Source organism: Calliphora vicina, chromosome 4 (genome assembly GCF_958450345.1).
Source record: "Calliphora vicina chromosome 4, idCalVici1.1, whole genome shotgun sequence".
NCBI classification, from domain to species: Eukaryota; Metazoa; Arthropoda; class Insecta; order Diptera; family Calliphoridae; genus Calliphora; species Calliphora vicina.
In genome coordinates this window covers 102,043,574-102,115,662 of record NC_088783.1, presented here as the reverse complement: position 1 = coordinate 102,115,662, position 72,089 = coordinate 102,043,574, and the positions used below count along the sequence as shown (strand labels likewise).

At 28.0% G+C, this 72,089-nt stretch overlaps 2 protein-coding genes across 4 annotated transcripts in view; both read left to right on the top strand.

Annotated features, from left to right (window-relative positions):
- The window catches only part of fzr (fizzy-related), a 53,347-nt gene extending 16,119 nt beyond the window's left edge, over positions 1 to 37,228 (top strand). Inside the window, exons 2-7 of the mRNA XM_065507672.1 lie at positions 3,947 to 4,160; positions 7,494 to 7,746; positions 29,900 to 30,010; positions 30,087 to 30,209; positions 30,382 to 30,516; positions 33,017 to 37,228. Of these exons, the coding sequence (XP_065363744.1) occupies positions 4,039 to 4,160; positions 7,494 to 7,746; positions 29,900 to 30,010; positions 30,087 to 30,209; positions 30,382 to 30,516; positions 33,017 to 33,709 (1,437 nt within the window). The 5' untranslated portion in view covers positions 3,947 to 4,038 and the 3' untranslated portion in view covers positions 33,710 to 37,228. The remainder of the gene's footprint in view (positions 1 to 3,946; positions 4,161 to 7,493; positions 7,747 to 29,899; positions 30,011 to 30,086; positions 30,210 to 30,381; positions 30,517 to 33,016) is intronic.
- A 5,722-nt stretch (positions 37,229 to 42,950) lies between these two features.
- On the top strand, positions 42,951 to 71,848 carry LOC135958284 (apyrase). 3 transcript variants are annotated; one of them, XM_065509182.1, is made up of 8 exons: positions 42,951 to 43,195; positions 49,976 to 50,201; positions 57,499 to 57,696; positions 57,766 to 58,171; positions 65,791 to 65,948; positions 66,010 to 66,106; positions 66,182 to 66,539; positions 66,712 to 66,851. In XM_065509182.1, the coding sequence occupies exons 1-8, from the start codon at positions 43,068 to 43,070 to the stop codon at positions 66,812 to 66,814; spliced, it is 1,674 nt and encodes a 557-aa protein (XP_065365254.1). In that variant the 5' UTR covers positions 42,951 to 43,067; the 3' UTR covers positions 66,815 to 66,851. The 3 variants fall into 3 exon arrangements, with proteins under 3 accessions (XP_065365254.1, XP_065365256.1, XP_065365255.1); XM_065509184.1 differs by lacking the exons at positions 65,791 to 65,948; positions 66,010 to 66,106; positions 66,182 to 66,539; positions 66,712 to 66,851 and adding exons at positions 70,215 to 70,372; positions 70,789 to 70,885; positions 71,267 to 71,618; positions 71,693 to 71,848 and having other exon boundaries at positions 42,953 to 43,195; XM_065509183.1 differs by lacking the exons at positions 65,791 to 65,948; positions 66,010 to 66,106; positions 66,182 to 66,539; positions 66,712 to 66,851 and adding exons at positions 62,652 to 62,809; positions 62,870 to 62,966; positions 63,077 to 63,434; positions 63,499 to 63,637 and having other exon boundaries at positions 42,962 to 43,195.
- Positions 71,849 to 72,089: the final 241 nt, after the last annotated feature.

Here is a 72,089-nt window from a genome sequence, read left to right as displayed (position 1 = left end):
TTATTATTAGCATTCGAATTCAAACTGTTTGTAATGAACATTTAAATGTTTTTCTTATCATCTAACGACTTACCTGCCCGCTGTCCTGTTTTTGTCGTAGCATTACCTACTCTAATTGGGATTTTATGATGTTATTTGTTTGTCGTGTTTATGTGTATTTTTACTTATTTTTTTGCATTCAACTTACCTGATTGTTTTGATTTCGAGTGCATATTTTTCTAAGCCAATCAACCCAACATGACAAATATGTTGTGTATGACAAACATTAATGTGAAGATTGTAAATATTTTCAAAACAAAATCTGAAAATTTTATTTCATTATATAAGAGAGTTTCATGCCTTAAAAGTGAACAGTTCCTAAAATCCTCTCAAACCTTTAACAAGTGTTCTTAGCTGTGATCATAATAATTTTAAAATCCTAAAGAAATTGGTAAATATATTTAAAAAATTTTCGTTTTCTTGTTTATTCATACTAACTTTAAGTGTTAATAATTAAAAATATATGTATATAATTATGTTGCCACACGCAAGCAAGCGCAGCTTATACTTTCTTAGAGTGCATACATATTTTTCACGCGTGCCATCATAGCTTTATTTATATTTACACATACATTCCATTGTCAATTTAATGCAAGTGTTTGTTTTTTGCTACCTTTTGTTAACTACATCATATAATTTGATTAAAATAATTTTTTGTTTTTGTAACAATGCGTGAAGTTTAATTTTGGTGGTGTTTTTAAAGTGTTCGATTTTGTTCTTTAAATGAATGTTGAAGAAATGATTAAAATTACAATTGATTGAAAGTTATTGCATGTTTGTACTTTTGGATGTGTAATAAATAAATGTTAAGTAAATTATTATTATTATTATTCTACCCTACATCACCATAATGGGGAGGGTATATTGTAATGTATACCAATCTGCTCAGGTCCACTTTCTGAATCGATTAAGCATTGTCCATTAGTCTGGCCGCCTACCGTCAATGTAAACCTTGTAATCAAGCCACATACATATATAGGCTTATCTAAACTTTTAAATTATACTTTCTTACTTGTTTTAAAATACTTTTTTTTTAAACGATTGTAGTTTTTGTGAAGAACCTAATTACGAGTTCCTTAGTCTAGACGTCGTCTTTGTAACCACTCTGTTGAGAGTCTATTTGGACTTGGCATGCGATAGTGCTCTCATTTCTCAGTATGGCTCGATTTGTATTGGGTGTCACCGAAAAATCGTAAATAACAAAAATTAACGCCTGATTTTTTTAAGAATGTTTTATGAAGGTCTTAGAGTTTGGCATTTGAAGGGGAAATTTCGAATATTGTTAATTTTGAATTTTTAACTTGACTTGACTATTTGTTTTTAACATAAAAATCTAATACATTTTTTATATTCTTCAGAGTTCACAGAATACGATCGCTTAAATTTTTTGTAGAACGTGTTGTTGTTAGGGTTTTTAATTTCCCGACCTTTTTTGATTCCCGGGAATCGGGAAATTTTTTTCTACATTCCCGGGTACCCGGCTATTCCCGAAATATATAATGATACTGTAAATTAGGAATATTATAGCCAAATTTCATATAAAAACTTAGTGTTATAATTATTAAATATCAGAGCTTCGAATTAATTAATAACATTTGAGCTTAATTCACTAAAATCTTAAACCGTAATTAAAGAATGTCAGCCTTTCATTCCATAAATCTATTCATAATATTGAATTTTTTAGATTCCAAAGTCTTTTTTAAACTGAATTAATTTTAAAGTTAATAAGAGAATTTATTCAAACTTTGAATGATTAAATTTTTGTTAAATCAAATCATTTACAAAATTAATTAAACAAAATGTATTAAGCCTTTTTGTACTAGATTTGAATTGAAGAAAAATTTAATCATTTAATAAATTTTTGAAGTTATTTGGTTATGGATATTTATATTTTTTATTTTCGTATTTGTTAGAATATTGGTTTTTGGTCTAACATTATGTCTGTTGAACCAATCCATTGGATTTGGCTAAAAAACTCCTAATTACACTTTGATCATTTACAAGTTTCTGGATTTGATAAATTGCGTCGCCTATACTGTCAAAAATCTCTTGCGTTTTAACTTTACGATACACCACTTTCGCTTCATTTTAAATAATCAATTACCAAAGCATTCATCTAATAAATTAAGACTTCGTTCTGTTGATATTTTTAAGATTTCAAAAATTTCATGCATTTTAATTTTTCGATTATGCTTGAATGCGGAATAACTAATAATTTAATAGAGTAAATAATCATAATATATCAATATCATAATCATCAATCCATTTGTTTATCTAGAAAGGCATTCGGGCGAAACCTATTTTCTTTTACAACTTTGCCCATAGGTTCCAATATATTGCCAAAACACAATGTTCGTATTCTTATTTTTAGTAAAAATTATTATTTTATTAATTTTTTTTTAGTATTATATTTTTTGTTAATTAATTTATAAAAAAGGCTTTTACAGATGTGAAATAATGAGTTGACTCTTGTAATCTTAAAATCATTGATTTAAATTTTTTATCAAACTTTTGCAACAGAATTAGACATTTTAGAAAAGAATTTTTTAATTTTAAAAAAAAATATTGGTCATAAATGGGTTAAAAAGCTTATTCTTATAATTTTTTTTAGAAAAATACAACAAGTATTGAAAAATCACTGTTTTGAAGTTTTTACAAAAAAATGAGTTTTGGGAATTAATCCAGCCTGACAATAATTGTTTATTCTAAAATAACATTTTATATTCATAGTAGAGATGAGCGATCCCGTGATTTTTGAAGAACGTCGTTCTCAGTGAACGTGTTTTATAAATCACTGTTCTTTTAAATAGTGTCTCTGATCACGTTTTGTCTATGTTATGCAAAATAACAATTATGTTAAGAAGAATATATTATGTATTATTTTCATTCTTAACCCCATTTTCTCAATATCTGGTTATCGTTTTTCGTAACGATAAACCTCCAATTAATTTTTTTTTGTATGAGAACTGTCAGTTTAACAGTATGTTGAAAAATATGAAAGAACGACTTATATATCTGTTACTTGATACATATATTTAGTAACAGTTGTTACCAGTGATTTTTCAATCACAGTGATTAAATCACAGATATGTAAATATCGCTCATCTCTAATTCATAGTTAGTGCCTAAAACTATAGTTTTAATTGCTCCACAATAATTCTTAATTGCAAAGTCATTAAGTGAAAATCACCGTAAATTTCAATGTGTGTAATAAATTTGAAAAAGCTGTCAATAAATTAGTGTTACTCCAAAAAAAAAAAAAAGTTTACCAAAAAAAGCTCTCTTTCTTATTCAGTTCTATAATACTAGTTTAAAAATTCATGACATGAATAAGACATTTTTCACTGCCAAGATCCAGTAAATCATGCAAAGGTTGTCTTTCTGTTGGTTATTTGGTTTTGGAAATGTGTGTGCATTGATTTGTGAACTCATGACTGATCTTTAAATAAAAATATACTCGTTAGACGAAGAAAAAACACATTATTTTCATGTAAAAGTTTATTTTTTTTAAAACAGATAAAAAAAGCAGTGTAGCTAAATCACGTTTTAGCAGAGGCGTCACGCCTGCGTATTCACACCACGCACTTACATACTTTATAAATGTTTAAAATAAAAACAAAAAACTTAGTTTTAAGAATTTTTGTGAATTTTTTCGTTAAACATGATTAGATTCCAAAATATATTTTTCTACAATAATTGTTTATTTGTTGCTTGTACCATGTCTGTTATTGACATTGATTAATTAATTGCTGATTTTTTTTTGTGGAGGGGAAAATACTGTTCTGGCTCTCAAGTTTGAAACACAAAACGAATTAGACAATTTAAATTGTAATTTATATTTCACATGATTTCCTCAAATATGTACATATTTATTAATGTTTTGTTTTTCGATTTATTTTCCTTTCAGATTTCACAATATCAACAAAATTATTTATTTGTGTAAAAATAAAATTCATCTTTATTCTTCAAACCAACAAATTTCAATATCACACTGATAAAATGTTTAGTCCGGATTATGAAAAACGTATTTTGAAACACTGTAGTCCAGTGGCTAGAAACTTATTTAATTCATTTGAAGCTGCTTCTACAACATCATCGCTGGATCGATTTATACCTTGCAGGTAAGTGTAACTAACTATGTACACATGCGCACATTCGTTCGTTCGTTCTTTCTTAGCTTTTGATGGTTTTCTAGTGAAAAGTTCAATGTCCCCTGGCTTTTTCTTGATGAACTAAATGAAATTATACTTATTTTTATCCACACGAACGAATACTGTGCTTTTGCTGGTTTATGGTTAAGTGTTCTTTGTAATCATTGTATTTCTTTTTTTTTATGATTTTCAATTGTAAATCTTTCATCTTCATAGTTAATGCTAGTCGTGGTCGTTGGTAATACTAACGCTATAATTTGTAACGCTCTGTTGATTAAATTTTTCATTAGATTTGTTTTATTTCTTATGTTTATAACTTTTTTCTGTTTCAACATTTTTTTTCTAACTTTTAACATTATAAAAATACATATTTTTTACTAGAAATTTACGGCAAGCTAATCAAGATAAATGTTTGCAGTTTTTTTTTTGTTGAAATAAGTGCAAATAATTATATTTATCCAAGAAATTTATGAATTCCTAAATATAAAAATTGTAGAAAATGGTTTAAAAAGTATATTACTTTACTTTCAAAATTTATTTATTATTCGAGCGATCGATTAATTTTTAAAAATTAATTGACAATTATTGATTGAATAATTTTTTATTTTAAATTGAAAATCTTATGGATTCGAATAAAAAATAAATATTTTCCTCGATTATTCTAATGATTATGTTAATTGGCAGCTGTTGGAAGCATAGTTCACTTGGTACCATTGTGAAACCGTTCTTAGAAAATTTCCCCAAGAAACTATGGGTCTAAAATCAAAACCTAGCTCCCGCTGAGAGACTTTAAAGTACACGTTTAAGAAATTTCACTGTCCAAAAAATTGAGACTTTTTGATTGGAACAGAATAGGTACCATATAATTCTGAAAGAGCATGTTGAGTAGATCATTTTTGTAGAATAAACATATAGTCCAGTTGATCTGAATTTTTTTACAGTGGGTGAAAGTTTTAATATTTTGAACGAAATGTTGTAAGTTAATGTCTGAGAGATTCTTATTGCCAGGGTTATATCGTGGAATTTTATGGGGATCATTTTTGTAGAAGATCTTAACCCTCTATCTCCAATCTTTAGGGTCAATTTGAAACTTTTTCGAGAAAATCAAAAAAAGTCCTTTAAAAAAGTATTAAAATATTCTACGAAAATGTTTGCCGGAAAATTTCAGTGGATATCACCAAAGTTCTAAATAACGCTCTTTACGCTTATGTTGCTCAATTGTAAGCGTTGTAGTTCAAGATGTTGACTTGTACGCCCCCGGTTCAACCTCGGTTATTGTGATCATCATACAAAGCTAACTTTACTAAATTAAATCAAGCTGTATTTGAAAACTTCAATTGTACAAAAAATAACTAATTACTAGATTCAATTACTTTGAACTACTTTGAATTATTCAACAGTCTACTCAAATAAACTAAATCCAGACCTTAATTATTTTTTTTATTTATAATTTATTTAAATGCTAACTAAAATTTTTAGAGATTTGCTTTTATTGCAATTTCAATTATAAATTAAAACTTTCATGTTTTCATGAGGTTTCTAAGACAACAAAAGAAACAGCAGACTGTCTGGCTTCATGACTCAATGAACTGGGTCTTAATAATGCAAGAAATAGTACGTTGGTTATAAGGTTTTTCCACCATGTTTGATTCACTTGTGCGTGACGTTAGGTTTTCTTTTTTAAATTGTAATTAAACAAAAGCATAAATTACATAAATACAAAAACATATAAAAATATTAATAAAAAAAAAATATGCAAATAAGTTGAACCCAGGTACATACATACAATAAAACAATACAATACTAAATGCTGAGGTGTTTTACTTCAAATGGGCTCGTGTTTAAAAAAAGTCACATATTCCATTCTTAAATAATAAATAAATAAACACACATGTTGTATAAACCGCACAATTTTTAAAAAATTACCACTCATTAACGGAAGTTGACACTATGGTTTCAATAAACAAAATTTAAATATAATTTTTTGGTGCGCACTTAAACAGGTGAATGTAGAAAACAAAAGAACCTCTCTTGAGGTAGTAATAAAAATATATGTAAATATTACAAATAAAAATATTTTTTTATTAAAATAATTTGTCAGCTTAAAAAAAATAACACAAAATTGACAATTTGTTGAAGGTTTTTTGTTTTGACAAATTGCAAATTCAGCATTAGTTTGAATGCATTGTTAATAAATAAATTTACCATTATTTATTTTTGTTAATAATTGTGCACGTTTTTAACATGAATTTCAATTTCAAAAATTCGCAATTATTTTTGCAGAGTTCACATTACCTTGCACATGCATGCAAGGTTGGTCGCACATATGCTGTTTGCATTATTTTTATTATTATTATGTATTATGATTTCTAATAAACCATAAATAACGTTTTATCTAACAAGGTTTTCTAATAATATTTTAATATTCTAAATACATATTTTTGCAATGTGAAATATGTATTGTAAAGGAGGACTGCTATATGTTAAGGCAAAATTAGGTAACTAAAGTGAGACTAATAATAATAATTTGGTGAAGAGTATATATGATTCGGCACAGCCGAATATAGCTCTTTTACTTGTTCAAATTCTATTAGTTTAAAATATCTGTTTTTATAGAGCCCATACTAAAGTATGGAACTCTTGTCTGTTGGATAAATTTGAAAGGATATTATGGCCCTCGGCAATTTATGTATTAAAAAATCGAAACCGGTTAACAGTTTTTTTTCTTTTGAAAACTTGACCGGTTTCGAATATTTTATTGGCTTTGGGCTTTAATATATCGATCACTAGAGAGTAACAATCTCCCATTTAAGATCTTCACTGATGACTCGAAGGTGGATTTGTTAGACCACTGGATCATTTCAGTGTTCTTCAGGCTGAAATCTCAGTCATGAAAAGATCTGCGAACTTTGTGATCAGCAACACTGATTAATTCTCTGTGTGATCGACATCGGAATATGCTGGCGTTATCACTACCTGTGTGTCCCCAAGGATGTCTAATCTCCGATGTAATTATTACTACAGCAGTTGTCATAATGATGGAGAGAAGGAGATTGTTGGGCACCCCAGATTAGTCGGATGAGCAAATTGCTTCTCTCTTTTCTATTACCAGTATCACATCGGGACCCACCTAACCTAACTCTGTATATTGTATTGTAGGGAAAATAAAACTAAGAATATTGCGGACTGAGCCCTAGAAAATCATGCAATTCAAATTATATTTTTTAAATACAATATTTACTTGTTAATTATACTTTTAAACAGTTCATTAAATATTCTTTTTTCACTATTTTAATTTTTCAGAGCAAATAATAATTGGCAAACAAATTTCGCTTCAATAAACAAATCAAATGAAAATTCACCACAGACTAGTAAAAAGCAAAGAGATTGCGGCGAAACGGTCCGTGATAGTTTAGCGTATTCGTGTCTTCTAAAAAATGAATTATTGGGTACGGCCATTGAGGATGTTAAAGCCGTCAGTGATGAACGTAATGAAAATGCATACACACCCACAGCCAAAAGAAGTTTATTTAAATATCAATCACCCACAAAACAGGTAAGTTAATTTTATTATTTTTTTTTTTTAAATATAAACGCATTCAAAATATTAAATTGGTACAACATCCGCTTTACAAACCGGAAATGGTTCTTTAGTGTTATGTTAGTTGCTTAAAATTGAAAAACAAAAAAAATATAATTTTTATTTTAAAAGCACTTTCATTTCTGTTTCATGTAAAAACTAAGAAAATGTTTATTTATTAAAGTACAAATTTTAATTAAAATTCTTAATTTATTTTAATCTGTTAATATTTTAATTTTTCGGTGTGTCGTGATTCTCTTTTTTTTGTTTTGTTTTTCATGCCGCCAGCAAATATTTTCCTTTAAGACTGCTTAAAATTAAATCAAGTGTTTCTTTCTACATTTTAATACATTTGGTAGATAGTTGCATGTGGCGAACATACATATTTTTAATCATAAATTACAAAATTTTCGTGCAGCATTTTGGTGTCTATGAGCGAGCTTATCTGTTATAGTTTTAAACATTTAATTTATACAGTTTTCATTATAAATGTTTCTGTTTTCATATAGAGTTTCATTTAATTCATACGTATGTACTATATATATGTAGTTCTATGAAGTATGTTTTTATTCTGTTTTTTTATTAAATATTAGGTTCGTGTCTAGAAAATATGTTTGTATAATTTTTTTTTTTTTTTTTTTTGGAAAAACATGAAAATTGTCTGCTATTTAGAAAATAATTTCACAATATGAAAATAAATAGTTTCCAACTAACTGGCTGTCAGTTTGTCTAAATTAAGTAAGAGTGCTGAAGTACAGGTCGTAGTTTTGACCATAACTTAATCAAATCTGTCACACATTTTCTTTGTTATAAACTAATTAATCAAGGAAAGCGTAAATCTTTAATAACACTCGGGTACACTGAATTCAGTGGTGCCAACCGTTTTTTTGGTTAGCTCGTATTTTCGAGATATACCGTTAATTCGAAAATGGAGGAGGTTGCACAATATAGGTTCGCGTAACTCAAAAACGGTTTAGCATATTGAATAAACTAAAAAAAATCTAAATTCCGCAATAGAATTACCTTTAAGTAAGTCTAAAACTTTTTTTAATCTGAGCAGTTGTTTTAGAAATATAAATTTTTTTTGGCAAACAAAAATAATTTTTCAGGAAAATTTCGAATTTTTTGTTTTTTTAATGGCATACAAAATTGGAATGTTAAGCCTTTCTTATTGCGGAATTTCGGTTTTTGCAGTTTATTCAATAAGCTGTTTTTGAGTTACGCGAATATATGTTACGCAACTTCCTCCATTTTCGAAATAACGGTATATCTCGAAAATACGAGCTAACCTAAAAAAACGGCCAGCACCACTGAATTCAGCGTACCCGAATTAGTTTAAGCCGCTGAGTTCAGATAGGGTATGCAATTTTCCCCAAATATTAACAGCCGTTTCTTGATCATAATGTCCGTCTGACGTTTAAAAATTGAAACGCGATAAGGCCTAAGCGAGTAGTGCTAGAAAATTTGGCACAAATAGTTGTTGCTAGTAGCTAATTTATGTGTCCAAAAATTAACAAATAGGTAAAAATATTTCATAGTTATAAGTATAAATATTTTATATAAAATGTATAAAAAATAGCTTCCATATCATATTGACACTCTTACTTATATTTGAAAGGGACCTGTCACTTTAACATGTCATTGGTTTATAAGGTCACGAAACTAATCCAAAATAACTTGTTCTTTTTGTACATTATATTACAGTCCACAATTTAGCAGATTTTTGGTAAAATATTATTTTTGTATGATTTAAATTGTTTTTTTTTGTCTTAAAACTTTTTTAACATACTGCTCTCATTTTCCTTTACAATACAAGTACATACATATTTTTAAATGGATTTAATGATTAATTTCTTGCCTTTCGGAGTCTAACATCTTCATATCAGTCCCCTTTTTGGGATAAAGATAATCCAAATTATTTTTTTAAACCTAGCTTAAACTAACATATTTGCTCTTCACTTATTATTTATCTTGTTTATAATCTAGGTTTAACTGAACATCATTGAGCAGTTAAACCTAAGTTAAAGCTGTCAAAATACCAGTTTTTATATCCAATATTTGAAGACTTCCTTGTCTTCATATAAGTTTGTCATTCCGTTTGTAATTTCCACAATATAATTTTCCAACCCTATAAAGTATATATATTCTGGATCCTTATAGATAGCGGAGTCGATTAAGCCATGTCCGTCTGTCTGTCTGTTGAAATCAACTTTCCGATGGTCCCAAATAACTAACATACACGGCACGGTTGCTATTTAAAATCGAGAAAATTGGACCACAAATGCCTGAGATATAAGGAAAAAACCAGGACAACCTCGATTTTTGGCCTATTTTTTGACGTATATCTGGATTACTAAGTCATTAATAAAGACAATATGGATTTCTAATGATAGATATTTCAAAGACCTTTGCAACGACGTATATAAGACCATAGTAAGTTGGACCTACAATGGGTCAAAATCGGAAAAAATATTTTTTAACCAGAATTTTTGTTTTTCACCAAAAGTTTTTTTCGCTAAATATTAAAAAGAATTGAAAAAACAAAAATTTTTTTCCAAAAAATTAAAAAACTGGAAAAAAAATTTTGTTTACCTAAAAATATTTAAAATTTTTATTTTGAAGTATAATTTGGTGAAGGGTATATAAGATTCGGCACAGCCGAATAAAGCTCTCTTACTTATTTTTATTGATTTATCAACATCATTATAATGTTTAATATCCATTTTATTTTACTTAACTTTTTCTTTTTACAAACTAAAAATTTTCATTCTTAATAAATATCTCAAATGTTTGACGTCCTGAATGTTTTTCAATATTTTTATGGCCGAAGTTAGAGGGCCTAAAATAATAAACCCTACTAGTTATATAATATCTGGAAATAGTAATTTTAGAAGCTTTATATCTAATTTATTAAACGTTTTTTTACATTTTTTTATATAAATATTTGAAGCCTTTCTTGTCTTCAAAAGTTCAATGCTCTTGTAGAGATTTTTTCAAATGCACTTATTATATTTAGTTCGTTCTTTACACCTGTTTTTCTATGTGGTTTTATTTCTTCAATCTAGTTTCTCTAGAACACTGACCTTTTTTTTCTTATAAAAGAAATGTCTATTGTTATCTATTCCAAAGAGAGTTAAACTGGTTTCATCATCGGTTTATTAAAAACTTAAAAAACCAACAAGTGTGTTAATAAAATGTGACGTATGTTTGTAAGTATTTATTTATTGTATGTAAACACACTGTTACATACACGTGTCTGTGGAAACATTTTCTCTTCTCTCTGTTGTTGTTATAACTTGTTTTCCACCATTTTTTTGGATTCCATTTTCTATGGTCTAACATTTATTTAGCTACCGTTAGTTTAGTTAAGGAGAACAACATACAAACAAAAACATCAATGAGTCAATTTCTAAGAGTAGAAAATATGATGGAAAATAAAGTCGATAACCAGAATTATTGTTTTATATATAAAATAGCCATGTACATACATACATAATAGATATTTCTAAAGAAAATGGCGTGAGAAAAGTTTAATAGTTGTCTACATACCTCTCAAGTCAAAGTACTTGATATTTGTTAATATTATATGATTTTTGTAATGCATTTCTTTTATATTGTCATCATTTTATCATTATGATTTCATGTACGATAGTTTGGTTATCAAATTGTTTTTTTTTTTTTTTGTTAAATAAAATATGATTGATGTATTCTTACATTTCTTGTTGTTAATTTTACATATTATGAACTTTCTTTAGAGTGTGTCGAGTGTATTATTTTGTACAAAAACTCAATTGCTATTGAAGTCGTCTGCGAAGTTAATAATACATACATATGTAAAATTTAAATTTTTTAATCAAGTTTTTGTTGCAGTATTAAGAAAAATAAAAAAAAATATCATGGCCATTGATCGTCATCAATCATGCGTTTAAAGTGGTTCATTAAACTGACTTAAGCATTTGTTATCATATGATTTCCAATAAAATAACAAAACCAAAACTATTTATTCAAATTAAGAGTTTTTTTAAATATACAAACACCCCTATTTATGGATTTTTAAATATTTAAACAATTTATCAGTGTCAATATATTATGTGCTATTTACCTATTTTTTTGTTTCTGGTATTTTGCTTTAAGCTAAATTAAAGAAAAATAACATTACACTTAAAAAAATTTCAGTAACCGGTTTTTATTTCAGAATTCTAATAATGGATTAGTTTGGTTTAAATTTACATATATTAGTACCTTTTTTTAATTATGAGAAAAGTATTTATCAATAATAGGGAGGAAGCAAACATTTTCGACAAGGAATCGGACCTTAACCGTTTCCAAATTTGTTAAAACTTGGTACGCAAGTTCTTCAAGGTTCAATAATGGTATAAAATCGCTCACTTTCAAATTTTTACCACTTATTCAATGTTGCAATATATTTTCCTTAAAAATCCTTTTATTTTGACCACAGGACATATAACCAAAAAGGGTTTTTTCCGATATCATTTGACTAAGGGCGATTTTATATAATAATCCTGTTTTGATATGAAACGAATTTCTAGAAAAAACTTAAAAATCTATCTTATCTTTAATATGAGATAAACAATTACAGTGTTGTGAACCTATATAAAAACCAAATGGCTAACATGTACTCCAAATATTATCGAATTCTGAAAAGTAAAGGTTCAAAAATTAAATTTTTTTTTCGTCTTAATAATAAAATCTTTTAGAATCAAAAACAAAATTTTTTTGTTAAACCAATATTATTATTTTAGTCAAAAGACAACAAAATACCAAATGAACGCATTAATTGTTTCAAGTGTCACTTTACTGTCAGTTGACCTCACTGAAGTAGTTGCCAACAATACACACAGAGAAATATTTATCCACAATATCGTAATTAATAGTTTTTGTTCAAAAACAAACAAACTTTCTTCACACCAATCATATACTACAATACAGTTCAATTGTTTACTACTTTATTTCAATTTCATTGTGAACAATTCAATAGAAATTGGTACGTTGCTCTTTTTTTGGGTTTTCGTAACCAAGCACTTGACGCTTTTTTGTTTATTTTCATTAAGAAAATAAGAACAGAAAGAAATATTTTTGTTTGAAATCATTTTACACATATTTATTTAAGTGGTGTGACAAGCCACATATCATTAAATATTAAATGTAATATTTCAAAATTTCATTTTATTTGATTTCTTTTGCTTTTGGTTAAAATATTGTCACATACAATACAATTTTTGTTATTCTAAAATATCAGATAAACTTATGAAACATAATGGTGATAGCGTTGTTGATGAAGGCGGCATTAACTTAAAAGATTTTATTACAAAATGTTTTAACATTTTTTTTTATCAACAAAATTTAATCATCTGTTTAAGCATGTGCCAAAGTCATTACCATGAGAGTGTTGTTCTTGTAGTTTTTATTTTTATTTTTCTTTTGAATATTTTATTATAATTGAAATGACTTTAACAGATTTCGTTTATATGTCAGCAGATGATTACTTTTAGACATTTATTTATAAATGTCACACAAGTGTCGTATGTCTCATTTGTTGTTTTATTATTGTCAAATTATTATTTGTCTTAAATAAAGTATGACTGTTCCTGTATCTTATTATGTCTTTTCTGTTTGTAGTAAATCAACTATTGTATATTTATCATGTACTTGTGATGATTTGTTCACTTTGATGAAGATGATCATTTATTTCAATTGTCTTAAGTGAAATTTGTCAAGATGTTTAATAAAAAAAGACGTATGTTTGTACCTTGGAAATTTAATTTATAAAAAAATGTCATAATTGAATTGAAATATTTTGTTGTTGTAGTATGTTTAAAAATTTACTATAATAACACTGGTCTACAAAAATGATTTTGGTGCCACCAAAAGTATATTCGATGCCCTGATTCTAACTGTTTACTACTTATTTTTTCAATGCTACGTGTAGTTTTCGAGGGGTAAAAAAACGATTTTATATCATTACTTTTTAGAAGCTTATTTTTTAGATTTTCTTCGATCACTTTTAAATATTAACATTCATAAGGACCTAGGTGACTTCCTGGTGAAAAATGAAATAAAAAAACAAGCGGAGTCGTATTTGAAAAAGTTAGAAGTTCACCCTAACCCACTTGCACGAACATTAATGAGAAGTAATGGCTACAGAAGGAATCCAACAGACCTGCGCTGATGATAGGATCTATAAATTAAACATAATTTTTCGACCACTGTGGTGGGACGTAAATAAAAATGAATATTTAGATTTAAGAATATTTAGATTTAAAAAAAAAAACAACTTTTAAATCTTGGTGGAAATGTTGTTCTTGCTCTTCGCTAAACGATCCAACATTTTCAGGAAACTTGTATAGATGACTGTGCAGATAGTGTACTTTTATGTTCATATTGCATTCACGATTATTAAAGCTAATTAAAAGGTCTTTAAGCCTTCAGCCTTCTGATTTTCTAAGAAGTTTTTAACAACGACAACAAAAGATTTCCAAGCCGCTGCTTCTAAAGCATTCAATAAATTCATGAAATCGTTGTCTTTAAATAAAAGTCTTATCTTACTATATGTTTAACCCTTTCGGGACGGAGTTTTATTTTGAGAACCAAAATATAGATGGTAGAAATTTTAACTTATTCTAACAGATGTGGAAAACATATTATGTTTTGCATACTCAGAAATAGTGAAATCTTCCTTTTATCCTGGGACATATAATCCCAATAAGCATTTTTCGTGGGACATAAAATCCCAATCAGTGTTCTTGATGGGTGATTCGAAATAAACAAATGAATAAAACATTAGAATATTATTAAATTTAGATGTAAGTACACATTTATTTGTTTATTTATAGCATTTTAGAAATGTAATTAGAGATTTAATTTGTGGAATGGTCCAAAACACTTGTAAGACAAAGCGTTGTTGCAGCCTGAGCATATCATCTTTTTACGCTTTTCGATTAAGCCATGTCCGTCTGTTGAAATCAATTTTCTGAAGACCCCAGATATCTTCGGGATCCAATTCTTCAATAATTCTGTCAGACATGCTTTCGAGAAGTTTCCTATTTAAAATATGAGGAAAAAACCAGGACAACCTCAATTTTTGACCTATATCTGAATTAATATAGACAATATGGATATCCAATGATAGATATTTCAAAGACCTTTGCAACGACGTACACATCTGCTCAAAATAATAGATACACCAAAATTTATTTTTTAAAAACGAAAAAAAATAATGGTATATTGTAAAATTATAAAAAAAATTCAGTCGATTTTTATTTATAGTTAAAAGGAGAGTAAAAAACAAAAACAAAAACAAAATATTTCATAATTAATAATAAATATTATAAAGTAAATTAAATTTCTTAAATTTCGAAAAATTTGGTGCTCATAATAATAGATACATTTTTAAAAATTCTTATTAAACAAAAGCTAATAAATTTTATCTTAAAAAAATTAGTTTATTATTAAAGTAAAGCTAGTATCCAGTATATCCACCTTTGTTTTGTAAAACTTTCTCCACTCTTCTGGGCATACTGGATATCAAGTTCTGACACTTCTCCAATGGAATCTCGTACCATATTTTTTGCGTTTTCTCCCATAAATCGTCTTTATTTTTGAAAACTTCCTTTGAAAGCCTTATCTTTAATTCACTCCACAAGTTTTCTATTGGGTTTAAATCAGGGGATTGGCTGGGCCAGCTTAAAACAGGTACGTTATTCTCCAAGAACCAGTTTTTAACTAATCTTGAACTATGTTTTGGGTCGTTGTCCTGCTGGAATGTCCATATTAATGGCATATTTTCCGATGCATATGGAAGCATTACGTTTTCCAATATGTCTCTATACCCACTAGCATTCATGGTATCTTCTATTCGGAATATCGGACCAACACCATTCCATGAAAAGCAACCCCAAACCATTATGTTTCCCCCGCCATGTTTTACCGTCTTTTTTGTAAATTTAACGTGGAATTCTTTTCCTTTTGGTCGGCGTACATTTCTTTGGCAGTCGTTTCCAAACAAATTTATTTTTGTTTCGTCGCTCCATAAAATATTTCTCCATTTTTTTTCGCCTTCACACCCGGACCATTGTAAGTGCTCTTTAGCAAATTCTAATCTTGTCTTGATATTTTTTTGGCGCATTAGTGGCACTTTTCTGGCAATTCTTCCCGTTTAGCTTGTAAAAGACGACGACGAACTGTTTGTGGACTGATTTCGTTACATAGCTCCGCAGAAATAGCTTTCGATGATATGAAAGGGTCTTTTTTAACCATAACTTTGGTCTACCGCGAGTTTCTCTTTTTTGTTTTTTAGATAAAGCATTTTGGACAAAATGTAAAGATCTTCCTATGCTCTTTGCTATTTCCCGTAATGATTTTCCTTGATTTCTCATCGTTTGAACAATTTTTTTCTCATCTTCGGTACAATGATGATTTCGTCCCATTTTCTTCAAAAGAGTCCTATTTTTTATAAAATTGTTGCTAAAATTTAAATTATACTTACTGTTTCACGTAAATAGGAACAAAAAATTGCACAAAAAAAAATTGTATATAAACAAATTACAAATTACTGATGTGTATCTATTTTTATGAGCAAATAATTTTTTGTAATTCAAATAAATTCGTTTTTAAAAATCAACATGAAAGCAAATAGTTGCCAGATTTTTGACTGACATGACATTGCCAGATAGAAATTTTAATAATATGATGTATTCTTAACGCTTGCGAGGAAATTTTCAATGTTACCGCCATTTAAATTTTTTCCAATTAGGTGTATCTATTATTTTGAGCAGATGTGTATATAAGACCTTAATATGGTTGACCTACAATGGGTCAAAATATTTTTTAAATTTTGTTTTCCCAAAAATATTTAAAATTTGTATTTTGAAGTATAATTCTCAATTATACAATTCTTGTAACTTCAAACAAAAGAAAAGAAAATTTGGAAAAATAGAAAAAAAAAATCAAAATCAAAGTTTGACTTTATAGGGGTAAATATCGAAAACTCTCTAGTGATTCTACCTTCTACAATTATTGAATCATGGTTTTAAAGTTATACTTTGGTTTTAAATCTAATTAAGTGTCTAAAGATTTTTTTTGTATAAATATAGAAAAAACAAACACAATTGACAAATTCATATGGCAGCCCCTAAATATTCTAAATTCAACAAAGTTCTTGTTAAAAAAAATTAACACGTTTAAAACAACTATAGATTTTGTTTCGAGTTTTAAAAAAATTTTATCATTCCAAAATCATTCCCAAATGAATTGGCTCTAGTGGAATTTATGTTAATTTATCTGACTGTCTTTCTGTTTGTCTGTTCTTCTAATAGTCTAGGTATAAATTTGTTTTTATCAAATTATACTGCTGCTGCTGTGTCTGTATGTTTCTTTATGACATTTCATGGTTGTAATATTAATTAAATTATAATCATTCATAAATTTTATTAAAATATACCAAAAAAAAAATAAAAAATTCAAATTCAAAATTGTACATTTCTAAACATACATGTCTTGTGTACATTTTGACACAATTAGTGCTCATTGTTTAACTTTTTTTTTTGTGGTAGTATGCTACTGGTATTTTGGTGCGTATGTGATCTATGATCGTTAATAGGCCTATACCCACCTACATATCTACCTATCCAACTACCTCATTCGAAATTACAATATGTATGTAATGTTAAAATAAAACAATTGAAAACCACAATATAAAAGAATAATTTATTGTTGAATATTTTCCATAAAAAATAGTGGGTGTGGGTTTTATATTACTCTACAATTATTTACAAAAGATTTTTTTTGGTATTATTGACCAGTACATTTTTTATATCCGTGATCTAATGATGATGTTGTTGTTATTTGTTAATAGGTGAAATAAAGATAAATGTCTTTTGGTTAGGGGTTTAACAGGGTTTGGTCAGTTTAGTGTAGATAATGAAATATGTTTGGCAAAAATAATAGCCAAACCAGTAACACCGATTTCCGATTTCAGTAAAATTTATATATAAAAATTAGTATAAGATTAACACAAATTTTAAAGCGTATCTCGTATTTCGAGACCCTTTCCAAAAGCTAGACTGTATAAGTTATTGTCTCTTACTAGTGGAGTAGTCGATTTCACGATGACCGTCTATTCCAAGTATTAGTTGAAATGCGTTTTCCAAAGCCCCAAAGCAACACGCGTGGTATCAGAATATCAGATATATTCATGCACATTGCAATTTGGCTCAAAAATTACAAAATTTTGGAAAAATCAATATTCAAATAATAAGTTTGCAAAAAATCAGGAAAACAAGTTTAAATTAAACAAGTATGTATATTCGGCTGTGCCGAATCTCATATACCCTTCACCAAATTATACTTCAAAATAAAAATTTTAAATATTTTTAGAAAAACTAAATTTATTTTTTTTCCAAAGTTGTTTTTCATTTATTGGAAAAAAAAATTCGAATTGTTTTTTTAATTTACTAAATTTATTTTTTTTGTGAAAAAAAAATTCGGTTTAAAAATTTCTGTTGAAATCAACTTTCCGAAGCCCCCAAATAACTTACACGATTCATACATCAATATCTCCGGAATTCTTCCGGTTCGGTTGCTATTTAAAATCGAGAAAATCGGTATACAAATGGCTGAGATATAAGGAAAAAACCAGGACAACCTCGATTTTTGGCCTATTTTTGACTATATCTGGAATACTAAGTCATTAATATAGACAATATGGATATCTAATGATAGATATTTCAAAGACTTTTGCATCTACGTATATACGACCATAGTAAGTTGGACCTTCAATGGGTCAAAATCAGAAAAAAAAATTTAATCCGAATTTTTTTTTTCACAAAAGTTTTCTTACGCTAAATATTAAAAAAAAAAAATTTCCAAAAAATTAAAAAAACATTGTTTACCTAAAAATATTTAAAATTTGTATTTTGAATTATAATTTGGTGAAGGGTATATGTAGCTCTCTACTTGTTCTTCCTAATCCTATAAAAGTTAATCCATATTTACTGGCCACTTTCTGTAAATTCTACGCACTTTTTTTTGCTGGCTATGGATGTTAGTAATATATTATTTTAATTTACTTTTGGTTTGTTCAAGCGATGGTTTGCTTAAAATTTGTGTATGGATAAAATCATTTAATAAAAAATACATTTCACAGCAATTTAAAGATAATAAAAAATTAATTTAGTAATGATGTTTATTTTATTCATTTTTATTGAATTTTTTTTTTGTATAAATTAAAGCATAATTTAATTGAAGTTATACATTGAAAGCAAAATGTTTTAACAGCAGTTTTAGAAAATTTGGCTTTTAATACATCGTTAGCTTAATGCGCAAAAGTGCAAAGTCGACATTTTATGAAAATTGAGATTCTAATGCAAAACCTAAGAATATGTTTGTTTAAAAAACATTTACAAATATATAGTTTTTTCTCGTTGTTAAACTGTGCTGGAGTTCTAAGTCCATTTTGTGATATGCAAATGTACCAAGTCCATTTTATTTGATCGAAATTTCAAAATTTGTATCTCACTCAAATGGAATTGTGTTTAACTACGTTATTAAATAGATAATAGTGCCAAACTTGTTTTAATTCTTAGTTTATTCATTTAATGTCAACCAAAAAACTTAATTTATAAATGTTTTAAGGAAATATTGGATCACTTTGAATTTTATTATCATCTCGACTACTGTTATCAAAAACCTAGCTCTATTGCCTTTTGACGACAACTTTCTGTAAATACTGTTCTGAATTTTACAACAATTTTTCTCGTGTAAATGCAACTCAAATTATTATTAAGTAAAAAAAAATTTTAAATTTCAATATTCTTATGGGAAATTTGTTAAAATTACACACATAAATTAATTCGAATTTGTAATCTATCATAGTTATTTAACTTAGCTTTCAATACTGTCAAATTAACATATGTTTATTTGTTACTATAATTTTCAAAATCATGTAAACTTATCCTCGTTAAAGTAATGAAATTTTACTTTTTACAGAAAAAAATTCTTTATAAGTTCAATCAAGTTTGACGCTAATTAAATTAACTTTCAAGCCAAGAGATCTTTTTTTTGTTTGTTTTTAATTGAAAATAATTTGAAAATTCAATTATACTTGTCTGTAGCCATTAAATTGATTAAAGAATCAATACGCACAGGAATATATAAGAAAACGAAAGGGTCAGATACGTTTTAAACTTTAAATGTAATTTATTTTCTTGTCTGCAATGTAAATTCACATACAGACAAGTCAGTCACAAAATTTTGTTTTTGTGTTTTTTTTCCAGTTGAAATCTATGATAAGCTTAATTATATGGCCGGTGTAATGAATAATTTATAAATTGTATAATAATAATTGTACGATTAAAATAAAATTATTATAAACGCAAGAAAAAAAATATAGAAATTTTACATTTGAAAACCCAAAACTAATCGAGTATTAAGTTTTTTTTTGTACATTGTGCTAAATTGTATTTTAATTAAAATTAATTAAAATTAATTCCATGTGCTTTGAATAAATTGAGTAGGTTCGATTTTTTAGTCCAGTCAATATCTTAGTTCAAATCTTTAAAATTTAGTAAAGCATCTTACTTCACTTAGTTCAGATTTTTTATTAATTTTTGGCACACATATTTCATTTCTATTTTTAAATTCCAATTTAGAAAATTTCTATTTTTGAAAAGTGACAAATTTCAATAAAGTGTGATCGGATTTTTTGATTCAGGAATAATATGAGAAATCTTTTCTGGAATTAATGATATACATTTAATTTGTAAAATATCGATTTTCGCAATTTCCTATAAATGCTTCAATCACACTATAAATAAAAAAAACTACATTTACATTCGATATATTTCTTTAGTTCAATGTGAACTTCACACGCAATTGATTTTTACCATAAATTTAAGAAACAAAACTTCAAGGTCATTAGTTTTAGGCAGTTTTTTTTCAAATCTATTTACTTTTAAACTAAAATGTAAATGTTATTTTTTGCATACAAGTTTATCCAATAAATTTTTGCAACTAAATAGAAATAAATAAAAATAAAAAACAGCAAATTAGAAATGTTTTACAATTTGCATTGCGTAGGCAACACGTTTTTTTTTTGTTACGCATTTGAATTTGTAACTATTTCACACTTAAATGTAAAAGAGTAAAGTAAGCAATTGAATACGCAGACAATTTATGATCATTTCATGCGTAAATTTGTAAATACAATTTGATACTTTTGAATTGCATTGACACAGTTTTATTTTTAATTGAATAGATTATAGTTTTTTTTTTTGTTTGAAAAACAAAACATAAAACAGTATGTAATTGGAAAAAATAAGTCTAGATCGTTTTGGTTTTTAAACACAGCGATCTTATTTAATAAAAATATTCATGACTTGTGATTAAATTTAATCTTGTAAAGAATTTTCCTCACAAAGATTTCTGGAAAATTTTTAACGAAATATTGACGGTAATTTCTGGGAAAAACCATATTTTTTCAAACTTACCCTTATACAGAAAAAAAACATTAAATTTATTATGTTTATTGACCAAATTAAAAATATTTAAAATTTACACAAACAACCAGCACTTGGAATAACATTTTTAATTAAAGGTATTTATAGACGGCAATACTGAGTATTAATATTTGTCAAAAACTCAAGTATCATAATACAATTTCATCGTCTAAACAAAATTTGTATTAGATTTTCAAAGAATACGAATGATTTTTTGGATTTACGGTCGGTTTTCAAAATTTGTTTAAAACAATTCAAAAACTTTTTATTTTCATATGTATCGGATAAGTATTTATAAATACAAATAAAGCAAACAAAATAAATACAAATAAAGCAAATAAATATTTTTTCGAAACGATTTCTTGACATACCGAATGATTTCAATAATATTTTAAATTTGAAAAGTGTTAATACTCAGTATTGCCGCCTATAAATACCTTAAACAAGTTTTCAAACAAATATATTTGTTTGTTCATTGAATGAAACATATATTTTTGAGATAGGCTAGGTACAGAAGTTTATTCAGTAGTTTTTGTTTCCCAAATATACATACGTCACAATTTTAAGAAATAAATTTTTCATCTATTTTGAAAGCTCATAAAAAATTTAAGTTTATGGTATCGTAATAATTTTTGAAATATAAAAAAGATTTGTTTTTAATAAATAAAATATAATTTTGAAAAAAATTATTTTAGTACAATTATTTTGCATTATAATGGTGCTAAAAATTTAACTATTTTTATAAAATCTGCTCCACTGTCCACGTTTTTGTGCGGACAGCTAACAGTTGAATGACTGATCTGATCTATCCCAATAAATTTATTTATTAAAATTTGTGAAGAAATTTTAAGAACTCGATGCTACTATTTTTGATCATTGCCTGAAGTAGGGTGTGCGTTTATATCGATTTAAAAATTTTTGATCATTGCCTGAAGTAGGGTGTGCGTTTATATCGATTTAAAAATTTATAATTAGTAATTTTTGTAGCTAGTCCATATCAAAATTTTTTTTTTTTTTTTGAGACAAATTCCAAAAAAATATATTTTATTTTTATCAGCTTATTTCAAAATTTTGAATTTGATTATTTTTCATGACTAGGAAAATTGAGAAAAAAAAGTTTTTACGTGTTAGTTTGGAGTTTATAAGAGATGAAATTGTTTTTGGTAACAATTTTTGACAACTATTATGAAAAAAATTTAAACTTAAATATCTTTTAAAGTATAAGAAGATAACTTAGTGGATTAAACAGGATTTTTTTAATTATCCTGTTAATTAAATATCTGTTCGTATTAGTACAAGTTACGAGCTCTTCAATGCTTTGCAAACTAAATATGGCCAACTTTGACATCCTGTATTTTACCTTTTATTCAAATAGGATACGATTTGTTTGTATATCATTTTGCAATCTGACCAGGAGTTTAGAATAGTCAGATTTATTACCACTTTATTTCCGATTGACCCCAACATGTCGGATTTGAACGAAATTAAAAATTTTTAATGTTATTTTTAGTACTTTTATTTCTTATTTGATTTCCTGGATTTTTCAATATTTTCCCATGGTTATACGGCCTAAAATAACAAACCAATATAAGTGAACAAAAACCTTGTACCTATTATTTTTTTAGTTTGTTTAAGGAAATCTAAATATGAGGGTTCGCTTTTGAATATTTTTAAAAAATATTTCACATTTAATTGTAGTCAAATTTCAAAAATACACAAACGTTTACAAAAATATTGATTTTCTCACCCTAATTCTCCTCTATTTTTTAAATTAATGTTACTTTTTATATAATAAAATCTCGCCATACAATTTCCCAGCAAATAATTACTGCTACAGATGAAATAATATCACCAATCCTATTTAATTCAATATTTTTGATAAAAAGTGAGCATGCTATAGTTATAAATTTTAAGTAGCCGCACCTTTTATTATCTCGGATTAAAAAAAATATTTTTGTTTATTTTCAATTATGTAATTAAATAAATATTAAATATATGGCGGACTAGATAACAATTATATAAAATTGTACAGTTTCAAAACCTACTAAAATATAATTTATTCTGAGAACTACTTTTTTGAGAAAAAATAATATAAGAAACAATAAAAATTTAAACACACAAAAACTATAAAAATAACCCTTAAAATATTTCAAATAAGAAGTTACTTGAAATATAATTATTTTACTTACTATTTCTGTAATTGTTTTCTTTCACTTTTTTTCTTAACACTTCAAATACTTAGTAGAAGGTTTTTAAGCATTAGTAATTTTATTCATAAAATTATTTTAAGTCTTTGTGTAAAACCCCAAAAAATAAAACAAAAAATGTTAATATAGTCAGGAATAATAAGAATGGATTATTAATCAACAAATTAAACCACTAAATTCTATAAATATGCATTAAAATAGTAAACCAAATATATTATTTATTTCCCACAACTCTTGAAAACCATAAATATTTCTACTCATTTATGTAGCTGCTGTGTGTTAAATAAATTTAAAGTTTTTCTTAGGTGTAACCACAAACTAATATTTAACCTTTAGGTTGTGCTAAAATTAAAACTCAACATGTTTAAGTTGCAATTTATTGTATATGAAAAAACCACAATACAACAATTTTTTTAAAAAAATTCCTTAAATTCACAAGAAATTGTGCGTTATTTTTTTTGGTCAAATAATTTAATATTTATTTAGTAAAACCTTTTTATTATGAGAAAGTGATAGAAAAAAAAGTTTCTCACCAAAAAGATCTTACGTAATGTATTCTTGATTAAAACTTTATTATTTTGTAATTACTATTTTTATACCCTTCACCTTCGTGAGAAGGGTATATATAAGTTTGTCATTCCGTTTGTAATTTCTACATTTTTCATTTCCGACCCTATAAAGTATATATATTCTGGATCCTTACAGATAGCGGAGTCGATTAAGCCATGTCCGTCTGTCTGTTGAATTCAATTTTCTGAAGACCCCAGATATCTTCGGGATTACAGGGCACACTAAGAAAGGTGACTGCATCACTACAACAATACAAAAACAACAGGTGCTTTGTTTTTGTTAAAAGGTAGGTGAATTGTCAAAGTTGCCTGTTGTTGTTTTTGCTTTTGGGTTTGTTGTATTTTTCGCCACAACAACCACAAGTGAATTCACAGTTCAAACTGAATAAAAAAATAATCAGCTGTTTCATCGCAGTCACCTTTCTAAGTGTGCCCTGATTCTGTCAGACATGCTTTCGAGAAGTTTGCTATTTAAAATCAGCAAAATCGGTCCACAAATGGCTGAGATATGAGGAAAAAACCAGGACAACCTCGATTTTTGACCTATTTTTGACATATATCTGGATTACTAAGTCATTAATATAGACAATATGGATATCTAATGATAGATATTTCAAAGACCTTTGCAACGACGTATGTAAGACCATAGTAAGTTGGACCTACAATGGGTCAAAATCGGAAAAAAATATTTTTTAACCCGAATTTTTTTTTTTTAAAAAAACCCACAATTTTTTTTTTTAAATTAAAAAAAAAAAAATTATAAAATATCAATTCAAAAAAACATTTTTAACAAAAAATGAAAAAAACAACTTTGGAAAAAAAATTTTGTTTACCTAAAAATATTTAAAATTTGTATTTTGAAGTATAATTTGGTGAAGGCTATATAAGATTCGGCACAGCCGAATATAGCTCTCTTACTTATTTTTTTATTATTAAAATATAACAAGTTTTACCGAATTTAATATATTATTATTCTGACTTAATTAGTAAAATTTGTACTGCATGACGTAGTAATATGGGGTATCAAGAGGTCAAGGTCCTCCTTAGAGAGTAAACACAAAAATATATTTAGCCTGTTTTTATATTTTAATCTCAATTATGTTTTCTTATTTTCCGCCATTTCTAAGGTTCCTATCTTTCCGGACTTTTATAAATTCCGTAAATAAAATAATAATATCTTTTCATTCGCAAGAATTCCGGAGACTTTTTAATATTAAAGGAACGGGAATGGACATCGTTTATGTATGGTTATAGGCAAAGCTTTAAGTATTTTATACAATGAAATAATGAAATAATTTTCTTTGGGTAATTGAAATAAATATTTCGTTATCATTATATATTTCGTGTTCATTTCGAACCGCGAAGATATAGTAACAGCTGTCAGTGATATTAAATAACATACATATGATTTAGGAATTTATTCTATTTTTAGTGATTTTAGCATAGACACTCCTAACAATTGTAATTAATGTTATTCATCAGGTGTGGCTCATTTATTAGGGTTCATACTGTAAAAATGTTTTTTTTTCTCAGTTAAATTCCAAGTACATACTTGATTTTAAATTTAAGAAAAAAAAACTATTTTCAAATTTTAATTAAAAAACCAGTTTTACTATTAAAGAAAAAAAATTTAAAGTGAAATATACCAATAAATCAATGTGTTCCAATATTTGTGTTTGTGTGATTTATTTGTAGTTCTCTTTTTTGGGTATTTCTTTTTTAATTTAACATTTATTTGTACATACTTGTCGTACGGGCACAATTTTTATGGCCAATAATACGATTTTATTAATTTTTCGCTTCACATTGTCTGACACACTGTGTGTTGTTTTGGTTTAAAGAAAATAAAATCAAAATAAAGTGGGCGGCGCTTAAAGAAAGACAGACAGACAGACTACAGAAAGCCGGCATTTTTAAACTGGTTTCTTGTTTGTTTTAATTCCACAAATGATCAAATATGATATTTACATATTTTCAAAGTTTTTGTTATTTTTGTGATTTTGTTACAATCAATTGAAATACATAGATTTTGTTTACCAGCACATACTTATGCAAATGTTGGGTGGAAAAAATCACAGGTGTCATCGAAAGTTTATTTGTAGACCGAGAAATATGTAAATTACTATAATTTATTATGAAAATATACAAAAGAAAAAAAACTATTGTATTTATTTAAGTGTGTTTTTATTTAAAAAATATATATTTACAACAATTTACAAAAATGTTGTGTAATATTTGTACACATGAGAATTTCATGTTTTCAATGTTTCGCCAAAACGAATACCAACAGAAATCCAATTTTGATTCGAAATTGAATATTCGATCGAGTTCTAAGAATTGTTAATTTGAGGAATACTTTCATCTAAGTTACATTACAATTGGGGTATTCACACGGTCTGCTATTAGTCATATTGTCATAATGTCCTAATATATTATAATAGTTGTCGTTGTGTTTTAAACAAAAAAAAAATATTTTATGACAAAACAAAAAACATAGTTCAAATAGTCTTATTAGTTTAGAACTTTTTTGTTTGAAACGCAACAAAAACTAGATTAAACTATCATAATAATTCTATGTATGTTTGTCAACCAGAGCTTTGAATTAATTAATTCAATTTGAGCTTAATTCACTTAAGTCTTAATTCGAAATTAAAATGTTAACATTCATTGCTAATTCTCTTGCTTCATTCAAAGGCTTTTATTATACCCTTCACCTTTGTGAGAAGTTTGCCATTACGTTTGTAATTTCTACATTTTTCATTTCCGACTTTATAAAGTATATATATTCTGGATCCTTATAGATAGCGGAGTCGATTAAGCCATGTCCGTCTGTCTGTTGAAATCACTTTCCACAGCCCCCAAATGACACGATTCATACATCAATATCTCCGGAATTGCTTTTTAAAATCAAGAAAATCGGTCCACAAATGCTGAGATATAAGGAAAAAACCAGGACAACATCGATTTTTGACCTATATCTGGATTACTAAGTCATTAATATAGTCAATATGGATATCTAATGATAGATATTTCAAAGACTTTTGTAATGACGTATATAAGACCATAGTAAGTTGAACCTACAATGGGTCAAAATCGGAAAAAATATTTTTTAACTCGAATTTTTTTTCGTTAAATATTAAAAAAAAAAAATGGTAAAAACAAAAGAAAAATTTAAAAACAATTCGAAAATTTTTTTTTCAAAAAATGAAAAAACCACTTTGGAAAGTAAATAAATTTTGTTTACCTAAAAATATTTAAAATTTTTATTTTGAAGTATAATTTGGTAAAGGGTATATAAGATTCGGCACAGCCAGTACTGGCAAGTCTCTTCAATTCTCTTTTGATTTCTCATTTTCGTCTATTAAGTTTTGACATACAAAATTGAACACAGACGACCCAGTTTAAAAGGGAATCGAAGAGACTTGCTTCAAGTAAACTTGCTGTGTGTAAAAGCAGGCTAATAGATATGAATTGAAGAAAAATTTAATGATTTAATATATTTTATAAAGCTAAATTATAATGGATTTCAATTAAATACAAATTTAATGATTCAATAAGGAATTGAATGATTCGATATTAAATTTGATTTTGAAAATAGAATTAAGAATTAATTCCTTCGAAACTTTGATGTCAACACACTTAAAACTGTTCATGTTTATTGAATGTAAACTTTTAATTATCAGTTTTTCTATTTATTTTAACCATTTCATGTTTGATCATGTCTGATTTTTACTTAAAACTGTGACAATTACAATTCGTTTTGAAATCTTTAGCTTTTATTCAATAAATCTAATAAAGAAAAAGATTAATTATTTTCGAAAAGAAAATCGTTCGAATTTCTATGCTTTTTATATTGTTTTTCGAAAATATTTTCTTTCGACTCGAATTACACAATAATCCCTCAGGTTAAAAAAAACAATGTCCTCTTAAAGTATTAAGCAGGGCACGTGTAGATAACTTTAACCTACATATGTACGTAACTCAGTGGTCGGCACACATAGCCACCTGGAGCCGAACCTGTAAACAACACGAATGTATATAAGAAAGAAAAATCATTACTGATTGGCCAGATTACAACATAGAATGAAAATGCATAAAATCCATATTCCCTTTATGCCGAACACTGACGTAAAGTATATAGTTTAAACCATAGAGAAATATACATAGGGGAAAACTCTCCTGTCAAAGACCTAACTAAGTTGTCGAAAACCGAAGTGGTGAGATCGTATTAGAATAAAAAGCTTGTGATATTTTTCTATGGCCAAAACTCATCCAAATTAAATCCGCCTTGAAATTTTCCTGTTGTCCATAGTGCACTCATGTCAATGATGAATGCTGGTAATTTCTTATTTCAGTTGTTAAACATTTAAGAAAAACATTTGTACTCATTAACATGAAACATGTTTTGACGGTTTTTGTTAACAAAAATAAGAAAAACAACAACTATAACAAAAATAAAAGTTCATTATCCATTATGGCTTAACATGTCAAAATAATTTCAAAAAAAGTCTTTCAACTAAAATCTACAACTTTTTCTTTTTGAATACAGTTTGCCTTTTTCGGTTGGTAGTCATGTTTTGACAAATATAAAAGGTTAATGATCTTAACAATTGTGCGTGTGCTTAAACAATATGAACTGTTAAAAAGATTAGTTAGTATTTTTTTATTTAAGAAGGGAACTGAAATAACAATTACCAGATATTTTGTAAATAAACAAACATTGTTATCATACATTTCTTATGTCATTCATTGTCTTCGACCGCAGATTTATGTTTTAGATTTTATATGAACTTAAAGTAAATTTAATTTCAGTTTCCTCAGTTTGTGTAGATTGTTGAAGTAATTAAACAAATATTATTTTTGTGTACAAGGCTTATTGTAAGTTTTTATTTTATTATTGTGTCATTACTTAAAAATGTTATATAAAATTGTTGATTTAAAAACTGGATTTTTTCTAATTGTACGCGGTTTTTTATAGGCTAAATCATTTTTAAAATACACTGAGTTTTATAAGAGAAGGTCTTTATATACATTTACAAACTTAAATAATTTAATCTAAGAAAAACTTTATTAGTTCCACAACTCGTTCTAGAACGCATGCATGTAGACAGTACTCATTCTAGATTGGCGTTGCGATTAATGATATTTGCTTGAAATTGTCACCTTCGGAACAAGTGCTATGGAATCGTTACAAAACAAGTAACCCTTTATTGGGACGATACTGGAACCAGTTCTCTAACCAATGATTTTGATGATTTTTGCTTGAAATTGCCACCTTCAGAACTACTTCTAAGGAAGCGATATATTACTAACACACCTTCTTAAGAACGGTTATAGGATTAGTTCTTCCATCATTGGCTTTTATTCGAAACTAGTTGACCGGCTTCGCCCGGTAGCGTTTACCAATGTTAGTTCTTCAAGTTTCTCCAACCCGCATACTCCTGCCTGTTCTTATTTATTCGCAATGGTTCTGAAGTGGTTCTGGTTATAGTCGTTCTGGAACTAGTGATTTCGGAACAACACTTTTATTATTTGATTGATGAAAAATATAAACAAACTAAAATTTTAAAGGTCTAGTGTCATAATGAAATTTGTTTAAATAAATAAACATCTTTATACACTCTTTTAGTAAAAGCGCTTCTACTTTTTCTTTCCTCTTAATTGCCAACTTCATATTTATATTTCACATGTTGTCGTTAATTAAACAACTGTTGTGTGTTATTAAAATAAATAAAAATACTTTTTGTTAAGAATTAACCACGTATTAGTAATCCAAAAATAATCCACCATATTAAGTAAATATTCTAATTGTTATTTTTTATTTATTTGCTCTTTTCAGGATTTCAATGAACAATGCCCCTACTCATTATCACCCGTAAGCACAAAAAGCCAAAAACTTTTGCGTTCACCCCGCAAAGCTACTAGGAAAATATCCCGCATACCCTTCAAAGTAAGTTATTATAAATACTTATATTAATTTTGTCTAAAATTTAATATTTAATTTTAAACTAATTTTATTTCAATAGGTTTTGGATGCGCCTGAGTTGCAAGATGATTTTTATTTAAATTTAGTCGATTGGTCATCACAAAATGTCTTGGCCGTTGGTTTAGGTAGTTGTGTTTACCTATGGAGTGCCTGCACAAGTCAAGTATGTATTTTGGTTTAATATTATATAGTATTTTTCAATATTTGTTTGCTATTTTAATTAGTTGTTGATTTTGCAAACTTCTGTTATTTTCCCCCCAAATATTGATTAAATATTATATTATTTGTATAGCCGGTTTATTTAATTTGTTGTGCTATTCTTTAATTTGTTTTAGGTAACACGGTTGTGTGACCTTAGCCCTGATGCGAATACTGTGACATCAGTTTCATGGAATGAACGTGGTAATTTAGTAGCTGTTGGTACACATCATGGCTATGTTACGGTATGGGATGTTGCTGCCAGTAAACAGGTGTGTAATTTTAATGAATCATTGCATTAAAAATAAACTTAAACTTGTACTATAACAGGAATAGAAAATATGTCGTACTGTTTTCAACCTCAGAGAACTTAAATTAGAAATTTTAATTATTTTCTTAATAGCATCTTAGTTTTCTGTTGAAACCGTTTATAGAAAATATGGTTGTACTATAGATACAACTGCTGTACTAAAGAGATTCTATAGAAGCAGTTATCTTACATTTCGATTTAAATTTTGACCAACCCTAGAGGATAAGGAATCGACACAGAACTGGTTCTGTGATTTTATCCTCGGGAATAGGGGCTGGTTATATGTTTTACACTTATCTAAAAGATCTTGTTCTTAATTTGGATATTTAATATTGGTTACACAATGTTATTAAAATTAATTGATTATATTATTTTTTACCAGTTTGTTTTTGTTAAATTGTCAATTAGTGCGTCCGTTCTGGGGGCAAATCACGGCATTCGATATCGAGTGCACGTTCGTGTAGAAAAAAATTTCGATGGCTGCAATGTTTTGGATCACGGTAGTCGATCGTAATTTATATTACATACTACTATTTTTTACATTGCTGAAGCATATGACAATATAAAAAACAAAACAAAAAAGGAAAACAAAATAAATAAATTTGTGATAAATTGTTAAATTGTGAAAAAAATGCATAAAAATGGATCTAAATGTTTTTTTGTATTCCTCATCATCGGCCAGAGGCAAATTTCAGAATGTTTTTTACTTTGTTTAGCACAAAGTACCATGTGCAAAGTTTGAAAAACGTAAACAAAATACAAAACAAATTGTAGCCCAAAATTTTACAATTTTAAATAAAATATTTATATTTTTACACTAATTTTGAGAAAATATCAGAAAAATACGTATATTTTTATTTATTTATTATTTTACTTCATTGTTTTGGATGATTTGTTTACTTTTAACACAAAACGGCAGTGTTTGTTTGTTTTCGATAAGAGATTACCAATCGAGTACAACTTCGAGTAAATACGTTTCGATAACGACTGCCGTGATCCACGTTAACTACATTTCGATGACAAAGTACTCGATTTCGAATGCGGTGATTTGGCCCCTGTCTGACATTCCGATTTTGACAGCTTTTACTTTGTGTGTTATATCCATAGAGTTTTCCGATTCCATCAACGGAAAGTTAGTTAAAGTAGAAGAATTGCTATTGAAATAACAAAATGTTTGTCACCGCAACTAAAAATTTTCAGCCACAACAGAAAAATTCTGTCTCTAAGACTGAATCATTCGATTAGTAATAAATTTGGATATCACAATCGAAACTGTTTTTTCTGTATGACAAAAACAGAAAAATGTTTGTTAAAAGGTTATTCGGGAATACAAAATTAGTATTTTAGTAAAATTGTTTTATGCTAAATTCCCAATTTTTAATTTGATAAATTCACTGAAATTTATTGTTAGGTCAGATCATCAGGAAACCTTTTCCCAAAAGGCTTTAGAAAAACTAAGATATTATACAAATAAAACTATAGAGTGTTTGAGAATTACAGACACTCAAGCTTTAATTGTAAAATTATCAAAGCTTAAACAAAACACCAACAATAAACCGTGATTTATCTTTTCTTACATTTCCTTACTACAATTGGTTGGTTTCTTGCCGACACAAACTGTAGTGTATAAGTGAGTAAAGAAAAAACAAAAAAATAAAAACAACTTGCTTTATTGTTTTCGCAAGAAAATCAAAATAAAGCGAGTTGCCAGTTTAGTCTTAATGCACAAATGTTTATTTTAAACAGTAACATGATTTGTTCGTGTTCGACTTGTTAATGGAAATGTCCGCGCACAAAATCACTAGTAATTGAAAATTTCAATCACAAACCAGGCGAACAAATCATTCCGTGTGTGGCCTGCTTAACTTAATGCAAAATGAAATTTAAATTTTTTAAAGTAATTATTAAAAGGTGCTTCAAAACTTTTAAGGATTTTCATATTTACAATGACAATAATATTGGTTTAAATTTGTTTATATAGATTTTGATTCGAAAAAGCTCTCTTTCGTAACAGGATAACTTAGTCGAAACTCTTAAAACTTTTAATAAATTTATAGACATTATTGAATTTTGACCAATTAAAAAAACATTGGTATCTCGGCATCAAAATAATTTTTTTTTTATTTGTTGACTTGTGTAATTACTAATTAGCAATACTTGATACTTTTTATTTAAAGCCCGTAAAGTAAACATATTTTAATAAGTTACATTTTGTCTATTCTGAGTTTTATTATGTTGATTCTTATTGAATTTTTTTTTTACCTTATTGAATTCGCCTTGATATGTATAAACATTTCACTTCTAGCAACATTTAACATGAAATATGTTTATAAACATACTTTACTTGTTATTGCCTATCAACAAGCAACCTTTTATATTAATGCCTAAAAGTATGCTTTATTTTTACATGAACATAATTTAAAAGCAAATTATACTTATTGTTCTTTTCATTTTCATTGCAGATCAATAAACTAAATGGCCATTCAGCACGTGTAGGAGCTTTGGCTTGGAATGGCGACATTCTTTCGAGTGGTTCAAGAGATCGTTTAATCATACAAAGAGATACACGGACACCAGCCCAACAATCAGAACGTCGCTTAGTGGGCCATCGTCAAGAGGTGTGTGGCTTAAAATGGTCTCCTGATAATCAATACTTAGCTAGTGGTGGTAATGACAATCGCCTATATGTATGGAATCAACATTCCCTTAATCCAGTACAATCCTACACCGAACATATGGCCGCTGTTAAAGCCATAGCATGGTCACCACATCATCATGGCCTATTGGCTAGTGGTGGCGGTACAGCTGATCGCTGTATACGTTTTTGGAACACATTGACCGGACAACCAATGCAGTGTGTAGACACTGGCTCGCAAGTGTGCAATTTGGCATGGTCTAAACATTCATCGGAGTTGGTGTCAACTCATGGTTATTCGCAAAATCAAATTTTGGTATGGAAATATCCCTCCCTAACACAAGTGGCCAAATTAACAGGACATTCATATCGTGTCCTTTATTTGGCCTTAAGTCCTGATGGCGAAGCTATTGTTACGGGTGCCGGCGATGAGACATTACGTTTTTGGAATGTATTTAGTAAAGCTAGAAGTCAAAAGGAAAATAAGTCTGTATTAAATTTATTTACAAACATTAGATAATTCTGCTGAACGAAACAGGAAAATTCAAAAAACTCTTGACTATTAATGATAAATATGAATACACAATAATTTAGGAAAAACAATCAAATAAAATCGCCAACATCAAATAACTACACACATCAACAATTTGAAAAATCATCTTCATTTTATGTTAAAGCAAATCACCAAAAATCTATTAAGAAACAACCAAACTTATTTTTTTTTTGCTATTTTTATAGATTTGTTTTCTTGAAAACTTTGTTCTTGAAAACCTCAATTATTGAGTGATTGTTGTGTCATTTATACTTTCTCAACTGTTTCTATCTATAAACATATAACAAACATATATTTTTCTATACAAAAAAACTTTGTCCTATAATTATACAAACAAAAATAACTATTAATTGAATGAATGGATATGTTTTAATTTTTATCTACATATTTACATATATTTTTCATTTGTTTTTATTTTATTATATTATTATTTTTTATTTAACAAGGCTTTAGCAATTTTATATACCAATTTATACATTTATAATGTATTTAGCTTGTTTATTTTATATTTTTTTTTTGTAGCTTTTAGTTTAGTAAAATTATTTTATAGTTTTTTTTTCAATTTTTTGTTTGTTTTAATATTTAATAGTAGGGCCGCCGCATATTTTCTTAATTTTTAAAAAATGTAACAAACAAAGAAATCTTTTGTGAATTTAGTTTTTATATATATATGTATATTTACAAAATTTTTGAAACTTAACTTGAATTTATAAAATATATATTTTTTGAAATTGTATGTAATATCTTTGAAAACTGAATTTTGATCTTTTCTGTAATGAAAAAACAAGTTGATAAAACAAATAAATTTGTTGTAAAATTTATAATATATAAACATTAAAACAAAAATTGTTGGTAAAACTTTAATGAATGCTAATAATTGTCGAAATGAAATGTTAAGAGATTTCATTTTGTATTTATCAAATTATTGACGATAAACTAGTTATAAAGGTCTGCGATAAATTTACACATAATTTGTATTTCAGAAACTTCCATTTCTACTCCAATTGGAAATTTCTGAAATACAATTCTGAACTTTTGAAATAAAATTGGAAATGATGTGGAACTGAGAAGGAAACATTTATTTTTGTTTGGCATACAAATAATATTCAATAAATTTACAAATAATATTTAAAATTTAGTAACACGAAGTCTGGTTATGTGTTAACTAATAGTTATACTGACAGTTTTCATACAAACAAATTTTTAACAGGCTTCGTGTTAATGGGGGTCACAGTAATAAAATTGATTTTTTTATATTTATTAGAAAATTCTGTTGCACACAAAATTGTATATAATACACCTATAAACAAAATAGAAAAAAAGAATATTCGATTTTTCAAAATACTGACATATGTAGTTTAAAAACGCCATTTATAACAGTCATAACGTTAGTTTTGTTCTGGAATATGGTCAATTATATTTAAGGCCCTTTCAAATCCTACTCGTTAGATTCACAAATATATACAATCTGAAATCTTTTTGAATTCAATTTAAGGTTGATGAGAGAATAGAATGTTTGATATCAAATATTTTCTCAACTTGATATCAAATGTTATTTTCAAATCTTTCTCAATTCTAAATATTAAAATACATATTTTTTATTGATTAGATATCAACTATTATTCGGCAAACGTAACTCCACTTTAGTTCGGTTGCCATCCATAATAGACCAACTAATTCGGAATTTAAAAATGTCTAGCATCATTCAAAGGCTTCTATTTAAATATAATTAATTAATCATAGAATTAATTCAAAATTTATTCAACCTTTGAATGATAAAATTTTTGTTAATTCAAAACAAACACAAATTGAATTAAAATAATTTTTCTTCATTCTTTTCATTTATAAAATAAATAGAAAAATATTATATGTAGATTTGAATTGAATTGAAGAAAATTTGAATCCAAATATTTAACCCCATAAATACCAAATATATTTGATTAGGAAAATTGCAAAATCTAAGATGTCTAAATATTTTTTTTTATAGATTCAGTTGCATTCCATACATTTGAGAATAAGGGGTGTGAATAGCTTGAGATTAAAAGCATTTCTCAAATTGAGATTAAATTCCACTAACTTTAGAGAAAGCTGTTAATCCCAAATTATTTTGCAATCATTATTATTTGATTTCAAATTATTCTCAATATGAGATCGAACCTACGTGTTGCTGGGATTGTTAAAATATTTGACAAAATAAGCTTAACTACTATTTTGAACAAATGCCAAATTATACAATGTTATATTGATCTTCTACTATGATTTGTATGAAATCATAGCTTTATAATTGAAATAAGTATTTGTTCAAAGGCGTATTTCCTCAAATAATTTAAGAATAATGTTAACGTACCTTTAGTTTTGTTAACTGCAGCGTAGTAAATTGTTGTAAATAATATTTACAACATCAACCAAATCTACCTGGTGGGTACTTTTACTAATCCACATTAACAATAATGTCTTAATCTGTCATGAAACACAGCTCTAAATATTTAAAAGGTCCACTCAAACTTTACATTATTGACATTATTTTTGGTAAAATTAAACCCCAGCTTTTATTATTGTTAAATTTTAAACTGAAAATTTGCAAAATTAAGATAATTAAGTTTATTCTTAATAATTTGATATTTCTGCGTTCATTAAATTTTTACCAAACACATTCAAATTTTGTTCTATTTTTTTAAGTTGTAAATGAAAAACAAAAGTTAATAAAAAAAATATATATATTTCAGCAGAATTTTTGAAAATGCATATGCGACAAAGCTGGCGTGCAATGATAAAATTAAAATTCTATAATTTTAAATTAAAAAAAAACACAATAAAATTTTATTAATATTTAATAAAAAAAACTATACTTAAATAATAAAAACTTCCAGCTAATTTGTTAATTTCAAACAATAGGAATTAGCTAAAAGAACTGAATTATATAAATCATAAGAATATGTTTATAAATATAATAAATATATTTCAAAGTCCTTAATTATAAGCTTTAAAATTTAAGTAATTCAAATAACAAAAAAAATTTTAACGAAACTAAAATTAACAAATAAACATTATTAAGCCCTGTTAACTTATCACAATTTCATTCAGTCTTAATTAAGCTTTGACCGGCGGTAAATTTTAGATGTGGTCAAAACCTAACTATGAAATCAAATTATGACAAGTTGACAGGAATCATAATAATTATTTGAATTCATTACATACATAACTATTATAATTGTATATTAAATAATTCGTTTTGAAAAAACTACACTTTAAAAAAAACACTAAAATTATTAATTACCTAACAATTTGTTAAAATTTGAATTTTCTTTGTCTAAGATAACTTTTAAATGGAAAAAAAATTATAATTATTAAAAATATTGTATTAATGTATGCCTGAAATCAATGCCGTGTATGTTTGCGATAATTAATTACTAAATCTAATTGTGTGTAAGTTGTGAGCATAAAAAAGAAATTATAAAAAAAATATAATATACAGAATATAAACAATTTGAAAATGCATTTATCTTTTTTAATGTTAACTATGTATGTAGGCAGTAGATGTTGAAAGGGTTTTGTCATTCGATTAAAATAATCGAGAAAATCAATAAGTTACCTTGTTTTTTCCAAAAATAGAGTTACCTAGTTTTTCCAAAAAAAAAACTATTTTTTTTAAATTTATTCTTATATTTTACGGAATTAAGGCAACTTTAGTAATCATTTGTAGTAAAATATTGACTATTTGACTCAGGTCGTTAATTTATCTGTTTTTTTACGAAAAAATGGAGTTACCTTGTTTTTTCAAAAAATGCATGGAGTTAGCAAGTTTTTACATGAAAATAACTTTTAAATGAGAAACTATATCATAATTTCGATCTGACAGAGTGATAGTAAATAAAAATTTGAATATAACTTCGAATTTAATTTGTTTTCAAATTTTCAAACATATTCAGCCCAATTATGAATAAAAATTCCCCGGGAGTTTTTTCCCTTTTCTCATTATTCCTATTCAAATTCAATGGGAAAAAACTCCCGGGGATTTTTTTCATAATTGGGCTGATTGCTTTGTTGCCAGGTGTATGTATTAATGCTAAATTTCAGGTTTTCAACACGAAACAATTTCTGGTCAACAAATAATATTTTCGGGAAAATGTTACCCCAATATATCCGTGACTCTAGACAAAATTCTGTAGTATAATTTTTACATACGTAAAACTGATCTGTGTAAAATTTTGGTTCGAAATCGATATTTATGTAGATTAATGTGTTTTTCGAAAGTTGTCCTTCTATGGGAGCTATGACCAATATATTGTTTTATTCACAAAGCGATTCTTTGTTTGGATCAGTCCATATTTGCCCAAGGCCCCACAACTTTCACTTCCCAAAATCACTTAAATACGCATAAATCTCTTATATACATAGTTATTGGGTTAAAATTCGACATATGTAAGTGATTCTAATATATTTATAAAAATATTGTCGTACCGAATAATTGGTCATAGCTCCCATAGAAGGACAACTTTTTTGGTGGAGAGTATAAAAATATGGAATTAATTCAAATATTCTATGGGTGTGAATTTGGATTCTGATAATGGTTTGATGAATTCACTGACATCAAAAACTTACTAAAATAAAAATTTTGTTTCTTTAAATATTCTTTTGGTGAGAAAATTATTTAAGTTGTAATATTTTGTCACATTTAAAAGTGTCCAAATAATAGATCATAGACAACAAAGAAATGTTGTTAGCAGAAAACGTTTTGATACGAAATCGATTTCCATCGCATATAGAAATATAAACATATATACCGTTACCTTTATATAGAAAGGCTCTAACTCGTGTTTTTTTTTAAGTCTAGATTTTTCGGCTAAGTATGATTTATGAGCGAACCATTTATCGAAATAAACGAAAATCTGGGCTTACACAAAAAAGAGTTAGAGCCTTTCCATATTAAGGTAAAGATATGTTCAAACATACCTAAGGAAAACGACTCGTTCAACTTTTTGGACGTGCTAGAAGTCATCTGGTTCATCATCGGCTGTTGATAATGCAATATTGTCGTCAAGCACAAACTCTTTATACATTTCATCTAACTCACTGAAAAGAGAAATACTATGTATAAATAAATAGATATATGGGCCTTTTCGGAAATGCATCACTGCGCTGCATTTGATGCGCATCTGTGATTAGTTTGCGATGCTGATGCGCAGACAATGCATCAGCCATTTTGATGGGGTTTTGCGCATCATCTGTTTCACTGTTGCTTTTTAGAACTCAAGACATTTGCAGTGTTGGCAACTTTTGCATTTTAGAACGTACTGCGCATCAGATGCAGCGCAGTGATGCATTTCCGAAAAGGCCCTATTAGATACATAAATGGTTAATCAATTTTTTAGATTATGCACAGTGATGTTAACCGTACGGTAATTACCGTATTGTACGGTAATTTAGTCCTCCGTACGGTAGACAGGTAATTTCTACATTTGTACGGTAATTTTAAAAAGTTTAAATTTTTAAGAATTATATCGCAAAAGTTATATTTCCATAATAATAATAATAAAATTTTGAGGATGATGATAACCAACTGCCGCAAGTCTTTCAAGTATGGATACAAATACAAACAAATTAGTATTAAAAACTGATTGCAAACATTTTTTTGAATCAAATCAAATGCAATCATTAAAAACATTGACGTAATATATCCCCAATTGTTCGATACCAATATTTCTGTAATATTAAAATATCCTTTAGTTTTGCATTTCCCAGAAAATGTTCAAATGGATGAATTTAATGAAATTGATAAGGAATTTGTGCTTATAAGGCAAATAAAATATGTTGATAAAAATGGCATTCTGCTGTTTTACAAACTTGGTCCTATATTCAAAACCCTCTATCTTTGATATTCATGAAAATTAGTTTTTGATGGTAAAATGTTCAGTAAAACAGCCTTCATCTATGATGTGAATTTCTTACAAGCATATTGTTTTTTGCTATTTTATTTGCATTTTTGTTATTTCTCTATGTTGTAAATTAATTTTTTCCGAATGGAAAAGTCTCTATCTTTTCAAATAATTAATTTTCAAATATTTTTTTTTGGAATAATTTCTTCTTGCAATTCATGTGTTCTTACTAATTTTTGAATGCTGAACATGAATTTTACATTTTTCAATCATTTAAACAAATGAATTACCATGGAAATAACAATTTGCCAAATTTCCATGGCATAACAATTAATGGTTAAAGTTGGAGTTTGCTTAAAAAGTGTCTACTTTTAAAGTGTTTTTTATCTTATGTTGTATTATTAGCCGTTATCTAAATAAATCACCTTAAGAACTGACAAATGGCATAAATGAAATCAAAATAATTTAATTCTATTAAAATGCAAAATCCTCTATCTTATCATTTTTATACATACACATTGAATATTTTGAGAAGAAAATATAAATAATGCAAAATTTTAAAAACAAATTATATGTGAGATTCAGTAGTTGCTTTAAAATAATAATTGTAGCATACCGAACTTTAATAACTCAAGTAATACGCGAAAAAACATTTTTTGGCTTTCCTGAAAAGTTGTGTTTTTTAAGATATCGAGTTTTGAATATAAAAATAATCCTGTTGAATTATAAAAATAATCCTGTTTCAATAAGAAAATATTATTATTTTTGTTCAAAACTTTGCATACGGTAATTTTACTTAAAAACGGTAATTTTTTTAGGGCTGTACGGTAATCGAAATTAAAAAGTTAACATCACTGATTATGCATTACTTTCGCTTGATATAAACATGTTTTGCACACGCTTGTAAGTCCCCATCCATACTGTGAAACATTTGTCGCAAACCATTTGAGTTTGTTGATGAAAGGGGAATGGATAAGGGTACTCTGTTTCATGTACATGAAGTTTTTGTTGAGTATGTATGTCATCCACATTTATTCGTTCGTGTTCGTTCTGTACAGAAAAAACTGAAAAGCAAAAACTTTACTGTGTAGACTCTAATGCAGTTTCAAAAGAGAATTTAATAATGTTTTGCAGCAAATGTTTCAAAATGTGGACATAAAATTTTGTGAAAATGAGCGAATTCACTTAATTGTGAATAAATTCGAAAAGAGTCCATTTTTCGATTTCTCAAGATTTTTTTAAAACAAAAAGTAGCTATTTTCACGTAAAAATATATTTTTTGCTTCAATTTGTTATTATAACTACTGAACCGATTGAAACGCAGTATATAAACGGATTAAAGGTTATGTAAATCTAAACTTTTCTAATTATACCCTTTACCTTCGTGAGAAGGGTATATATAAGTTTGTCATTCCGTTTGTAATTTCTACATTTTTCATTTCCGACCCTATAAAGTATATATATTCTGGATCCTTATAGATAGCGGAGTCGATAAAGCCATGTCCGTCTATCTGTATGTCCGTCTGTCTGTTGAAATCAACTTTCCGAAGCCCCCAAATATCTTACATACACGATTCATACATCAGTATCTCCGGAATTCTTCCGGCTAGGTTGCTTATCATAAATTATGTGGAGAAACATCTAAAAAATTCACAATTTTAGAAACAAATTATTTTAAAAAAAATCTATCCGTAGAATTCAAATATTTTACCATTTTTGTACTTAGGTATCATGGTTAACTCATCAAATGAAGCCTCTTTTTGCTTCATTATGTATCAGGTATATCACGGACATCAAATTCGTATGAAAGTGGAAACTAAAGCAAAAAAAAAATCGATTGAAAAAGTATAAGTATAAAATTAAAAATGTGTAAAGAAAACATTTTAAATATTTCATGTATACTTTTAGGAGCGACAAATAAATATTTTTGTGCTCCTAAATATGCTGGGTTATCCGACCGTTGATGGAATGTAACCGTAATATTGACTTATCGTAACAATTTAATACGATTATAGAATATTAAAAGTGCGTAACACGAATTTGAAATTATCCAAACAAATAATTTTTTAGCGGTTGAAAGTTGATTCTATGTATAACTAGCTGACCGCCCGGATTCGCCCGGTAGCTATTTACTAATGTTAGTTCTTCAAGTTTCTCCCAAAAATGTCTCTTATTAAGAAAAATGAGAAGTGAAAATGAGGCAATATACAAATTAAAAATTCAGTATTCACGTAAGCATAACGAAATTATGTTTTTAACAGGTTCAGACGTTACAATTACGTTACATTTTGTAAATCAATGTATTTTATAGAGAAAATATTTTTAATATTTGTATGTACTATGGTAGAATTGAAAAATAACTAATAAAATTTAAGTTTTATATATAATAAAGGAAAAAGACGTAACCACTAAATAAAATATACCTTAGTCCCCTTTTACAATGCAGAAATTGAAAGGCAGACATTTTTTTCATTCTCTTTTGAACTAACCTAAATCTGTGTAATACACACTCTACCTCTTGAACCCCTCGCCCACAAACTTCGCCTGTCTGCCTTTCAATTTCTACATTGTAAAAGGGGACTTACTTAAGATGATTTAAAACAAATATTTAGTTTTATTTTTTTTATCTTACAAACAAAGTCAAACAATTTGTGTTAAACAAAGTGGTTATGCTTTTTTAAGTAAATATTGGCATGTGTGACCGTACCTTAAATAATCTATAATAATATAACTTATAATCTCTATTTTAAACTATTTTTATCGAAATAAATTTCTAAACGGACGTGTAAGGATCGTGTAAGGATCGGATAAGGCGTTCATTTACTTTTTCCAATTTTTGAGCATTTGTTAGAATAATTTTTTATTTTACTCTAACGTTTAGCTTACCTTAATTAAAATTTTAATTCATTACTCAAGTATGATAAAACTATTTTTGAATTAAGATTTCATAGCTACGGGGAAACCCTTTAAATATTGACGACAAGCGTTTTTGCAATTACAGCAAATTTATTTCAAATGATTAGTTTTATCTCTATTTCTAAAGTTTAAAATCACTTATCACTAGCGTTTAATCAACTAAATACAAGTAAATATTTTATTGTTGTACTTGTGCCTATAAATGTTATAAATATTTTTATTATACTCAGATTGAGAGCAATAATTTACTTACTTACTTGTTTGTTTGTGTGACTGACTGGCTGTTGTATATTTACTAAGTTTAAATACGAATAGAGTAAAATAAAGCTGCTAAATAATGTAGATAGATAGAAAAAAAATCAACCGTCACAAAATACTTCACTTAATGCACGTTTCAGTTCTCAGACCGTTCAATTGGCTTAAGGAGGTCCAACGGAAGAAACGCACAGCTAGTGTCACGTTTCAAATTTATTTATTTTTGGGGGATTCACAGTGTCATTCAGCAAATAAATACAAACTAAAAAAAAACAAAGATGATACGTCATAAACATTTTGGATTTCTCCTGATTGGTTTAACAGTATTACTGGGCGCAAGTAAACAACAGGTTAAGGCCGATCTATTTCCGTTATCCATTATACATATAAATGATTTTCATGCCAGGTATGTATGTAAATTTAAAATATTTGTGTAATTTAAAGATTTCTCTCCAGCTACAAAAAGTGTAACTCATATTAATCGAACGTGTTTAATAAAAAACTATTATTTTTTTGTACATATGTATGTATTTAGTACCTACATATATAAAATTGTTTTGATTAAAGTCAATGTTATTGTAAATTGTACTAATAAAAAAATTATGAAAAACTCACGTGAACGGGCGAATCGAATTTATTACGATTATACAATTTAAGTGAACTTTTATACGCCCTACACTATAAATGAGAAGATATTTATTTTTATAAAACAAAAAAAAAAAAAACTATTTTTTTTAATTTATCTATGGTCTTATATATGTATGTCGTTGCAAAGGTCTTTGAAATATCTATCATTAGATATCCATATAGGTCAAAAATAGGTCAAAAATCGAGGTTGTCCTGGTTTTTTCCTCATATCTCAGCCATTTGTGGGCCGATTTTGCTGATTTTAAATAGGAAACTTCTCGAAAGAAAACTATATTGTGGAAATTACAAACGGAATGACAAACTTATATATACCCTTCTCACGAAGGTGAAGGTTATAACAAGTAATACCCTGAGTATGAGCAATTCATTCTTCTATTACAATTTCAATAAATTTTTTTGTGAGTGATTTTCGGAAGTGGGCCTTATATGGGAGTATGCTTTATTTGTATATAAAAGTTATTTGTGGGAAAATTTGTGTAGATATCAATATAAATCAAGCATTTATGACCGATAAAGTCCTATTTCGGGAGGACATTTGTGAAATAATGTACCGATTTTTACCAGTTTGCGACTTGTATATTGCGCATTAGTTTACATGGGTAGCCAGCCAGACGGACGGACATCGTTAAATCGACTTAGTATGTGAATCTTTAAGGTGGATGTTAGACTACTATTTTACAAACATCAGTACAAACGCATAATACAAACGTGATATAGGATTATTCCCTATAACAACCACTATCGAAAATTATTTTCATCCGCTTAAAACTATTGAATATGTTTGAATTTTGTGATTTTGAAAATGAGATTGTTGTTTCTATGCAAAATAATTGCAGTGTAGTAGTGTAGTTTTTTTAAATTCCTCAAATAACCGATTAACTTAACCACTGATTTAGAACTACCGACGGAAATTGTTTTAAAAATCGTTTGCTTAGTTTGTAATTTTTTTTGTAAAAATATGTTATTAGTTAAATGGTCAAATGTATAACTTCGTTATTAAATGAATAATAAAATATTGGATAATTTTAAAATTAATTGTCATCTCGACTTCTGATAACTTTAGTGATAATACAGACTTTAAATCAAATAACAGCATCGTATTATAAAACGGCCGAACATTTTTTATATGAAAAAATGTGCTCAATTCATTAAAAAACAAGTAAGAGAGCTTATTCGGCTGTGCCGAATCTTATTACTTTTCACCAAATTATACTTAAAAATAATTTTTTTTAAATATTTAAAAATTTAAATTATTTTTTTCCAAATTTTTTTATAAAAAAGTTTTTCTAAATTTTTTTAAAATTTTATCTTTTCGAAATTGTTTTTTAAAAAGTTTTTACCAATTTATTTATTTTTTTTTTAAATTTGTTTAAATTTTTTTTTACATTTAAAAAAAAATTTTTTTGCAAAAATAATTTATGACAAAAAAAAATCGGGTTAAAAAATATTTTTCTCGATTTTGACCCATTGTAGGTCCAACTTACTATAGCTTTATATACATCGTTGCAATGGACTTTAAAATATCTATCATTAGATATCAATATTGTCTATATTAATGACTTAGTAATCCAGATATACAGTGGTGGTCAAAACATATGCAACTAGCAACAGAATTTTATAAAAGTTGTTTAAATTAGTTTTAAAGGTAAACAAAAATATTCGTTTGCTTATAATATTTTTTTATTAATGCTTTAAAAATAACACTATACAACAAACTCAAATTTTGTCCAAAATTACAAGGTCAGACCAATAAATTTTGAAAGAGGAGACAAAAAAAAAGACACGTGTATCGGCGTTTTGACAGTTTTCAAGAAAGTTGCGGAACATTTTTACCCCTTAAATCCCTGTTTTAAGGTGTTTGTTGCTCTTTTTATAAATAAGGACAAAAAAGACCCATGCCTTAGAGGGTTAACATATTCTACAAAAATATTCTCCGTAACATTTTACATAACTTTGCGGAACACATTTTATACCTAATATGTAAGATCATATGGTTTCTTATGAAGATTAACAATAAGAATGTGCAAGAAACTTTAACCCGCCCTCAAATGAAATTCAGATGTAAACTTTCAAAACGCCGATACACGTGTCTTTTTTTTTGTCTCCTCTATCAAAATTTATTTGTCGGACCTTGTAATTTTGAAAAAACCCGATTTTTGGCAAAAACTCGACTTGAGCGACCTCTAAACCTCTTCCGAAAAATCTAAAAAACATCTCAAAAATACTTTACCCTATAAGCTTTCAAATTATGCTTGAGCCCCAACAAAAATTTTTTTGGGACATGCTATTGTACATTGCACATAAGTTTACAAGGGTAGCCAGCCAGACGGACAGGTGCACAGTGGTCCAAATGCTCAAACTAGCCGGAAAAAAGTCTTTCGAAAAGGCGTATCGACATGAAACCTGGTACGTTTATAGATTTCATCAATATAAACAATCTAAGAAAAAAATTGTTTGTGTGTTTTATTATGAACATTTTTTCTTTGTGGGTTTGTTTTAAGCCTATAGACGGCGAAACGGCTAGACCGATTTTCCTGAAATTTTCACACCGTCTTTCTGTATGTGTGGAAGGAATTAAAGGCTACCTTTCATTAAAAAATTTGAAGTAGGCGAAATGCCTACAAAAACTGGCAACCAATTTTTTAAACATTAAGAAGCTACATACTACTTATATATAGATGACGACAACATAAAAACTAAAACTTAACTCCGATAAATTACAATTTGAAATTCTTATAGAATTTAGACATTGAACAAAAATTGCACATTAAAACACACATGTACACAATTGCATTTTTTTCTAAACAAAACATATTTTATGAAAAATTTAAACAGTAATTTTTACTCTTACCTTTGTTATATTAATTGCACCAACAAATTTTTTTTTTTAATTGTTCTTATTATTTTTGACGACGCTTTCACTTGCACTATTAAATGTCGCTTGAGATCAGTGTTGCCAATTTAGCTCTTTTTGGGCTAAATTTAGCCTTTTCAATCTTGTTTAGCCACAAAAAATTAATTTAGCCTTTAGCCATTATTTAGCCTTTAGCCATTTTTTAGCCTTTTTTATTTTCATTTATATTTACTCTAATGATCTGAATTGTATGCTGTTGAAAAATAGTAAAATCAGTTAAAAAAAAATTGGCAGGAATATTATGACAAAAATTAACTAAAAATGTTGAACCAGTAAACAATTTAAGCACATACAAATTGTTGGACCTTCCATACATTAAAAAAATGCCATAACTAATATAGAGAAAATGGACGTTATTTGAATAAAAATTGTTAATAAATATGTTAATGTTTTACGCGCGGGTCTGGGCGTTTATAAAATTATATATAGGGTTAGAGAGAATACTTTTAACCTTAGTTTTGATATGTTTAGTAACTAATGGCAAAATTTATGTTTTTGCCAATGAAAATCAATTCTGTCCGGCGACGTGTATAATTTTTAGAATATTTTTTTTCTGCATTACATGAGAGGCATATTTGCCATATATTCACTTATCAAAATATTCTCCATCGAAGTTATCACAAAGGATTACTTTATACATAATTTGTCTTTCATATAAAACATTTTGCAGCCAGGTGATAAATACGAGGCTTTAAAAACATCGGCATATGATATACGTGTGGCCCCATATTACATTATTTTAAAGTTAAGGATCAACATACAGGAATAAATATTCTTATTTTCTTGCATTTGAACGTGTGTTATATTCATACATTTTTGTTTGTCTATTCGACATAGCCAAATGTAACATTCTAAGTAGTTGTTTTAAATATTTTTATTTAAACAAAATTATTTTTTTTTTCCAAATTTGTTTTTTTAATTTTTTGGAAAAAAAATTTTCGAATTGTATTTTTAATTTTTTTTTGTTTTTCAATTTTTTTTTTAATATTTAGCGAAAAAAACTTTTGGTGAAAAAAAATTCGGGTTAAAAAGTACTTTTTCCGATTTTGACCCATTGTATGTCCAATTTACTATGATCTTATATACGTCGTTGCAAAGGTCTATCATTAGATATCCATATTGTCTATGTTAATGACTTAGTAATCCAGATATAGGTCAAAAATCGAGGTTGTCCGATTTTCTCGACTTTAAATAGCAACCTAGCCGTGTATGTAAGTTATTTGGGGGCTTCGGAAAGCTGAAATCAACAGACAGACGGACATGGCTTAATCGACTCCACTTTCTATAAGTATCCAGAATATATATACTCTATAGGGTCGGAAAATTTTATTGTGGATATTACAAACGGAATGACAAACTTATATACACCCTTGCCAATCATGGTGACAGGTATAATAGTCGCCAACCAAAATTGTCTAAACTTTAAAGCTAAAATAAGGAATTGTTATGAATTAGACCGTAATTAATTTTCATTTTAGCAGTCAATAGGAATTTGTAAATTAGTTTTTATACATGAAATAATGAAAATTTTTTTTTAAAGTATAAAATGAGTATCGGTAGTACAATGGTACTTTTCAAAATTAAATGGAATCAAAAAAAAAAAGTACGATCGTATAAACTCTTCCATCCATGATATGAAAACGAACATATCTTTTTCATGATGACGTATACTTAATAATATACAGATATACATACATTGTAAATACATTTAATATTACTCATACGTGGACTTGTTCTGCAATGCATCTTAGATCTTCTTGTGATGCCGCACTATGACCCAAAAAGCTGACCAAAAAGACAAACATTAATTCAAAGAAACTTAAAAAAAAACTGAGTACGCAGTTCGAAAGATAACAAATTTCTGCATTATATTGTGAATTTTCAAGACTTGGGGTTTGTAGATTTGTAGTTTTGAGACACTGTCAAAGTCAGGAAAATTAAGAAAATTAAATGAGTTTTTATTGATTTTTTTTCGCGATTTTATATGACATTTGTTTGTGGATAAGAGAATAGAAGTTTTACATTGTTTTTTTTTTCATCTGAAGGCCTTGACCAACAGCTATTTTCAATAATAATTAAAAATTTACAATATGTTGAAAAAGGTTTTTTATACACTTTTATCAAAAGGTATACCAAAAGTTTGTACAAATAATGTTATATATCAAAAGTTTGCGCCATTATTTTTGTAGATTTTTTGAAATTTTCGCTTTTTTCTATTTTTGCCTAGTTTTACTTGATTATATACTATATGCCTATTAAGGAGGAATGTCCGGAACAAGTATTCATAAATTCAAATCTGTTTGATTATCTTGAATACCTACAAGTGATTTCCCCAACCCTTTTATATTTATATCGTCATATTTATTACGCTCATATAAGGAGGCCTTATATGGGGGTAGGGTCAATTATGGACCTATCTTCATACAATTTGATAAGAGAATCATTAAAAAATAGTTTATATCGAATTTCTTCACAATACTAACTTTTTTAAGTAAATTATGAACGTTAAAGTGATTATCTGAAGGGTCTTTATATGGGGTCTAGGGTCAAATGTGGTTTACAGCACGATTTCTGAGTCCTTGCTAAATTGTAATTGTGATGGCTACATAATTAACATTTTTATGCGTAGTGCAATTCCGAGGGGTCATTTGTATGGGGACTAGGTGAAATCATGTACCGATTGCAAAGAGTACAAAGAAAAAACCCAAACTTTTAATTCAAAAAAAACTTAATAATTTGTCAATTAGCAAATTTGATATCTAATTTGAATCATATTGATATAAATTATTAAAACTGAAACAGATTAATTTCCCCAACAAATATTAAACTAACTAGCGATCAGGTTCGCTCACAAACATGCCGCAGTATGTTTGAAATGTATCAATTTCCCCCTGTTAAAGGGAAAACACGTTAAGTAAGTAGTTCTGTGTTCATCTAACTCTCTTGTCAAAGTTGTTGGATATTGTGATTATTGTTGGAAAATAAATTAAGAAATCTATCTTTGTTTTAAATATTTAAGCGCCAGTTGTTTCGAATTAAAAAGTCTAACAACTGTACATATGTATTCAAATAGTAAGTTTTCTTATTCACATGTTGTACTAAAGTTTCAAAGATTAATTTGAGGTATAAACATACTATTAACAAACTATCATTTACAATTCATTATCTGTAAATAAAATCACATTGAATAGTCAAATAATTAGCAATTGAATACACACAATCGAAAGTACATATTGCCATTGAAGATGTCAATTAAATAAGTATTTTAATGGATAATTTGTTTCGACTATTATTTCATTACTGAAAAGAAATTCTATTATTAAACACTTAAGTATATTTCAAATATAAATCAATTTAAAATTGGTAGCATGTGATAAGTATGAACTTATTTTTGATAATGAAAATAACTACGGACAATTATTTATTGTTTATAATTTTAAGCGTAATTCTTCTTAAATACAAATATACTTTTAAACAATAATCTAATCTTATTTCAAATACCAGAATTTTGCTACAGATAACATAGTATTTATATAGTATGTATAACTCTAGTATTTATGTTAATATTATTGTGCTCGAATTGGCAAAGATACTAATAAATTATACATTTGACTGTTTTCGTAGATTTGAAGCAACCGATACTACGGGCGGTACATGTGATGATGGTGAAGTTTGTATAGGCGGTTACGCTCGCACTGTTCATACAGTTAAGCGTTTGCTGGAAGAGCAAAAGGATACGAATGCAGTCTTCTTTAATGCTGGTGATAGTTTCCAAGGTACTTTGTGGTACAATATTGGACGCTGGAATGTCACCAGTCAGTTTTTGAATTTGTTGCCAGCTGACGCAATGGTATGTACCTCATTAGTTGAATTAAAAACTGTAATATCTTATAATATTCAACTGGAGTTCAAAAATTATTTGATTACGGATCCACCAATGACATTTTCTTTTGTCTTTTTTTCTATTGCCATATTACTGAAACCAGCTGATTCATATCTGTATAATTTGTGCTTCATGTATCTAACAATAAGTATTTAAATCTTATAACTAAATATTTTTGGTCTCATTTGAGAGTCAGATTTCTTAAAGATTGATTTCATCGAAACTTATTGATTTCATCAAAATATTTACCCCATGAATTTTAATTGCATATAAACAGTTTTTCTTGCATCTGGATTATAATGCTAAGCAAATATTCTAGGCATCACGACTTATTACCCCAATGGGTCCTGTTTTATTTGATACAATTTCTAAAATGGTTTTGGATGACATGAACAATTAACTTAAATATAAAAAACTAATCCCAGAAAATATCGATAGAGTGGCAATGTACATATCCCCCAACTAGGGTTTTTATCCCGGGAATTCCCGGTAAAATTTTTCACTACTCGATTTCCGGAATTTTTAGTCGGGAATCCCGGGAATTAAAAACTAAAGAAACTACAAAGAAAACAAGTTACAAAGCTATTTTTTGTGAAAAGTGTTTTGTACAATTTTTATTTGGGGTTTTTCGAATGATAATGAATGATTCATCGCTATCTATAAGACGTCAGAGTATATACATATTTATATGCTTTATGGGGTCGCAAAATAAAATTGTGGAAATATGTACACTTAACGGTCATGGTATAACAAAGGATTAATTATTAATTCCATTTTTGTGATCAAAATAAATTGTCTCTCTTAACGATTTAATTCAATGTATTGAATTCATTCCTTAGTGAATTTATTCATTTGAGAATTCATTATTTATAGAATTAATTTCTTATTAAATCATTATAAATTTCTTCAAATCTATAACAAAATGTATTAAATGATTTTTTAAATTTTTCTTCAATTCAAATCGATTACAAAAATGATTAAAGCAAAATAAACCTGAATGAAGAAAAAATGTAAACTCAATTTGTAGTACATTTGAATTAACAAAAATTTAATCATTCAAAGATTGAAAAAATTCTGTTATTCAAAATTCTGATGTTCAAAATAATTCAATTTAAAAAAAAATTTTTGAATGAAGATAAATAATTGGATGTTTGGAATGGACTTATGCACTATAGGTTAAATGACTACTTTTTCTGTGCTAAATTAATAACGACTACAAAATCATGGTATTCAAACCAAAACCTTAAAGAATTTCATAAGTAAGAATAATTCTATTAAAAAAATGGAATTTAACCCCTAACGACCAAAAATTAACCCTTCTGCAATCATTAATGCAAACTTAATACATTAATTTATTTTAATTATACTAAAACTTTTAGTAATTGCTTAAATCTAATTCATTTTGTAAATTTAAATCAAAAAGGTCCTCTTAACTTTCATTAATTTCATCGTCTTGGTGGCTATAGTGAATTACTTCACGTGGTAGTATGGAACTTTTCCGCTTTTGAAAGCGCCTATATAAAAATGATGTGGAAATTAATGGATCTGAGATACAGCTTAATATTAATTCGAAGCTTAAAAAATCAGTCTTCTCCGCTTCCATTACAGCGTCTTTTATATTCGTGAGTGATTTTCGGAAATGGGTTATATGGGAGCTATGACCAATTATGGGCCGGTCGTCATGAAATTAGGTCGTTGATTAATTTATTTATGAGAGTTGAATTTTATGTGTATACCAACAACTTTAAGAGATTTGTGCACGTTAAAGTGATTTTCGGAAGCGGGAGCTATGACTAATTAAGGACCGATCATCATAAAATTAGGAAACATGAATTCCGTATATATAAAACTTATTTGGAGCAAAATTTGTGTAGATACCTATATAAATTAAACATTTATGACCGATAAAGTCCAATTACGGGAGGACATTTGTATGGGGGCTAGGTGAAATAATGGACCGATTTCAGCCAGTTTCAATATGTATCATATTAAGGCGGGTCTTAGACTAATATTCTTGGACATTACCACTATGGTGGTGTAGGATATAAAAAATGCATTGTTTGCGTTATATGAATCTCCACTTCATCTGAAAATATGTTAACATCAATTTTGTCCACTACATGTTTGAAAAAGGCATAAAATTTTTATTTTTTTGAATTTTCGTTAAGCCAAATTTTAAACAATAACCTAAAAAATATAGTATTATTCGAAAACGGCTAAAAATGGCTATTGAATGAAAATTAAAATTGGTTTATAACATTTCAATATATTCATTTCCGATTGCATTTAATCTGCCGAACTTTGCCCAAATTTTAAAAGCTTCCACGAAGTTACATTTTGAAAACAGTCGCAGCACTTTTAAGGTTATGTTAAAAAAGTGGCTTTATTTCAAGCAAGTTAAACAATTATATCACATTTTTTAACAAAAAACCTTACTTACTTACATAATTTATTGTTCCCCATTTTCAATTTCTCTTTGTAACTCGCGAAATTATTTAAACATGCTATTGAAAGATTGAAAGCAATACAGGCTTTTCAACAAAATTTATTAAGTGATTACAATGCAATGTCTTTGACTGCATGTTGTCAAACGGAATTTACCAAAAACAAAAAGCTGACTTAGTTAATTTGGAGTATTGGTTACAAAATGGCATTAAAAAAAGTGCAATATTTGCATTTGAAAAATTGGACTTTAGCACAGTTTTGGTAACCATTTAACCTATAGTGTTATGGAATGAAAGGCTGACAGTTTTTAATTACGGATTAAAATTTTAATGAATTAAGCTCAAATTTAATTAATTAATACGAAGCTGTTGTTGTTGTTGTAGCAGCAGTGATTGCTGAGTTGACAGCCCTTGGTCGAGTGAACTCGGGTCATTCCGGTGCGTAGAACCGGCTGTCGTGGGAAATACGAAGCTGTGATATATAATGATTATAACACTATGTTTTTATATGAAATTTGGCTATAATATTCCTAATTTACAGTATCATTATATATTTCGGGAATAGCCGGGTACCCGGGAATGTAAAAAAAAAATTACCGATTCCCGGGAATCAAAAAAGGTCGGGAAATTAAAAACCCTACCCCCAACTTAAATCAAAACTATAAGGTTGTATAAAAACACTTAAAAGGCTGTAGGAACACAGTAAGATTCAATCAATTAATAAGTATATATTAGGGTATTCAATCGATTAACCGTTAATCGGTTAACTGTTCGAATAATTTAAAATTGCCGATTTTCAAATAACAAATAAACCGATTAATTTGTGTCGATTAACCGATTAACCGAAATTCCTTTTTCTTGCACTTTAAAATATATTTTTGTATTTATTTTTCCATTTCAATTCAAATACAAATTTCAAATTAAAATTATATATTTTTTCTAACATCCAAGAAAAATGTTTAGTGATAATAACAACTGACATATGGGCAATTCCATATCATCGTACGTGACATTTGTACGCCTATAGAGTGGAATAGATTTTGCATAAATAAGAGTATCTGAAAACTAATTCGGTCTTTATGTTCCATTCAGAGGGTACTATATTTTAAAATAATTAAAAGTTCTGTCGAAACATTGTTGTCCAAAATATCGTGCGAAATAAGGGTATATCGTACGTGACATAAAACGGAAGTCAATTTGAGATACATGTAGAAATATGCGAAAATGTACATGTATTTGAAACTTTTTTTGCATTTATATGTACAGAACTTAACGAAACTATCAAAAGTATTCAATATCTAAAACAAAAGGACACCAATGGTATAACGATAGATTTTATATGCTTAGATAAAACTAAAAAAAAACTGAAATATTGGATATTCTTTATCATGCTTTCGATTTCTGCAACATCTACAATCAGCGAGAGTTTTTTCCAAATTAAGTTTTATAAAATCTAAAGAAAAAATCGTTTAAAAGAAAAAAAATAAATTATATTCTTTTTTTAAAAGATTATTTCAGAAGATCTCACTTAAATCCTAAAAAAAACCCAAATGTGTATACAAAAAGGATCTCAAATAACATATTTGCTATTATTTTTTGGTTCAATTATGTTATGTTTTGTTTGTTTTTTATGTTTTTGTACACAAAATTCGTGGTTGTATTTTTAATATAAAATTAAAATAGACATTATTCGGTTAATCGAATAATTTTAAATTAACCGATTATTAACCGAATAAATCTAAACCCCGATTAATTATTTGCTCGGTTAACCGATTAAAACAGAAACCCGATTAATTGAATACCCTAGTATATATAGACGCAATGCCGCATTCGGATTACTCACTATGGCGAGCCACGAAAAATCTTAAAAGACATGTTATATTGAAGCATTCATTGCGAAACCCAAGTGGAAGTTTTTTTTTTTTTTCATCATTTATTTATTGTATCTTCATTATTTAATGAACTATCAATATCTAATATTATTATTTAATTAGTCCAGCCAGTGCCGGACGAAAAATTTTGTGTTCATGGTTGTTTTGGTTAAATTGGCATTCTTTCTTCTAGATTAGGTCTGCTGTGTCCCTCCTTCTTAATCGAGTGTGGCCACGGTTATCTAATATGTTGCGGGCCAGCGGGTTTGGGTGAACTTCAAGTTTTTTTAAATATTTTTGTACGTTTTTCGAGATTTCAGTTTTTACAATGGGCACGTTTAGATCTTTGTGTATATTCGCGTTTTTGATATACCAGGGGGCATCTGTGATCATTCTTAGAAACTTGTTTTGGCATCTTTGGATCTTTTCTACATTTGACGCTGAGGCCGTGCCCCATAACTGTATGCCATAACACCATATCGGTTTTATGATCATGTTATAAAGTAGAAGTTTACAATCTAAACTAAGCGTGGAGTTTCTGCCAATAAGCCAATTAATTTGAATTGATTTCAATTTCATTTGAGTCAACTTTGCATCTATATGACTTTTCCATGTAAGGCGACGATCGAGATGTATTCCGAGGTATTTCACTTCCGATTGTTGAATTATTGTTTGGTTATTGATATAAATAGGGGGGCATGATTCTCTACGCAATGTAAATGTAATGTGTGTACATTTTTGCTCGTTGACTTTAATTTTCCATTGCTTTAACCATTTTTCTAATTCAAATATGTGGTTTTGTAAGTAACGAGACGCTTCTTGAGGGTTTTCATGAATGCTTAGAATAGAAGTATCATCAGCAAATGTTGATGTATGAGTGCGATTGTTAGTTGGCATATCAGACGAATACATAAAATATAAAAAAGGTCCCAGGATACTGCCTTGGGGGACTCCAGCTTCAATGGGTTGTGCAGTACTTAAAAAGTTTCCCTCTTTAACCTTAAATGTTCGACCAGTTAAATAGCTTTCCAACAGCCTATGTGTGTTTGCCGGTAAATTTTGACTCAATTTGTATATTAATCCAGCATGCCATACCTTATCAAACGCTTGAGAGATGTCGATGAAGAGTGCAGAACAGTATTTCTTTTCTTCAAACGCTTTTCTCACCATATTTACAAGTCTATGGGTTTGTTCGATAGTACTGTGTTTTCTTCTAAATCCAAATTGATGGTTCGGAATACAATTGTTTTCAGTTAACATCGGGTACAACTTGTTCATAAGTATCTTCTCAAATAGCTTTGATATATTAGACAATAGGCTGATGGGTCTGTATGATTCTACTTTTGAGTGATCTTTTCCCGGCTTGGGTATCATGGTAACCAGTGAAACCTTCCATTCTGGAGGATAATATTCAAGTCGTAATATAGCATTAAAAATAAAAATAATTATTTTTATTGCTATCCGGGGTAGCTCCATAAGCATCTTGTTGCTGATCTTGTCCATACCAGGCGCTTTCTTGGGATTTAAATCAGCAATAGCATTTTCGATCTCTCGAATCTCAAAACGTAGGGGTACGGCTGCTCCAAAATAGGGTGCAACAGGTGGCAACTCAATTGCTTCGTTTGATGTGTTCGGTGTAAATACTTTTTTTAAATGATTAACAAACAGATTCCCTTTTTCAGTATCATTTCTTGCCCAACCACCACTTGAATTTCGCAAGGGGGACTTACATATAACGGGTCTTTTAAGATTTTTTGTTGCTCGCCATAATGAGTAATCCGATTGCGGGGTTGCGTCCAGGCTTCCTAAATATTTATTCAATGATTCCATTTTTCGAAATTCCAAGAGCTTTTTAAGTCTTTTTATACAATCTTTAAGCTTCGATTTTAGTTGGGGGATCTGTGCAATTGCCACTCTCTTCGAAATCTTCTTTTTTCATTTAAGAGCCGTTCGACATCTGCAGAATTAATTCTATTATATCTGAATTGTCGGGGGGTTTGGGTAGCATGTTGAGCAGCCAGTCTGAGATTTTTATCGAAATTGATAAGAGAATGATCGATGTTTTCTGGTGTTCTTAGCGGTATGTTTTCCGAGCAATGTGTACTGAGGTATTTTTTATATTTGAGCCAATTTATTCTTGTGCCTGCCATCGCTAAATTACCAGTCGGGGATACAATTTCTAGGGGGCTCAATAAAGTAATAATAGTGGGTGAGTGGTCTGAAGATAGTTCCAGTGAGGATTTGAATCATTTCTCTAGGGATATTTTTCATAACGCTAAAATCAATAACATCCGGTATTTTTCGTGGGTCAGTAGGCCAGTAAGTAGGTTGGCCGCTCGAAAGCACATGCAAACCCATTTTAGAAATTGAGTCGAACAAAATGGAAGTGGGGCAAGTGGAAGTGGGGAAAGAAATGATACGTAAAAGGAATCTATTTGTTAATCATTTGAAAAATGTATTTACCCCGAACATATCAAATGAAACAATTGAGTTGCCACCTATTGTATCCCATTTTTACGTTTTAAGATTCGATAGATAGAGCTTCCCGGATAGCAATTAAAAGAAATAATTTTATCACACTAAAGTAGATTCATATAGAACCATTATCTAATATATCAAAGCTATGTAAGAAGATCCTCATGAACAAGTTGTACTCGATCAAATTTTGGATTGATCCTCACAAAAGTTAGTAGAAAGATTTAGGTTCATATATAACTTGTTTATGACCAATTTCATCACAATATTAATTATTATAAGACAATTATCATGTTCAAGTCATTTTCTGAAGGGGACCTTGTCCAAATTGCCAATTTTGAATACCAAACAAACCATATTAACATAACTAAATATTTCTTCATCCGATTGATTTTCTTTGCATGACTATTTCATGTTGGAAGTTATCAGTTACGAGGTACATATAAAAATATATATTTTTCATTTGAATTACAGACATTGGGTAATCACGAATTTGATCATGGGGTAGAAGGTGTTGTACCCTTTTTGGAGGCACTTAACACAACTATGCTCGTTGCTAATATGGATTCAACAAATGAACCCGAAATGAGCGGAAAATATCAAAAATCTATGATAATTGAAAGAAGTAATCGTAAAATTGGAGTTATTGGTGTAATTTTGGAAACAACTTATGTAAGATTTCTTGCCCAAAAGGAACATGTGTAAATATGTCTGTATTAAATAATATTAATTATATTACAGGATTTAGCCAATACTGGTAATTTGATATTTCGCAATGAAAGCGAAACTATTGTAGAGGAGGCGGAAAAACTAAAGTCCCAAGGTGCCAATATTATTATTGTCATCTCCCATTGTGGCTATGCAGTTGATAAAGAGATAGCCGAACATGCTGGTTCTGAAATTGATGTGATTGTTGGTTCTCACTCACATACGTTCCTCTATACAGGAGATAATCCTCCAGGACCTGATACCCCTGGAGGAGATTATCCAACACAAGTTACTCATGCCACCGGACATCGTGTGTTAATTGTACAAGCTGGTGCTTATGCCAAATATGTTGGCAATTTAACGGTTTACTTTGATGATGAAGGCAATGTTGTCGATTTTGAAGGTGCTCCCATTTATATGGATAATAGTGTACCAGAAGGTAAGTAAAAAATTTTAAAATTTATGTAGATAATTTAGTAGGTAAATAATACTTTTATTATATCAAAAATATTACTAACTATATTGTGATTTACTACAATCTTTATGATTTATATGCATTCATGAATATTATATGTATGTTCATTGCTCTTAGGAAATGTGCAAAAATAGAAGGCGTTATTGTATCCATAACTTCTTTATTTCTTCATAAAAATTTTTGTAATTTGGTATTTGTATTAAGAGATAACATAACCGATCGATCGATAAATATTTCGATGTTCAAATGCAGGATTTGGCCAAAAAAGCATGGACTTTTTAAAATTTTAAAAAAATTTGCATGTAAGTGGCTGAAATTTAATAAAGAATAAAATATGTGATGGAAAAAAATTGGTCATTAAAATTTCGGATTACATATACAGGGTTTGGCCAAACAATCATGGACGTTTTAAAAGTATCGAAAAAATTAGGTTATTCATATGAATGCCTGAAATTTAGTCCAAAAATTAAGAATAACATAAGTGAATGAAAAAATGTTCGTATAAATTTCGGAATACATATACAGGGATTGGCCAAACAATCATGGACGCTTTGAAATTATTGGAAAAATTAGTTTATTCATGTAAATGCCTGAAATTTGGTGTACATTTAAGATCAACACACTTGATACATCGCAAAAATTATTAGAAATTACATACCAAATGGCCAAATAAACATTAACGTTATAAAAGTATCGAAAAAAGTATGTAATTTTTGTAAATGGCTTCAATTAGGTTTATAATTAAAAATAATATAAATTATTCATTGAAAAAATCAGCATAGACGTAAATAACTCTCAAACCTACATAATTTTTGAAATTGGCCAAACAAATACAAAAAAAATGTGTAAAATATGAAGGTTCTGGTTATTGGAATTGTAAATAATTGCAGCTGAAATTTATAGTACTTACTCTTGATACTTTACAGTATTAGATGTAATTTACACTTAACCTCTAATAGCCCCTTTTAATTTATTCTGGCCTTTCAAACTTTTTTTAATTTAGTTTCTATAGATTTAAAACTAGTTCCTAATCACTTCACTTTTATATAAAAAGAACACGCAAAACTACGTGGAATGGTTAACTGCTAACTGTTTTATAAAAACATGTGCTAATTTGCAAAAAAAAAACTTTAAAGAAAAAAGCACAGGCTACTTACTTCGATTCAAAAGTAAAAAAATCACATTTTTCTAATATTAAAATGACAAGAAAAACCCACTATAAATAACCATATAGTTACTTTATAGCCATATTAATAATGATACTGTATATTCTGAAGTGTTAAGAAGAATTTACCATCAAAATTTTATAAAAATTAAACAAAAAAAAATTTGGCCGGAATTTACCACCGTGCACTGTTATAAATCGAAATATTGAAGAAAATATGCGAAAAACATTGGTACAAGGACTCATATCTCCCATATATTCTGATATATATTTTTTCCAAACTTGTTTTTTAAATTTTTTGGAAAAAATTGTTTTTCGAATTGATATTTAATTTTTTTTTCTTTAATTTAAATTTTTATTTTTTTTTTTAAATTTGAAAAAAAAAATTTTTGTTTTCTCATTTTTTTTTGAGAGAAAAAAAAATTCGGGTTAAAAAATATTTTTTCCGATTTTGACCCATTGTAGATCCAACTTACTATGGCCTTATATACGTCGTTGCAAAGGTCTTTGAAATATCTATCATTAGATATCCATATTGTCTATATTAATGTCTTAAGGTAGGGTCACACATGGCAAATATTTGACGAAAAAGACGTAACCGCTAAATAAAATATATTTTAATTCTTCTATTTATTGTCAAAAACTCCTTTTCCTTAAGACAATTCAAAACAAATATATAGTTTTATTTGATGCTGTTTGATCTTACAAAACACTTGCAAGAGCAAACACGTCAAACAAATGTGTGCTATAAAAAGTGGTTACGCTTTTTTGAGTAAATATTTGCCATGTGTAACCGTACCTTTAGTAATCCAGATATATGTCAAAAATAGGTCAAAAATCGATGTTGTCCTGGTTTTTCCTCATATTTCAGCCATTTGTGGACCGATTTTGCTGATTTTAAATAGGAAACTTCTCGAAAGCATGCCTGACAAAATTATTGAAGATTTGGATCCCGAAGATATCGGGGTCTTCAGAAAATTGATTTCAACAGACAGGCAGACGGACATGGCTTAATCGACTCCGCTATCTATAAGGATACAGAATATACATATATACTTTATAGGGTCGGAAAATTATATTGTGGAAATTACAAACGGAATGACAAACTTATATATACCCTTCTCACGAAGGTGAAGGGCATAGGGTACAACCAAAGTATATTTATACAAGTACATGCAAGTGATCAGCTGTTCATTTTTTGTTCCTTTGTAAATACTTGTGAGATTGTCAAATTTTTTTACTTTTTTGTTTTTCTTTCTATGTTTATTTATAATTTTTAATTTTTTTGTATTTGAAAATATTAATCAAAAAAAAATAATTTTGAAAAATTTCTATAATAAAAGCAAGAATAATAAATTAAAAATATGTTTTTATCCATTATGCAAAAAAAATATACCAGTGGCAGTGAGGACGTATTCTATGTGCGAAAAGACCCGATTAAATGGGCAACGTGAGTGAAATTTGTGGAAAAATTGTCAACAGTTTTTGACAATCTCACAAGTTTTTACACAAACAAAATGAATGTTGTTTCTTTTATTGTTGATTTGTTGTAGAGTTGCATGTACTTGTATAAATATACTTTGGGTACAACTAGAGGCGCAACTGAGAGTAAGCTGAGAGTAACAATAATTACTCTCTTCACACGTACTTGTGATATGTGAATTCAACATACTTGTGAGAGAAATTAACACATCAAAATACTTGAAATTTTACCTTTGATTTTCCGACTAAATACAGACCGAACCACTTTTATACACTTCTATACACTATTTTATATTTTTTTTAACAATTTTCAGCACACTTTTATGTCCGAAACACATTAATTTTGCTCAAATGAAAAAAGTAATTTTTTATAAATTTTTGACACTTAATTTTATTTGTGGTAGAATTTAATTTATAGAACAGAGTTTCAATTTTTGGTATTGAAAATAGAAGAAAATTTAAATAAATTAAAATTTAAACATTTGTATAGAACTCTGTGTGTCTGGTGAAAATTAAAAAGGCACCAATACAACATCAAAACTATGTACTAATACATTCTCACGACTTAGGTTTTTGACAACAGACTTAGTTTTTTTCCCTCTCAGTAACGCTTCTATGGATATATTATTCTATGGTGAAGGGTATAATTATATATTTATGAATTCCTAATTTTTTTTTTTGTTTAAATATGCAGTATTTGTGAAATATCGGAGACAATTTTACTTTGACTTGCTCTTTCCGAGCAGTGGATTGACACTGGACTCACGGCTTGTTATTGGATGTGATTTTTGAAGCAATTGTTTTTTATTAAATTAAAATATTGTAAAACCAATAAATAAAAATCATAGGAACATTGTTATTACACAGGCAACAAAATCGATAAATTTTTGAAGGCTTTTTAAACCACTGCACAATTTTGATGTATTGTGGTTCCAGTAGTACAAAAATGGTAAAATTTTTAAATTCTATGGATAGATTTTTTTAAAATTTTTTTTTTCTAGAATTGTGAATTTTTTTAAATGTTTCTCCACATAACTCGTTTCTCCACATAACTCGTTAGCGTTAACGGTTAGTCCGATATTATTGAAGTAAACTTAAAAAGTTCAAATTTAGATAGCCTTTAATCCGGTTTTTATCGGCTCAGTAGTTTTGAAGTTATAATAACAAATTGAAGCAAAAAATATATTTTTTACGTGAAAATAGCAAAAATCGAAAACGGCAGAACTTGTTCAGGTTTATTACTTTGTCGCAAAGCAGCCTATAATAGCAACAAAATGAGATATCGAAGATAAAAATCTATTGATTCTTTTCGAATTTATTCACAATTAGGTGAATTCGCTCATTTTCACAAAATTTTACTTTTTTGTTTGATATACATAAAATTGAGTAGTTAATGTTCTTCTTTCGATTGAATGTTGAAAACATTTTCCCCGTGCTATTTACAAATTTTAAAAAATTTCACCATTTTTATACTTATTTGTAACCATGATGCATCAAATCTATATAGTGGTTAGTGAAGCCTTTTTTTGCTGTAGGCCTGTGTAATTTATTTAATCTCATTTGTTGCCAAAATGCGTGCTTAAATATCGACTTATGAAAAGTTAAAAACCTTTAAGAAGTGAAAAAAATATAAAGAAAATACTCATTACAAAGTAATGAACTTTAATTGTAGATAACAAATTCAAATTTTGCAATTAAATCATTTAGTGAGTTCTACAAATGTTTCAATTACATAAGTATTTATTTAAATAAAATTTTGATTTTCGTATATTAGTTAAAAATCTGTTTTGCTTTTAGATCTGGAAGTAGTTGATGCCTTGCAACCTTGGAAAATAGAAATTGATGCTAAAGGCAAAGTTATAGTGGGAGAAACATTAGTTGATCTGGTGAAATCGCCTTGTAGCAAAGAAGAGTGCAATTTAGGAAATTATTTCAGTGATGCAATGGTTCATGCAGTAAGAAAATATTATTACCTATACAACTGTTTTTATTATTTTAATTTTCTACATTTATAGTATTTGCAATTGGCACCATATGAGGATAAAGCTTGGTCTCAAGTACCCATTGGCTTAGTTAATACTGGTGCTTTAAGGGTTCCCCTTTATCGTGGAAGTAAGTGTTTATGTTATTATTGAATTCTCTAATTGAGAATCAATCCTTACCTAAACATGATTACTTTTTTATTTCAAAATTATTAACATTTAATGTTTCTTTTTTTTTAGATCTCACCTATTCTCATATTGTTGCCATGTCACCGTTTGAAAACATTTTGACTGCCTTCGATTTGCCTGGTGAACGTTTGTTGGAAGCTTTAGAATTTGGCGCTAGTAAAATTGATTATGCCAATGGAGTTAACAGCTCCTATATATTCCTGCAAGTATCGGGTTTAAAAATAACCTATGACTTTAAAAGGCCCATGTTTGATCGTGTTGTCGACCTGAAAGTACGCTGTGGCAATTGTTCATATCCACGTTATGAACCATTCAATATAACCTCAACATATCGTGTAGTGGCTCCGAATTTCTTACAAGATGGTGGTGACGGTTACTACATGCTCCATGATTATGGTACTAATGTACAGTAAGTTAAATTATGCAGTTGTTTTTAAAATAATATCCAATTAATTTGTGTTTCCTTTTTAAAGACCTTATGTAACCGATTTGGATGCCCTACTGATGTATACTGAGAATATTACTCCAATTATTACTGGCGTTGAGGGTCGGATTAAAGTCCTTAAATAACAACTTGTGTGCTATTTAAACCAAACTTACAATAATTTTGTACTTAATTATAAATAAAAAATTGTTTTTTATTTAAAAAAAATAAAATAATTAAATTTATATTTAATGGATATTCGACTGATGATCTCTACAATAATTCATCGTCCGTCAAGGGAGCTAAAACTGGCGATGTATTTATAAGATTATAAAGCTCGCAAGCAAACTGGCTAAATATAATTTTTGAATATAGTTACACCCAGAGAAAAAACAACTTAAAATCAATAAAAACCATATTGAATCAATAAGACCCCTTTCACACTAGGCAATTTAGTTGCGCAAGTATCTTGTGTTTGTAGATGCCAGGGTGCTCTGGTTAGATAAATATATTAATCATCGAATTCAGTGTTACTTTGATATTTCGGTTGTTTCGTCAGAAAATTTGTATCATAGTTATTTTTAATGCCAACCGCCACGGTGCAAAGAGGGATGGCTTCATAAATTTTTATGCAAAAATTATAAGAAGTGGTCATAGAACATTGAAATTTGGGGTCGAAAATAGAGTTTTTTTCGTCTGTGCGGTGGTTAGTTAAACTAACCACTTCACTCCACAAAAAACTTTGGAATGGGGTGGTTTTTTCATGTTTTGATTTATTTATTTCTTACTTTTTATAATAAACTAACCTTGATTAAAGTAAAAATGCAATTGTTTTGATTTTAAACTTATACACAAAAAAGCGTGGCTGAAAGATTTAAAGTTACAGTCAGCCTTATCGTGTATGGCGTTATCGACAGTTTCTTAATATAGTATTCAAAAATTCCAGAGAATGAAAAAAGTCCGGGAAATTAGGATCCCTAATATATACATACCTTCGAAAAAACTGACACAATTGTTTGAAAATGTGAAAATTGACTCATCAATTCCAACCACAAATCCTGGTCTTCCAATTTTCAAATTGGTTTGATGAGACCCATATAAAACAGCTTCTCTACAGAAGTGGTTCCAATCTCACCTATCTGTATAACTAAAGGTAGGGTTATACATGACAAATATTTGACGAAAAAGACGTAACCACTAAATAAAATACATTTGAATTCTTTTATTTATTTTAAAAACTTATTTTACATAGAATGATTCAAAACCAAAAAATTAGTTTTATTTAATTTGATGCTGTTTGATCTTACAAAACACTTGTAAAAGTAAACACGTCAAACAAATTTGTGCTAAAAAAGTGGTTACGCCTTTTTAAGCAAATATTTGCCATTAATATCCTCACAAATGTTGGACAAATAATAATGCAACTGGTACACAGATAGATGTTATTTACAAATTTAAGTCTTGGAAGCCAAATTTATTTTATAGTTACAGCTCGAGGGGTTTTATTGTTTTTTTTTAATTTTTTTGGAATCATTTGAAACATCTATTAACATAGATAAAGGTATTGATATTTTTGTTTGCTTTATTTTTATTTATAAATACTTAATCTACGTTTCCGCATACACCGTAATCGGCACCGAAAACGAAATTCCATACATTTCAGAACTTTTTTTCGGTGCAAATGTATGGAATTTCGTTATCGGTGCCGACTACCGTGTATGCGGAAACGTAGCTTTACCCGATACATATGAAAATAAAAAGTTTTTAAGAGAGAACTATATTCGGCTGTGCCGAATCTTATATACCCTTTACCAAATTATACTTCAATATACAAATTTTAAATATTTTTAGGTAAACAAAATTAATTTTTTTTCCAAAGTTCTTTTTTTAATTTTTTGTAAATTTTTTTTTTCGAATTGTTTTTTTAAATTTTTTGTTTTTAATTAAAATTTTTTTTTTTTTTGAAAAAAAAATCGGGTTAAAATTTCCAACTTTGGGGACCGATTTTGATAATTTTAAATAGGAAACTTCTCGAAAGCCTGTCTGACAGAATTATTGAAGATTTGGATCCCGAAGATATCTGGGGTCTTCAGAATATTGATTTCAACAGACAGACAGACGGACATGGCTTAATCGACTCCGCTATCTATAAGGTTCCAGAATATATATACTTTATAGGGTCGGAAAATTATAATGTGGAAATTACAAACGCAATGACAAACTTATATATACCCTTCTCACGAAGGTTTGAAAATCTAATACAGTTTTTCTCTGGTCTATAAAAATGTATTATGAAAAATTTTAAAATTTTAGTATTTTTTGTTTGAAAATATTTTTATAGACTCAAAAATAATAGAATTTATACCTACATGGAAAAGTATAATAGAAACGGCTGGTAGTGTGAAAATCGGAGAAACAAAAGTGAATTTGGAACATACTGATTGTGAATACAAAGAATGTAATATTGGAAATTTTTATACCGATGCAATGTTAGACAAGGTAAATGAAATTACTTAATATATTTATGCTAATATTTACTTGTATATAATCAAAATTGCAGTTATTAAGTTTATCACCCTATAACAATGACAACTGGACAAATGTTTCCATAGCTTTAGTAGCTGCTGGAGAATTGCAATTAACACTACACCAAGGAGGTGATATACATAATTTGCAATATACATTAGTGATTTAAATCTATACAAATATCTTAAACTTTTTATTCCATTTAGTTGTAACTTATGGTCAAATATACAGTTTATGTCCCTTTGAAGCTCCCCTAGTGACATTTGACTTGGAAGGAATACATTTGAAAGCAGCTTTAGAGAAAAGCGTTTCGCGTATAAATTTTTCAAACAATTTAAATTCTACAAATACATTTTTACAAGTAGCGGGCCTTAAAGTGGTATACAATTTAAACAATCCAGTAAATCAAAGAGTTCTTAACGTAAAAGTTCGATGTGCTGACTGTAAAGTGCCTAGTTATGAGGATTTAAATATAAATAAGGTGTATCGAATTTCAACGACACGCTATGTAGCCGGTGGAGGTTATGGATTTTCCATATTCAAACAATATGGACAAAATCGACGGTAAGTTATAAGTTAAAACTAAATCATACATAGCCCCATTTTCGCAATGTCTAGTTATTTTTTAACTTTTATTTTAACAAAAAGTATGAATAGAAGTTAAGAAATAACCAGACATCGCGAAAAGTGGGCTTAAGAACACAATACATACTTAATAAATTCAAATTGTTTTTAGAGAATATTTCACCGATATGTCATCAATATTGGAATATGTAAATAAAACGTCACCTATTTACACTGGACTCGAAGGGCGCATACACATTTTAAATTCTGTATAAATAAAATATATTAATGGCTATAAGAAATTTGTATATGTACAATTAAATTTATTAAAGTTTTATAAAACAAAATAAATTTTGAGCGGAAATTTTGTGTTATAAATATTATACATACAATTTTATCAACTAAAAAAATTTTATTTAAATTCTGTTAAACTTTTGTGATAATTTTTTTTTTCAAAAATAATAATGTTAATAAATGTATGTTTATGTAGTGGATTATTAAAGAAATCGTAAATTTGAACGATTGATGCCTTATAATTGCAAAAACTATATCTTATATCTATCTACCTGTAAAAAAAAATATCTCATAGTAAATTTCATCTATTGAATACAACTAGTTCAACCTTACCTGAACATAGTATAGTTTTTACCTTTCACCTTCGTGAGAAGGGTATACATAAGTTTGTCATTCCGATTGTAATTTCTACATTTTTCATTTCCTACCTATAGCGGAGTCGATTAAGCGATGTCCGTCTGTCTGTCTGTTGAAATCTATTTTCTGAAGACCCCAGATATCTTCGGGATCCAAATCTTCAATAATTCTGTCAGGCATGCTTTCGAGAAGTTTGCTATTTAAAATCAGCAAAATCGGTCCACATATGGCTGAGATATGACAACCAAGACAACATCTATTTTTGACCTATATCTGGATTACTAAGTCATTAATATAGACAATTGGGGTATTCACACGGTCTACTATTTAGTCAAATTTCAATAATGTCCTAATATATTATAATAGTTTAAACAAATTTTTGTTGCGTTTCAAAGAAATAAGTTCTAAACTAATAACATTATTTGAGCTATGTTTATTGTTTTGTCATAAAATAATACTTTTTTTGTTTAAAACACAACAACAACTATTATAATATATTAGGACATTATGAAAACATGACTAATAGCAGACCATGTGAATATCCCAAATATGAATATCTAATGATAGATATTTCAAAGACCTTTGCAATGACGTATATAAAACCATAGTAAGTTGTACCTACAATGGTTCAAAATCGGAAAAATATGTTTTAACTCTATTTTTTTTCACCAAAAGTTTTTTTAAAAACAAAATTAAAACACTAAAAAAAAATTTAAAATTTCAAAAAACAATTTTTAACATTTAAAAAAACAATTCCAAAAATTTTTTTCTCCAAAAAATTAAATAACTGCAAAAAAAATAAATTTTGTTTACCTAAAAATATTCAAAATTTTTATTTTGAAGTATAATTTGGTGAAGGGTATTGTTTTTATTAATTTTGGCTGTACGATGTTTTGCTCGTCTACTATTACAACGTTTTATTTAAAACAAGTAAGAAAGTATAGCCGACATGCCTGATCATATAATACTCAACACAGAGTATATAAACAAAAGCAGTTTTCTTTTAAAATTTTAATAATGTTTTTTTCGAGGTTAAATATTCAAATCTATGCTCGTTAAAGTAATTTTCGGAAGTGGACCTTATATGGACTCATCGAAATGAAATTAAGACCCTTGATTTCTGTATATATGACATTAATTTTCTGTTGAATTTTATTTGGGAGGGGTTTTTGAATGACTGTGACTAATTATGGATCGATCGTCCATACATTACGTGGCATGATTTGTGTGTATTTTATTGGAATTCCAATATTTATAAGAGATTTTCGGAATTGGTCCTTATATGGAGCTATGGTCAGTTATGAATCTATCCACACAAAATTATTTGTGGGCGAGTATTTTTGAATACCTATATAAATCCGATAGTTATGATAATGTCCTATTATAACCGTTGAACGTTATAAACGAACTCCACTGTATCTAGCAAATTCGTAGTGTCGTTTTTATATATAGTCGTGGTATATTTATAATATGATATAGTTTCATTTTATTTTTAAAATCATTTTGGTAATATACGATCAATTACGCAAATTTTAGGAGGTATTGCGTTAGCGAAATCAAAAAAAATTTAGGTAAAACCTACTGTATAACCCTATACCATGACCGTTAAGTGTATTTCCACAATTTTTTTGCGACTCCATAAAGAATATAAATATTTATATTCTCTGACGTCTTATGGATAGCGAAGAAAGCGATGTCCGTATGTCTTTTTAAATTATTGTATCGTTCGAAAAACCCCAAATAAAAAGTGTAAAAAAAACTGTAAATTCTAAACCCTTAGTCCGATTTGAATGAAATTTCATACAAAGAGAAAGTATAGTAGAGTTTAAGTTTTGAATTTGGACATCGTGAGTCCACCAGGAGCGGGACCACGGATCCCCAAAATAGGACACCTCGGGTATGTTCAATTTTAAAAATGATACTATTTCTTCGTTTGTGTTTCGATTTCAAAAAAATTACATACATATATAGAATCTTCTCGTATATGTATATAAAATATAAACGTTAACGTTATCATATATCGCATGCATAAACCAAATATCTCACGATTTTTTTTAAAATTTGAGACGCGAGTTGACAATTTTGAGGGGCCATGCACTGGCTCCCATTAACCCTGAACTAATGTAAATCATTTCGAAACCACGAAACCAGCTCCAACCATGTGAAATTTTGTAACAATATTTCCAATAGTCCCCCAGATACAAAGGTGTCGAGACCTAACAGCGAAAATATCTTAACCAACAATAATTCGATTTCATAATCTGTTGAAATTTCATAGGTGTACCAAGTACTGTTACAATTTTATAGCAAAACTAATTATAGTTTTCTAGTTTTCTATTTATGACCAATGATGTTGACAATTTTAGTTTTTAAGATTCCAATCTTACGGGCTATTTATGGTCAATCATTTGTTACCAAATGTGTAAATAAAAATCAAAGTATTTTCATTTTTATTATTATTTACCCAACGTTTCGTTTGTTTGTTTCAAACTTCTTCAGGGGTTTTCTTTTATTGTTGAATTCTAGCGACAAAAACATATAAATATTTTATTATAAATCATTGAAAAACTTAAGATATCACAGTTCAACTTACGAAATTCTATTGTTTACATTGTCAATTAACTTATTATTTAAAAAACTGGACTTCACGACACAGAATTAATAAATAAATAAATAATCATTACAACACAAACATATACTATAAGTCAAACTTAATACTAATATCACAGAACTTCAACTGATTTTATAATTAAATATTGCAGCGGAATATTGCAGTTTTGTGTTATCCTTGTCCTCTTTCGTGTTCATTGTATTGTGTATTTTTTGTTGTATTCTTAAGCTTTCAAGAGTGTATCGTTTGTTCTCTTTTTGTTCTATAGTTTTATTGCACACACAAAAAAGCTTATCCTGTAAAGTTTGTTGTTATGCACTTAAGATATTTTCGCGGTTAGGTATCGATTTGTTTAAGTTTTAAGTATAACTATATTTGGTTAATGATTATTTTTTTTTTCTTTTTAAATTTAGATATTTCTGTTATCGAAGCTTTAAAGCCATGGCGTGAAGAAATTAATTATGTTGGAAATCGTGTGATAGGCCATAGTGCAGTATATTTACAACAAAAAGAATGCTCGAGGGGAGAATGTAATTTAGGAAACTTCGTTACGGATGCCATGTTATATGCGGTGAGTTCAGAACAAGATGTATTAATCAGGTGGCAGCGTAACTAACAACAATTACAACATACAAGAACAACAGTAACTTTTACCTTCTAAACTGTCAAAAAAAATTCACAAAATCAAACTTTTTAAAATGAAATAGTTTTTTTGGCACTTTAAAATATTTTACGCACATAAAGCCAGTGACAAAAACATCCTTTTTTAAATATAATATAATCTTTTTACTCTTATAACAAATTTAAAAAATGTTTGTAAACAAGTTTTTGACATTTCAGAAGGTAAACATGAGTAGAGAAAAAAACAGTTAGCTGGCGTTACGCTGCCACCTGGTTAAATATGCCTTGGTTCAGAAATATACATTTTACATATTTCAGATTACAAAGGCTTAGATATAATTGAACTTTTACAATTTATATTTTCAGTTTCTCGAAGAACAAAGCTACGCTAGTCCCAATTGGAGCAACATTACTATAGCATTTACGGCACAGAGCCATTTTCGTGTACCTTTAGAAGCAGGAAGTAAGTAACATTAGTAATGTTTTGCACTCGTCATATGAATACTCAAAATACCTTAATAAGTAAGTTAGGGTTGTCATTCGAATAATCGAGGAAAAAAATATTTTTATTCGAATGAATAAAATTTTTCAGTTTAAAATAAAAAAATACCCGATAAATAATTGTCGAATACTCGAATAAATTTATTTTGAAACAAACATTTTAAAAAATAGTTTATATTAAGAGAAATGCAATATATATTTTAGTAAATTAATCGAATAATCAAATGAATTTAAAAAAATTAAACTTGAATAAATGACGACCTTGAAATATATATAAAAATAACTAATATTTGTAAATATATCTGCAACAAAATATAAATTTTAAAAACTATTCTTCTTTTAGATCTGACTTACAATCACTTGATAACTATGTGTCCCTGGGAGAATGATATATTTGTTGTAACCTTAAATGGTTCCGTAATACGGCAATTATTAGAAGATTGTATTGCACCTTTAACTCCAGAAAGTAATTATTCTTATAGATTTCCCCAGGTATCCGGTTTAAAGATTGTTTACAACATTACAAATCTCATTGGCCAAAGAGTCCAAGAATTGTATGTGCGCTGTCAGGATTGTATGGTTCCCAAGTATGTTCAGTTAGAATCAGCTAAAGACTATAAAGTGGTTGTCATGGATTATTTGGCAAATGGTAAAGATGGCTTCAATTTAATTAAAGATAATGCCAAAGATTTCAGGTAATGCATTACTTTAAAGTTTAAATCATGAAAATATTTGTAAAATGTTTGTGATTTTTTTTTTTATTTTTTAGAAGAGGTCCTGGAGATTTGGATGCATTAATAAAATTAATGCAAATCCATGATCCGATTGTAGCCGGTATCGAAGGCCGTATACGAATTGTTCATTAATGTTTTGTAGAATCAGATGTATACAGTTGTACTTAAATATATACGTATACATACCATCTTTTTAGGTTACCAAAAGACATTTATATTAAAATTTTATTCTCTACATAATTCTATTAAATCTATTATTCTTTCTTTTATTTTCTAATAGATTAAAAACAATACAATGAATTTGTATTAGAGTTTAATAAACAAAAAAGTTGCATGAATTTTATTATGAATTCTGAATTTCGTAAACAAGTACTTATATATATAAAATTATATATCAGCCATTACCAAACTACTTCTAAATAATGGTATGAA

Coding starts and splice junctions, on each gene's coding strand:
- LOC135958284 (XM_065509182.1), top strand. CDS start 43,068: ATGATACGTCATAAACATTTTGGATTTCTCCTGATTGGTTTAACAGTA. Junction 43,196..49,975: donor ATAAATGATTTTCATGCCAG/GTATGTATGTAA, acceptor CTGTTTTCGTAG/ATTTGAAGCAACCGATACTA. Junction 50,202..57,498: donor TGTTGCCAGCTGACGCAATG/GTATGTACCTCA, acceptor TTTGAATTACAG/ACATTGGGTAATCACGAATT.